The 72,089-nt window shown below is 36.4% G+C and overlaps 2 protein-coding genes across 4 annotated transcripts; one reads left to right on the top strand and one right to left on the bottom strand.

Moving 5' to 3' along the window:
• Window positions 1–7,241: 7,241 nt before the first annotated feature.
• On the top strand, window positions 7,242–8,500 carry LOC131144488 (uncharacterized). Its single transcript, XM_058093170.1, has one exon. It carries the CDS (start codon window positions 7,372–7,374, stop codon window positions 8,248–8,250), a length of 879 nt encoding a protein of 292 aa, XP_057949153.1. The 5' UTR covers window positions 7,242–7,371; the 3' UTR covers window positions 8,251–8,500.
• A 4,244-nt stretch (window positions 8,501–12,744) lies between these two features.
• LOC131145089 (proteinaceous RNase P 2) lies at window positions 12,745–60,554 on the bottom strand. 3 transcript variants are annotated; one of them, XM_058094157.1, is made up of 7 exons: window positions 59,566–60,554; window positions 58,294–58,395; window positions 58,018–58,193; window positions 57,432–57,552; window positions 29,292–29,360; window positions 13,866–14,145; window positions 12,745–13,037 (listed from the first exon to the last, which is right to left on the bottom strand). In XM_058094157.1, the coding sequence occupies exons 1-7, from the start codon at window positions 60,490–60,492 to the stop codon at window positions 12,895–12,897; spliced, it is 1,818 nt and encodes a 605-aa protein (XP_057950140.1). In that variant the 5' UTR covers window positions 60,493–60,554; the 3' UTR covers window positions 12,745–12,894. The 3 variants fall into 3 exon arrangements, with proteins under 3 accessions (XP_057950140.1, XP_057950143.1, XP_057950141.1); XM_058094160.1 differs by lacking the exon at window positions 13,866–14,145 and having other exon boundaries at window positions 59,566–60,552; XM_058094158.1 differs by lacking the exon at window positions 29,292–29,360 and having other exon boundaries at window positions 59,566–60,552.
• Window positions 60,555–72,089: the final 11,535 nt, after the last annotated feature.

The raw sequence follows: 72,089 nt of genomic DNA, 5'->3' as shown, positions 1-72,089 counted from the left end.
AATTAGGCTTATGGTATACTAAGCATACGACATCTGAGATTATCAGTTATACTGATACTGACTTTGCCGGTAATAAGGTTGATAAGAAGAGTACTAGTGGCACCTATCATTATTTAGGACAATCTCTAGTTTCTTGGTTCTCCAAGAAACAAAACTTAGTTGCCTTATCCATAGCCAAAACTAAATATATTGCAGTTGGAAGTTGTTGTGCTCAAACGATCTATATGAAACAACAACTTATGGATTTTGGATTACACTATGATACGGTTCCGATTAAATGTGATAATACAAGTGCAATCAACATCTCTAAAAATCCTATCTCACATTCACGAACCAAACATATTGAGATTAGACACCTTCTCATTCGTGATCATGTGAAGAAAGAGGATGTGGCACTTGAGTTTATGTGCATAAATGAACAGTGGGCTGATATTTTCACCAAACCACTTCAGGAAGATAGGTTTATACAGACTAGGTCTAATGCATAGTAGAGATGCCTCCTATAAATTTGATAGAATGCACAAACTTAGGGGGAGCTTCTTATCATAAGAAAATATATGGCTTTGAAAACTTTACACCTATCATTGTTTCATACTTTGTGAATATGTTTGTGGTTTGCAATGTATAGCTATCATATCTTTTGCATGTTGATAGTTATATTTATGTTTTCCGTCTTGATCATACTGAACTATTGAGTTGGTAGTTGTGGATAAATTGTTAATTTAAAACTCAATCAAGTCATTTCTATACAGGTATTTTTGGAAAAATGCTCTAATTTCAAACGACATGCTGCCGAAATTTTTAAAAAAAAAATTCCAATTATATCTTGCATATAAATTATTCATACTCAATGCCTTGCTTACGTGCCTTATGCTTACAGTAGCCCTTTTTGCTGTTGCCAAAAGGGGGAGAAGAGGCAAAGTTGGGTACTTTTTGAACAATGTTTGAACTTTAAATCATTAGACTTCCCTTTATGCATACTGTTAGGGGGAGCCTTTCTAGGCTGTACCCACTTTTGCATGATGTATTTGTCATCATCAAAAAGGGGGAGAATGTTGACCTTATAGGTCATATTCTGTTTTGATTATGACAAATAATCAAGTATTTAATGTCTATCAAGTTTGTGTGTAGGTTCATATTAGTAAAATCATTTGATGGCATATAGAGACTTAAAGAATAAAGACCCAGAAGATTCATTTTTTGTAATTTATATTATCTTCATTTTAGGTCTGTAATAGTAATATAGGAAAGGTCTGTAATAATGAATGCATATCATGCATCTAGGAACCAATAAGCTCAAAGACCTTAGAATGACCCTAGGTCCTTGCACTTACACCTAAGATTATCCCCAAAATCACATATAATATAAGGAGAATTAATTGAATTAAAACAGGACTTAAAGAGCTAAAAGAATAGGGTTTCAGGCGACCGAACCTTGGTGTTCAAAACATCTCAGCCAACCGAACCGTTGAAAGGTTAAATAGTTGACCTAACTTTAGGCAACCGAACCAAAAAGGACTTCACTGTCCTCGGTCAACCAAACTTGCATACTTAACTTTTCCACCAACTAGGCAGCCCGAACTTTCACGTTTAATACTGACTCGGGCTACCGAATGCTCAAGTTTGGTAAACCGAACTTGATACCGAGCGACCAAATCGTAGACTTTTGGAAAATCGCCTCGATTCAGCAAACTATTCTCTTCCTAGGGCACCCGAACATGAAGAACATACTTTTTTTCATGTGTCTGTTCGGGCAACTGAACCATAGGTCAAGCACCCGAAACTCTCGGGTTGCACAAATTTTTACGGTGGTTAAGAGGGGTTAAACTGGGTTAATTTTTCTAAACATTTTTTAAATAAATTTAATAATACCCTATGTATCCCCAACGGGTATAAAATTGGGCAAATCTATATATAGGAGTTCATTTGCTTATATTAGCACCTAATTAGCATATTGATTAAGCAAAAAATCCTCTAAAATTTCCTAAACCCTATTTCTTCATACAAACCCTATACACACATGTACTACCATTCTTTTAAGAAATCAAGCCTTGTGAGTATTTATTTATTGTTCCAGTGTGCTAAAAACTCTCATTGGTTTATTACATATTTGATTTTCGAATTAAGGGTTTAACTAGGTTTTTCCACCGATTTTATTTAATAAATCCGTGTATGGGAAAAATCTTATAGTTAAGTGAGTCTTTGCATTATTATTGCAAGAATCATTGAGCTTGTATTTTTATGTGTGCAAAAACATTTTTACAAGTCTATTTTTGAATATCTCTTTGTGCTTTGATATTGAGAAAATATTTTTGAGATATTTTGATTATTCTTGGTACAAATCTTTGAAATCCTAAACTGTGATTGCAATTTTTATCTATACATAGTTGCAAAGATTAGCTTGTAGATACACTCTTGTGCTTAAGTTGTGATAGTCATTACTTTGAGTGTTGATTGCAAACATACATCATTGAGCTTATTGTTCTTATATTACTGGTGTGCTTTGATTATTACTGGTGTAAATCTGTTTGATTGAGAAGCACAATATTTGTATGCAAATTGTATTGTGGGCATGACCTAAGGGGTTATTAATCCAGCTCGGAATGATTGGTTGTAAAAGTTGAGGTCAGCCCTGTGCTAATTATACTGGTTGTATTTAGGTGCCGCTCCACCCGTTAAGTTGTGTTTTTAAGTCAAGGCAGGGACGTAGGCAATTTGCCGAACCTCGATAACATATCTAGTGTCATCTCTCCTTACTGCTTTATTGTGCATGCTTAATTAAATTACTTGTGCAGTTTAATTTCGACTGAATATATATTGATTTATTTTATCCACACTAGATAAACCTTAGGTTTGTGTAATACTACTGCTAGTTAATTGACCTAGGAGATTAATTTTTAAAATACCAATTCTCCCCCCTCTCGGGATTACAGTAAAGCTAATAGTTTTTGTACATGTAAAAATGTTTCAGAAAATACAAACAGAGATGTACACGTTTATGCTCTGAAAATGTACTCACATAAGATATGAATGCTCAGGGTATAAGGGTGTTTTCTTCAAAATGATTTTTTCACTTTTTGAAGAAAAATATATATAATAAGTACTTCAAAGATTTGGACCCTAATAAAACTATTCTCCCAAAAATATTTTTGAAAGAATAATTGGAGAACCTAAGGTTTTGCTCTTAAGATGAGTTTTGCAAAAACCAAATGTTTGATCTATTATGCTCAAAAATGTTTTTTCAATAAATATAATATGAGCATTTGAATCTTGCAATGGATGTGCAAAGATTCAAAAGCTATTAAGAGTTTTCCCAAAAGATATTTATCAAAAAAATAATATGGGAGAAACCCTAAGCTTACTCTCAAAAATAGTTTTAAGAAATCAAATTAAGTGTGAGAGTAAGTGCTCTAAAAGTTAAATGCCCAAGTAAGATGCTCTTTTCCAAAATGGTTTTTGAAATGAACAAAAGGAAAGAGAGTTGAAGAGATTATTAAAAATTTGCCCCAAAGAAAATATTTTGCTATAAAAAATTGTTTGGGGGAACTTTTATTATAAAAAACCCAAATAAGTTTGAGAGAAAAGTTTTGACTAATCAAAGTTGCTAATTGGAGTTATGAGATGAGTATTTATAGAGTTTTGGAAAATATAACCGTTAAGGGACACACTCGATATTTTGAAATTGTTTAATTAAAAAATTAAATGTGTTTAAGCACTTAAAATTATCGGAAACCGAGAGGTTCGGTCGGCTGACCCTAGCGTTAGTCGGCTGACCTCACACATAAAATTGAAATTGATTTTCGGGATCGGTTGGTCGTCAAAGGGACCGGTCGGCTGAGCCAAAGGCAATTCTGAACCTTCGTAGATTCAGATGACCAGCCTAGGGTTTGGTTTGCCGAGAAACAAAGGCCGGTCGGCTGAGGCCATTTTGAGCTGAAAGGTCAGTCGGCCAGGGAATGTAGAAAAAGGTAAAGTTCTTGGTTCAGTCGAATGTGGAAATTGAGTTCAACAGGTGGTCGGTCGACTGAGCCAAGTCAAACCTTGACTTCTGACCTACTATGTGTTCGATCAACAAAGGCATTTTAAGCCTAAGAAGGTCGATCAACCGAGCTATTCGTAAAACATAAGTTTGCCCCAATATTTGATGCTAAATGATATTTCAAAAAAAATCCTTATTTGGTTTTAACTTTTATGAAAATGATTTTTTTTTATTAAAGTGTTGGTCTCTAAGGTCTACTCATGATCATTCTGAGCATTCAATTATATCATGCAGATACATGCATTATTACAGACTAAAGATAAAAACTAAATGCAATTATCTTTTACTCTTCTAATTCTCCATGGAATGCGCCGGACAATTTGTTCTTAAAGTCTTTCGCGTTTCCATTTCACGTTTATCTCATGTGTGTGTGTCGAATCATAAACCTGTTCAAAAATACTAAATGCATACATGAGATACTTATACTTTATCAGTATCAAAATAGGGATCGGATTTAAAAGTCAACATAACAACCAATTTCCAGTTTTTAGTTTCTATTCTTGAAATTTGATTTTTTGTTTTTGGTTTTCATTTTTCTGATTTTTAATAGTGATGCAAAAAAAAACCCCTTAGCTTATCTAAAATTGAAATTAGTTTGCAACAACTAATTTAAATAAAACAATATTACCAAAATTTTTAAGAAGATAAAAAAAAGCTAATGCTTGTCTGATTCAAACTGCGTACGATGGGCCACGTGTCATGCTAAAGGGCCACCCATAAATATGATTGAAGGAAATACGACACCATCGCTCCAGCTATCCGAACCTTCTGTGCTGAGAAGCATTAACTAGGCCAAGAAATCTATCCATTCATTTTAATTCTTGACGCCGTTCTTTGGAGTCTTCCTCCAATGTGTCAATCTCCTTTTGTTACATGATGAATATGATATAATTAATTGATTAATCCAATGACATAAAAAATAAGCAACCAATCACCGAACGCCACCACTCCCCCCCCCGCCATGTTCCCCCCCACCAATTCTTGTTCCAAAAGCTCTCAATTAATATATAATAATAGTATTAACAATCAAAGCACCCATTTTTTTATATTATTATTATTAACTAGGCCATGTTTAACTATTTATTTTTTACTTTAATTTTAAAAAAAATTAATTTTGGGCATTCATAAATAAAAAATGCCCCCTAAGATTATTTTATACTAGAGAACTTTGAAACAATATTACAATTTTTTGTTATTATTTAAAAAATATAAAAAAAAATATAAAAGGATGATCGGTGTTTTGGTTGCCAAAAAAATTTTTATTTTCATTTATTGTTTTGTAAATAATTACAAAAAAATAGCATAAAATTTTTGACACCTATACAAAGAATTCCAAAAACAAAAAAGGAAACGTGTTTTCAATGGTTTAAATAATTTTTTTCTATCAAGATGAAAGGGAAATATAAGTGCCTCCTGTCACAATTAAAATCTTTTAATAATATATTTTTATAAATTAAAACCTGCAAAACTTATGCTTGTAAAAATTTGAAAAGTAACAACTTTAAATCTCATTAACCAAACATCCTTCATCACGCCATAGAAGAGTAAGTAAAATAACAAAATAGCCCCTACGGACAAGACGCGGTGGAAAGACATCAGCACGTAAAAAGGACCATCGGAAGTTCAATTTCAGATAGATACACTCACGGAGCCAGCGGTACGTGTGGATGGTGAGAATTTACTCTATGAGCCAACGGGGACCATGGATGATGAGAATTCGCTCTGTGAGCCAACGGGGACAGTGGATGATAATGGAGATATGTCCCGGGGGTCGGGTTGGCCGAACGTATAACTAATGCACGGAAGTCGTGTCTACATTCCGGACTGTACTTGATCGGCGAGACCTAGGGGGAAGACGCTGATCCGTAAGTTTGGTGCCACACCAGGAGGTCCGAATGATTTGTTGGTAGCTGGAGTCTCTATGTAATGGAAGAAAAAAGAAGGAAAATAACAAAATAGGGAGAAGCGATCCAATGATATCCTTCCTCATCATTAACCAATAATAATGGTTACTAATCCAATGTAATACAAACCCGCAATCTCAATCTAGCTAATGCCAGCTGGCTTTTCGGGCCCAGCATGCGGCGGCCACGGCCCACATTGAAGGAGATATGCTTCTTGTAGGCCCAAGCTTAGATACCCTGGTCCAAGTGTAAGGCTATGTGTGGGCTAAGGGTTGGGCCCACACCCGCAATTATTAGCTCCAGACCCGGCGGGGTTTCCCCAAAGTGGACTTGTCAACAATTTCATAAACTTAAAGGGCAAGAAACAGTTTGGGTGTGGTGCGGTGGGGTGGGTAGCAATTAATTAAAACGTGGCAGCCTATGGGCCGCTTGCGAGTACAAGTTGGAAGGGGGAGGTGCGTACCCGTTCCGTATGGGAGGGGGTTTGGCGACACCGTAAGCCCTTCAAACTTGAACTATTTATTATTATTATTATTATAATTTAGATTTGTAAGCAATCGATGAAATTACTTAAGAAAGAAAGTGGACAAATTGGTGGCTGCCATGTGTTCTCAAGACGCCAGCTATCTAGCTTTTTTAATTTTCATTTTTTAATGTGATTAAGATGTAGATAAATGAACAATCATTGAATGGGTCGTAAATTAAGCGAGTATTTATGTTTTGCTTGATTAATTAAAGTAAAAAAATAATTTCTTTTTATGGCTCAGAATTTTTGTCTCCAAAAGCTTAATTTGTCGCCTGCCCAGTAATACTTTCTCCGTAATTCATCAAATTTGCCTTCTAACTTATGATAAAACTATTTGAATGAAGTTCGACCTTATAAGATTAGGTTTGACTATTAATATACTCATTTCATTAACATTAAAAAAATTAAACAAATATGTTTACTTGAGTTTCTGTTTGGATTTGTGTTCATTCAAAAATCCATAGCAATGCAATATCAAATAGTTAGATACTATTCATAAATTTCAAGATAAGAGTGTTTGCTTTTATTCTACTCCGCTTTTGAGTATAATGGCACTAATTTTTGCATATATAAATGGCTCAACGAGTATATATTTAAAAAAAAAAAAGAGGGAGAGAGAGAGAGAAACGATATAATAAGGAAGTGTATATATTTGTAATTGGAGAGGGTGGTTCAATTATTTGCCACTTTGCTCATCAAATCATAATAGTCATTTTCAACCATCTCCTATCTCCTATAAAAGGCTCTTGTAAGGCATTGTTTTAGCACTTCACCCAGTACTTGCCACCGACGTTTGAGATTTAGAATCATCCAACTTCGATTCCCTTCCACAAAACCCAAAACCTCCCCACGCCTAGCTAGCTACTCAGTGCCACCGCCCAATCACCTTCTCTGCTTCAGAGATGGGGAAATCCCCGCTAAATTTAGCCAAGGATTCGATGGTCAGAGCCTACAAGCTCATAAAACATCCTCAAAAGGCAAATGGCATCTCCTTCTGGGCTTTCTTTCTATCCATTTTCATCTATATTTCTGTTTTCTATGCCTTCAACCTGTCCCCCAACACCCTCTTCCACTCCCCAAAATTCTGGTTCTTCATTTCCAACACTCTCACCCTCATAATTGCGGCGGATTCCGGGGCTTTCTCTTCCTCAAAAGAGAAAGAAGATTATTATGGTCATCGCGAATACCTTGTTAAGACTCCAGCAAGGAGTGCTACTGCTTCATCATGTGTTTCCTCCCAATACCCAGAAATTCCCGAGAAAATCGCTCGACATGGGGTCGAGAAATCGCAAGAAATTGCCAAGAAAAGCACCATCCCGCATGGGGTTGGGGAGAAATTCCAAGAAAACAAACAAGTAGCACTTTCCCGGGAAAGCAATATTCCGGAAAATAATTACTTGGAGGAAACTGTCCGTAAAGTTGACCACAAAATTCTGAGAGACAGTTCAGTGCAATCGCCAGGACTCACCCCACAAGCTCATAATGAAGCTTATGATGACAAGAGGAAGCCTGAAAGAGCATTTCTTCGCAGTAAATCCCATAATGCTCCTCGGATGGAAAATAATGAAGAGAATGGTAAAATCATAAGCCTCCAGAGGTCGCATACAGTCAAGTGCCGGGAACAAGCAATAGATCACGAAGCCATGTCGGACGAAGAGCACGAACCACGCGACGAAGAAAATGAGTTTTCGGGTATGTCGAACGAAGAGTTGAACCGAAGAGTTGAGGAGTTTATTCAGAAATTCAATCGACAGATTCGACAGCAGGCAGTCCTGAATTAATTAAAGACGACTTTAGAACAGTGTCTGGAATTTGGAAGAGAATGGAATGTAAAATGAGTAGAAATTTCCAGAGATGCGTGGGTGTTGCTTTCAGCTATATATATTACAATATATATTTTTGTCTGTGTCTCGTCCTCCCCTTTGTGGTGTTTCATTCTCGGGTTTGGTGTAGACTGTAGATGGTTTGGAATTTTGAGAGGAAGAGTTTTCACTTTCTTCAATAAATTTCTTATTATATCGTTCTGCTCAATGACCTCAAGTTATTATAATATGATCATTCCCCATGACTAATTAATTTAATAATCTCGTCAATAATTCATATATAGTAGTCTAAAATTCCATGCAACAATCATTTTAGTTAAAATATAAACCCAAACTCAGCACGCAGCCACACACAGCTACAACACTTGCCGATCAATTTATAGTTCATGAGCTGAAGTAAGGTCAGAAATGGTTATCATGCATGGCTGCATGCATGTGGCGGTATGATGTTAGGTTTGGATGCTCTATTTGATTCTGGAGGTTTTTTCCCCCATATATTCTGTGTCATTTTTATTATAATATTATATTAAAAACTTATCGCCATTTATATAACGAGTCCCACTTAAAGGCATAAATGTCAATCTAATCAGATGAAATTTAGTGGTTTAGTCTTTGGGTCAACTTTTGTTTTTGTTTTTTTTTTATTTTTTTTTTAAAAAAATGCTGAAGTTATCCATCCTTGGTTAAATCTACTTAATTAATATGTATTTAATTCCTTCATTATCAAACCAAGTTGATTTTAATTTAATATGTATGACATTGAGATCTACTTATTTACAACATTGATATAATAAAAGATGGAGGAAACATGGACAATAACAAAATGGCTACTTATTTTCTTCAAAGATGACATCCCGACTGTGAATGACTTTCTTGTTGATGGCATTATATAATCGATATCCCATGGTGTTGTCGCTGTATACAACAAAGATATATTTCTTTCCTTTATTTTTCAATTTTGTCCTTTTTGCCTCTGGGATCTTGGCGTAGGCTATGAAGTCAAACACTCTAAGATGACTCACACTGGGCTTGTGAGTACTTCAGGCTTCATGTGGCATCTGTGTATCAAAACTCTTCGTAGGACACCTGTTAAGTAGATAAACTACACATGATACTGCTTCTGCCCAAAAACTCTTGGGCACATTCTTATCCTTTAACATGCTCCTGACCATGTTAAGGATCGTGTATTTCTTCCTGTCATCTACACCGTTCAACTGGGAATTGTAGGTCGGTGTAAACTGTTTTTGAATCCCTTATTGCCTAAGGAATTCTAGGAAAACTTTGTCCTTGTACTCTCCTCCTTAGTCTGATCGGAGTGACTTGATGCGATAACCACTCTATTTCTCCACAAGAGTTCTGAACTCTTTGAACTTGTCAAATACCTCTGACTTTCTTTTCAGGAAGTATACCCAAGTCTTCCTACTATAATCGTCAATGAAAGTGAGGAAGTATCGATTATGTCCATTTGAATACGGCATCAATGGACATCACACGTATTGTGTGAACTAGCTGGAGCGACATGGTAGATCTCTAGTCGGCTTGCTTTCTAAAGCTATTTTTGTGTTGTTTTCTCAGAACACAACTTTCACATATCATATTTGGGTGGTGGATGTTGGGTAAGCCTAACACCATCTTCTTACTTCCCAACTGTTTCAAACTTTCAAAAATCAAATGTCCGAACCTAAGATGTCATAGCCAGTCTTTGATGATAGCACTCAAACACCTTGGTGTTTCATGTTGAATGGTGAGCAGAAACATTCGATTCTTTGTCATTTGTACTCAAGTAACAAGCTTACCTCGAGCATCTGTTATCACAATTTGCTTATCTTTAAGGCTAATTCGGTAGCCTTTCTCCACAAGTTGTCCGAGACTCAATATATTAGTCTTCATGGCTAGCATATAGTACACGTTGAAGATAAAGCATAGTCTTCATCCTTCCTCTTGATTAGAACATTTCTCCTTCCTTGAACTGGGACTTTAAAGAGATCATCAAATGATATCTCTGCCTGATCTTTCTCATCAAGTTTATTCAATAGATTCTTTCTTCTAGTCATGTGATTGATGGCTCCAAAGTCAAGGTACCAAACATTTTGGTCCTGGTGGGTTGAATTGTGTGCCATCAGCATCAACGAATCTCCTTCGGCTTTCTCCTTTTCTATAAAGTTAGCATTTTCATTTATTTTGTGATTTTGGGGATTACCTCTGCACTCATTACTGTAGTGTTCGTACTTGTGGCTGTTGTAGCGCTGAACGTTTCTTTTGTTTACGTTCGGACGGTTATTGTATCCCCCTCTTCTTCCTTGTCCTCTATCTAGCGGGACATAGTTCTATTGATTGCGTCCTTCTCTAATGGGACCTCTTCCACCTCTGCTGCCTTCTTTGCATTCAAAATTTTCAAAATTTCTTCCACGAGATCCTCGTCCTCTTCCTCGCTGTGACATCCCCCCCTATCGTATTTATTTGTACTGAGGGACAACTTCATTTGGAAGGCTTGCTCGAGTGTTTTATCATCTCTCCTTCTGTTAACTTTATACTTATAAGCTTTGAGTGAGCCCACGAGTTCTTCTACGAACATAGTTTCCAAATCTTTTTGTTTCTTCCACGGTTAACTCACTCAAAAAATAAGCAGCTCGGAAGCTATCCCAAGTATAGGAGTTTTGTCATGTAATATCAGCCCAAAGGTTAAATCGTCTCCTCAGGGAATGCGGTTTAATCTCAAATTTTACGTTTTTCCAATCAAAATTAAAAAGTTACTAAACTCAGTTCAGATTTGGGATTTTCATGATTGTTTGAGATTTCTTTTGACAAATTAAACAAACATGCAATTTAAACCCTAATTCTAGCATGCACTGAATTAAATAACAAGAACGGAAAACCTACGTCTAATCAGGCAAACATCAAAACACGCGTTAAACTTCGGAATAGAAACTAAATTCGGTAACTTTAACACCTAACTAAAACACGTAATAATGGAAACTCAATCAAACACAACCACGAACGATAAAAACGAATCTTTAACAAAATTAAAATTTTAAATCAAGACCAAACTTAAACACAAACACGAACTCAACAAAAATTTAATGCTTTAACAACTCAAACGATAACTGAACACAATAAAAATGAAAACTTTAATAAGGCTAACCCTAAACTAACCGCGCTTCAACAAAGATTAAATTTTAAAAATGACAACTAATTTAATTTATTAAAAACAAAAATAATTTTTTTTATTTTTTTATTTTATTCTCCTTTTTTTTCCTTTAGAACCAAACCGAACCTTACTAAATTAATTAAACAACTCGACTTGCTACTTAAATCTATCGCTAAACGTAATGGAGAGAAAATAGATAAATAAATAAATTCAATAATAATAAAATACCTTAAACAATATTCAACATCCAAAAATTCAAATCAAATTTAATAATATTCAACTAACAACAATAAAAAAAGAGAAAAGATGAGAGAGAGAGAGAGAGAGTCGTGGTTCAGTATGGAACAGCAGCATATGGTCCTCGGCTTGGGTTCATTCAGCAGAAGACAAAGTGCTTCAGGCATGGAAAATTTATAGGAATTTTCCATTCCATATTTTTTTGTGGATAAATTTGCATCTTCAAATTATTGTTTACAATATATTGAAACAAAAGGGCTACTTGTCTATTTTAATTTCAAGATGGGTGGAATAAAGTGATTGACATTGTACATCAACGCAGCGTCTTTTCAAAAGGAATTTAAATTTTCAAAAGCAAGCGGAATGTTATAGATGCTTCCTTTGCAAATTAAACACTTGTCAAATCCAATTTTAAAGAATGAAAAGGATAAGCTTGAGATCTTTTGTAACCACTTATAAAAAAAAGTACTTTTTTAAGATATAGTATTCATCTGAAAATGTATTTATCTAAAAGTAATTTGAGATTACTTATCATAAATATTATTTCAGATAAAGTACTTTTTTTTTCAAAAGAAAAAGACGAAAATTGAGGAGCTAAATAGGGCTTAGACATTCAATTAAAGAAAAAAAAGACACCCAAAAAGAATAGAGGCATCTCCATTTGTAGAAAATGGGGTTTTTTTTTTTTTTTTGAAAATAATGTCATCTAAAGTCCTTTGAACACTCGACTAATCTATCAGAATAATAGGTTCACCCATTTACCCTTCTCCACTTAAATACCAAATTATTATTTCAAATAGAAAGTAATAATCTTAAGGCTCAAATCCGGACCATTTAACTAGGTTAGCCTTGAGTTTACTACTTGAACCCGCCCCTCTTGGAGCCCTTGTAGAAAATAGATTTTGACACAAAAATCTTACATTTAGAAATATGAATGTATGAATTTGAATAAAATTCAATATAATTTTATAATACAATAATTTAAATTCATACAAATTTAAATTCAGTGTGTCTTCCCAAACACATAGGAATACCAGACCGTTTGCTTTGTCAGCCACAACATAATAGAGGGTTGAAAATAACAAAGCTTAAATTAGCGAACCAAGGTCAATAGAACAATAATGTGGTCCCAAGTTTCAGAATACGCAAGAGCGCCGACTAGTACTTCTACAGCAAAGAGTCATACGAGGGCAACTTATTTCAAGTTCAAATCTTGGCTACACAAATAAAAGCAAATCCACGTTCTTTATTTTTATTTTTACACGAGACAAATCACCTTTTTGAGACGATCTTTGAGGGACTTCCTTTGTGCTTTGGTATTGTGATTCATAGAGAGAGATCTCATCAACTATTAGGGCTCCTGTAGAAGGCATACATTGATCATGGACTTGGTACACTTAACATGCAAAACTATGCTCCTAATAATGTTCCTACAGTTAAATATTATAAACTCGACAAGAATCAATCACCAAATATTGAACTTTATGGACTCGATGAGAATCATTTCTGTTTCTTATTGGAAATCTCATGCATGCTTGGGTCGTTTTCCTATTGGAAGTCTCGCGCATGCTTGGGTCGTTCGCGAGATATGTTCAAGGCAAGTTTCAACGCATTGATTCCTTGGACTCAATTGGAAATTTATGTTAAATGGAACAAGTTGTCCAAATTATATTAAGTCCACAACCCAATGTGTTGCTGTCCTAATTTCATTGACACTGATTTTATGAATAATAATCAGAAAGTGTGTAACTAACAAAATCTACTGCAGCAAATTCCTAATTGTTTTAGTTTTCCTTAAGGTTGCCAAATGCAGAACTACGAAGCTTGTTAGCCAAATAATATATCATGAGACTTCAATAGTGCAGTTAAAACGTAGTCTACAACTATGGCCGTACATAGAGCTCTACCATTGCTAGACAAAATTTTAAAAATTCATACAACAATATTGACTATTAAAAAATAACAAACATTGAAAGTTTTAAAAACAAAAAATTATGCAGGAAGCAACTGGTTGAAGACAATTGCAGGTGTAAAAGTCCCAGTAACTTGCAACAATGCAAGTTTTTTTTAATACTGCCCGCAATTAGAGCACCATGGCAAGCAAGCAAAGGCTTTTCCAGATAGGGCTAGGGAGGCGCAGGGTGCAGCCGGGAAGGAGATGGAGATGGGGACCTATCTTTTCTCTTACCGGTCATGACTGCAGCAACTTTATTTTCACCATTAGAAACCTGGAAGGATTCTGCAGCATCATGTAAACCACTGCCTGTAGCAGCAGTACTCCAAGCGGTGCATGGCTCCAATAGTTTATGATTGCAGCAAAGAGGCTGACCGCTAACTTTAGATGTTTCTGTATTTGCAGGACCATTGCCACCTTTACAAGAACTTCGCCTGGTGATGCACAGCCAAGTTCTTGAGGACTCACAGCTTTCAGTTGCTAAGGGTACATGCCATGATCCTTTCTCTGATTCCTAAAAGCAAGTAGAATGTCATGACTATATTCAACAAGATATTCTCTCTACAAAGTACCCTATAAACAAAAAATACCACAAACATCACAAAATGGATAAATGTTTACCAGCATCCACCAACTAAAAGGACTCGGGGGAAAAAGCTTCACTGATTTCGAAAACCCTAATTTTTGGGAAATAATTTTGGTTCGAAAATGTTTGAAAGTCTCTTCCAAATGGGAAGACATGATTTCTTTCAGATAAAAGGACTTTTGTATCTGGGAAATAATTTTCTTGACCTATGAGAGGTTCAAAGATGTCTTGAAAGCCACTTTTTCAAATATTTTCAGACTCAAATCCTTGATTGTGGAACTATATCAAAACGTTGAACTCCTCAAATTTACATGATTATCATTAGATGATGGTTATTCAGCACTGTTTTATTGCCATCGTGGTAAATAATTTGACCCATAGAGAGAATTAATAATAGCATAAAATCATCTGATCATGGAACTTCTGGCATCGATTCTTGTTCAATGAATCCATTTTTTCCTCCAATATCAAACTTTCTTTCTTGATAAAAGAAGAAATTTTACATAGAAAAGCAGAAAACCCCAAAAAAAAAATAGACAAAAAGTATGGCCACTGAAAATCACATTTATCTCCCAATTGTCCTGCTAAAGGCATAGGCCATGCCACTATTTACCTTCCTAATTGGCAGACTGATATAACCTTGTGCATGTGCACGCTAACACAACTGTAGGATACTGTAACACAACAGTGAATGGCTTGTCAGCCAAGCATGTCTCTTCACATTCTGATCATCCTAGACCTCCCCAACTGCAGCGGAATCAAAAACCAAAAAAGGGCAGGCCAAGGCTGCGTTCTAATGGGCATGTGCATGGATTTACTTCTCAATAATGAAGCTGATGTGTACACACATGCTCCTCAAAATAATGCCATTCAACCAGAGACACCCCACCCAACCCCCAAATATCATCAAAAAACAAGCCTCGAGTCTCTCTAGGTGAGCCACAACAATCCTCTTCTGCCATTCTACACGATTCAACTTAGTATAAATGGAGGGATGCCCTATCCTTACCAACTATCTCACTCCAAGTTATTCTAGGTCTACCCCTCCCCATCCTATTATCACTAAAGTCAGCTAGCTTACTCATCACCAATGCATTATTTTCCTATGTTGCACGTGGCCAACCAATCCTAACCGCCATTCCACTATCTTATATTCTACAATCTTATCTTCTACAAATATTATGCTGAACTTACATTTTGGATCAGAATGAGTTCATACAACTATACCACTCATCCACCTCAGCATTCTCATTTTGTAAGCTTTACTATCGGATACGTTGTTTCATAATTATCCAACATTCTGATCCACATAACATAGTTGGGCAAGCCATCTTGTAAACTTCCTTTTAATTTTAAGGACATTCTATGATCAGAAAAAACACCTAACGCATTACCCCATTTCACCCAACTTGCTTTAACTTTATGTATTACTTCTTTAATTTCTCCTTTAACTTACATAATAGATCCAAGCAAATGTCTTAATTTTGATTTCAACTCAAATTTCGAGTATAGAAATTTTGATGGAAATTTCAATTTCAATTTCAATTTCGAAAAAATAATAGAAACCAATAGTAGTAAAGCATAGAATTCTTATATGAAACTTTTAAAATGGTCAAGACATAAAAATGTAAGTTTTAGGACTAATATATTACGAATTAAATACATCTATGTTGTGTATGAGGAAAAGTTGTAATATAATATTTTTATCAAACATATATATTTGAAAGAATGTGCATTAAGCTATTCTGTTAACACAAATGAAATTCACAAATCATTTAAATATTACTTATTATACCAATAATGATAATTTAAACATAAATTGTTAAATAAAATGTTATTGAAAGTTTATTTCATATAATTTGAAAAGTTCTCATAATAATCTTTTGTTTCAATAAAAATATAAAATAACTTAAAAGAGAAATTTCACTTCACTCCTACATCTCTCATTCGAATTCTAAGGAAATTTCATTCTATAGTAAAAATTTCGAAAATTTTCGCAAAAATTTCAAGCTTTCAATAAATTTTGCATTATTCGTTGAGATTTCGATGGAAATTATATAAGACGGAAATTGACTGCCATTTCCATTTTGAGGGTGAGGAAACTGAAAATTTCGAAAGAAATTTCGACAATTTTGTGGAAATTTAAGACCATGGATCCAAGGTATTAAAATCTTTTAGGGCTAGTAATTTATTGACCATCAATTTAACCTTTTTTCCAATATTCTCACCTGTTGTGAAAAACGAATTGCACAACGAAATATATTTGTATGTAGGATCAAACTAACAATACAGTAATCAATGATGAATATAAAGAACAATCCACAACCACAGCAAACAATAATAATACAAGGAATTACGTGGTTCGGCAATGCCTACATCCACAGGAGCAAATGGCAAAATTAACTATCTTCGTGTCCAAATGACATGAACAATGTACAATTTACAACCATTCTCTCAACCATCACTCTAAATACATCACAAATGACATAAATAGAGGTCCCAAAGGTTTTCCCTCCAAACCCCAACCATAGTAACACCCCCCTTTCAAAATTTGAAATCTGCGCTAGGTATCTCAAGCCAAACCGTCGATGGTTTTAGACAGAATGCATATTGTCTGAAATACTGCTCCAAACCGTTGACGGTTAAAGCCTTACCACCGACGGTTTTCCCTACTACTACTAGATTTCTTTCATGCTTTCCCTTTGTGTATGTTTTCCACTCAGTATGTGAACCACATTTCACAACACTCTCCACCTTGGCAAACATACACCCCTTAGGAGAACCTAAAAACATGACCCGTTGCCCCACCTTGAACTTCAGACATTAGGTTAAGACCGTCTCCCGTCTAACAACTAGAGACGAACACCAAGTCCAAGCAAGGCTTGAACTTGCCTATGGTAGCTTCGGCTTCTACCATGAACCCCGATTTAGTTGTAGATGTAACAACCTGGGATTGCGCCTTAGGCTTCCAACAAGGTCTTCCCACAACAGTAAAACCTGTTGTTAGTTTTCTATCATCAAAGCCCCTTGCATAGTCTTCAACAAATCTTACAACTAACAGACCACTCTGTTGCCTACCGAAACACTCCTTTGCACCATCATGGGGGGCCTTTGACATATCCCGGACATCACCGTCCATCCTTGGGTGTCGTGTGGTAGACATTTCACATCGATTCTCCACTAAACCCCCTTGAGATGGCAAATAAAGTCTCCCTGTAGTTCAGTCCACAAAATTATCCTAAGATAACACCAATCTCCCTGCAACTATGTCCACAAAACCACCCTGAGATAGCACTCATCACCCTGCAGCTCCGTACATGCGAATTTTCAAACCAAGACCCTTCTTGACTGTACCCAAAACATTCATGTCAAAACCTTTCAATAGAGTTCCCAACTGATTAGTCTCAATCAATGTCTTCCTAGCCAATAACATGTCATTCACAAACAACAGATACATCACTCTCTAGCAATTGCATCCTATAACCCTCTTCCCCACTGGAAGCCTTACCAACTCCCACACCTTGTTCTTATGCAATAACTTCATCTCCTCCACCATAGCACTTATCCATCTATTTTTCCCTTTGTTATGCACTACAACTTGAAAAATAGTAGGAGCCTTGCTGCTGGTAGTAATGAATGCATAAAACACCACAATGCCAAATTTATACTTGAGTGATGGTCTAATAGTGCACCTGGGCCTGTCAAAGTATTGTGAATGGCCAAATCATTTGGCCTTTAGTTTTGTATTATATATAGACTTTACAAGAATGCTATGCATGGAAAGCAAATAAGTTCCAGCATAATTCTAGCCCTATACATATAAGCTATAATCTACCAAAAATATATGCTAATTGTACAGAATAATGAATGGAGAAATAAGGAAATAATTGTGGGCTAAAATAAGGAAAGATGTGTGGACAACAAGGCTTTTGCTATTTGCTGTTCCGTTGACAGGGCCCACCGACTGAGCTGAAACTCCCTGCAATATGAACAATGTCATCTCTGCCCTAAGTGTGCAGCTCCGCCTGCATCACATGTCCATTTATACTGTGATATTGTTGACCCGAGATAGAACTCCCTACATTTCTGCCCTGAGTATCTAACTCCACCTGAACAACATATTTATTGTTGCTGCTGCAGTTTTCTAGCATTTGTTTCTTTTCCTTTACTTGAGTACGCTGCCCCATGGCTTTCTCACCAAAATCAATGTCTTTACTGATCATCCCTTTACTTGCCACGGGATCACCCAACTTGAACCCACCTTTCTTATACCCTAAAAATATGTACTGTCTGGACATAAGACCAAGTCTAGATCCAACATCACTAGAAATGTGCACTTGTGGACATCCACTCACATCCGAGTATTCTACCGCAAAACCTGCCCATAATTCACCCGCAACTCTCCTCAAAACCTTTGGCAATTGGTTAAACGAAAAACGCGTCATACTTACTGACTTCACCAAGAAGTTCCTTGCAAGCCCTGCATATAACCTGCCCTGCTCATAAAACTCCTTGAACAAAATCAGCGTACTCAGTCCCAATGTCTGACCAGAGGATCTCTCTCCCAGCATGGTTCTCCACCTCAACCACAAGTTAAACCTAGAAAACACCTCAGACTTGTGCCACATGAGATACACCAAGACCTTTCGTGATAAACTCACGAAAAACATATGTCTACCCCGTGATGCTACCATCACCGGTCTTCAAACATCTGAATACATATAGTCATCCATATGCCTCAACCGCATATATCACAAAACATCTGACTCAAATTCTATAGCTGCAGCTCCACCTACAACTGTATTACCCTACAGTGCATAGATATTTCCTCCTACCTTTTCTCCTTTCATCACTATCGATTTGCCTTCACACACTTTCATATTTCCACTTTTAGACTTGTAACTATATCCGTTACAATCTAAAGTGCCTAATGAAATTACATACATGTCTTACATCACATAAGGTTCTCACAACACCATCATACATTTTGATTTTGACATTTCTAATACCAATTATTTTGCATGAAATATCATTTCCCATCAAAACACAACCAGTATTAACTGACCCGTAGGTGTTGAACCATTTTCTATTTGCTGTCATGTGATAATAACATCCGGTATCTAAGATCCAAGAATAATCCGAGAGACACTCCGAACCCGATGAAATGCATAGCATATCACCATCACTGCTTTGCGAGTCTCCTTCCACTACATTTGCATATTTTGACGGAGCCTGCTGATTTTCAGCATTCCCTTTCTTTCACACCGAACATTTTGGTCTTATATGCCCAATTTTACCGCACTTAAAACATTTTGTCCTTCCTCTTCCCAGATTGCAACTAAGATCTGCTCCGAGACTTACGTCTTCCATGTTCTTGGTTACTTTTCACCACAAGCCCTTTACCATTTGAAACTTCATTGCTGGCCATTTTTCTTTGATGAAAACTGAGCAATGCGCTTGTCACCTCTTCCAAATTCAAGCTTTCCTTGCCCCATGTAAGCGTTCTAACCAAGTTCTCATATGTGTGAGACGCGGGTAGGGATCAATAGCATCAGCGCCTTGTCTTCCTCCTCTAACTTTACATCAACACGCATCAAATCACTCACAATCTGATTGAATGCGTTGATATGTTGGTTCAAATCCGAATCCTCCACCATCTTAAGTCAATACAGCCTTTGCTTAAGAAATAGTTTGTTCGATAAGGACTTAGACATATACCAGCTTTCCAGTTTACGCCAAATTGCTGCCGGAGAATCCTCTTCCATGACGTGATACAACACGTCATCAGCCAAACATAGTCGGATGGTTGATACTAACTTTCCCTCTAATTCATTCCAACTTGCTTCATCCATACTTTCTGGTTGAATTCTGTATAAGGCCTTCACCATGCCTTACTGTACTAAGAGATCTTTTACCCTTCTTTGCCACAAACCAAAATTCCCGATTCCATCAAACTTGATAACGTCAAATTTTGTAGATGAAGATCCAGAGGTCATTACAATGATGCTCTAATACCAATTTGTTGTGAAAAATGAATTGCACAGTGGAATATATTTGTATGTAGGATCAAACAAACAATGCAGTAATCAATGATGAATATATAGAACAATCCACAACCACATCGAGTATATAAAAGCAATAATAACACAAGGAATTACGTGGTTCAACAATGCCTACATCCACGGGAACAAACGGCAAAATTCACTGTCTTCTTGTCCAAAGGACATGAACAATGTACAATTTACAACCATTCTCTCAACCATCACTCTAAATACATCACAAATGACATATAAATAGAGTTCCTAGAGGTTTTCCCTCCAAACCCCAACCATATTAATGTCCCCTTTTCAAAATTTGAAATCTACACTGGGTATCCCAAGCCAAACCATCGACGGTTTGGGCCAAACTGACGACGATTTCAAACAGGATGCATACTGTCTGAAAACTTGCTCCAATCTATCGATGGTTAGAGCCTTACCGTCAACTGTTTCCCCTGTTGCTGCATGATTTCCTTCATGCTTTCCCTTTGTGTATGTTTACCACTCAGTATGTGAGCCACATTTCACAACACCACCAAAATATATTACAACAACAACAACAACAAAACCAAGTCTTATTAGGGCTATTAAATCCTTACTCACCATCTCATTTCAAGTTATTTTAGGTCTACCCTTACTCCTACTGACCCCCACAGTAACTAACTCGTTCTTCTTCACTAGTGCACTATGTGGCCTATATTGCAAATGTCCATGGCATCTGAGTCTTCCACCAAAATATATTAGTGCTATTAATTTCTTGACCATCAATTTAATCTTTTCTCCAACATTCCTCCTAACATGACAAATTATATTTAATATAATCCGTCTTTTTTGTACTGATCAATTTGATCTTAAAATCTCTAAATTCTAAAGCTTCTCTCAGTAATCCACAACTTAGATTCAACTCCACCTTTAGTTGTCAAAATCATACTATTTCTCCATTAGAATCACATGATTCAATTTGTTTCACTAGCTTGCTAAGTCAAATCTAGTGGGCAATTCAAAGCATTTGAGAATCAACCATGAAACAGACGATTCTCAAGATTCATGATTTAATTCTTAAATCAATGTTTTGAACACCAAACATAACTGACCATTTTCGGTCTGGTACAAGGATATTACTTGATCAATTACAACTTAGAAAAAAATAGGCACGAACCAGCGAATTGGGCAACCTGGCCCAAACAAAGGGTCAAGCGGGTCAGCCTGGTTCTATAAAAACCAGAGCTGGACAGCCTTTTTCCCCCATCCCATTTAGGATTTCTAAATTTTGTTGCACTAAGGATTTTAGGGTTCACTGTTCAAGCCTTTGTGGAGGCACTGTTAGAAACTTTGAGCACCAAAGCTGCATCTTGGCCGCCTGCCACTCGCCAGTGCTGCAACTCCAGACTCATGCATAAAAGCATTGTGAAGGCGTGCATAACTGTAGCTTCTTCTTTTGCTTGATTTCTGCATGCCTAAACACTGGAGAAAGACTCCATCATGCACCTGAATGCCTGATTGATTATTACTAGTAGCCATGAATAACAAGAGAGCTCCTTTATGCTGCTGAATGTGATTCAACATTCCTCTATGCTCTTGAATGCCTGAAGGCCAGAGCTCCTGCACACTGCAGTGCTCCTGCTGCAAGACAGTGACTCAGTGAGCTTGAGCTTCTTCTTGTTGTAAAACTGCAAGTTGTGGCAGTTCTGTGCAGGGGATTCTCCCCTAAAATATGATGAATTGCATTGATTTGCTCTTGATTTCAGCAGTTCTTCACCCATATTGCTTGTATCCAGAGAGTAGGTGAGAACAGCATCTCATATTTGACAGAGAATTGAAATTTTTTGGATGAATTTAAAATAATGTGTTCAGGGTGAAATTAAAGTTGAATTGTTTATTTATTTATTGCTCCCATGGAAACTAAATGCCTAAACTTGTCTAAAAGGCTAAATTACAACCATGTAATGCTGATTTTTTTCTTGCAAAATTTTGCTCAGGTTGAATTTTTTATTTTTTTTATTTTTTTTGTTGCAATGAAGATTGAATTTGTTATTCACATGCTTGAATGCTAAAACTATGCTTAAAACTTGTACTTTACAATTAAGAGATTTTGTAATTTGTAATATTCTATATCATCCAAGAAGCCTAGAACAGGTTATCTAGGATTTTATAATTTTCCTTTAATTTGTGGTGGTTTATTTGCATGTTATATTTTACTGAAATTAGTACTGCAACTACTTGTTGAATTGTTTAATTTGCTTCATTTGGTTTTTTTTAAGATAATAAACAAGTCTATTAAAATGAAGACATAATTACAATGATATGAGGATAAGAAATCCCCCAAGAAAAAGGGCAAAATAAAAAGATAAGGAAAAACTCAAAAATTACATCAAAGCTGTCTTCCAATCCGTTTGAATATCAGAGAGCAAAAGACCCCCAAAACTCCAAAAGAATAAGCACAAAAAAAAGCAAGAAAAATAACTTTCTCCCAAAGCAATCTTGGAGAAGTCTTTTGATCTTTAAAAACTCTAGCATTATTTCCAACCAAAGCAACCAAGGATTTTTAAAACATCATTCCTGAAATATCCTCTCTCTGTCTCTCTCTCCTTCTTGAAACCACAAAACTTCACCTTCAAAAAAAAAAAACCGAATTGTAGCTGGGGCTACCCAAACCTCACCAGTGTTGCATGAAAACAAATTGTTTCAAATCCATCTTGCTACCTCACAATGAATGAACAGATAACTAGTAGTCTCATCACTCATTGCACAGCATACAAATGTCTGGAATAAGGGCCTTGCAAGGCTTCCTTATTTGTAGCATTTTTGTTGATGTTGTTAAGAATTAAAATCCAAATGAAGGCCTAGATTTTAATAGGAATCTTTGCTTTCTGAACAGCTATGTGTAAGAGGAAAGGGCTCAGATTGGTGAATTTTATGAGATTGGAAAAAGAAAGATTTTGAATTTGCCACAAAAGAATCCAGCACGCTCAGTAAAAGAGTTAACTCTCCAATCTCTCTTTCATTGAAACTTCTAAAGAAATGAAGATCCCAGGGAAAAGAGAGCTCTCTTCAAAAAATTTAAAAGCTGAACTTGGTACATTTTGAACAGTGGAAAGTCTAAACAAATGTGACACCAACAACTCTAACAAAGACCCACCAACCCATTTGTCCTTGCAGAATTGAATTTCATCCCCATTACCTGCTTTAAAACGAGTGAGAAGAAAGAAAAGACCAGCAACCTGCGAAACAAACTTACAAGGACTTGCATGAGTGGCTTTACCACTCCCTTTGAAATCCCATCTATTCTTATGCATTCCATATTTACTCCTCATTACCTTGTGCAATAGGGGATCAGATTCTAAGGGGAACTGCCATAACCATTACCCCATTAAGTATATGTTCTTAGAAACCACATTACCAAGCCCTAACTCTCCTCTGACTTGGGCCTCTTAACAACATCCCAACTAACTAACTAACTAAATAGTCCCTCTCATTCTCACCAATATGCGACCAAAGGAAATCTCTCATAATCTTTTCCAACTTCCCAACCACCCAAGAGGGGATTTTGAAAAGAGATACAAAATAAATAAATTGAAATATTAGCTAAAGAGGAACTAATGAGGGTGATTCTACTCCCTAGAAAAAGACAATTCTGCTTCCACCCCTGTAATCTTTTTCCTTGTCTCAATCACTGGGTCCCAAAAAATAACCAATAAAGGGTTATCCCCTGAAGGAAGACCAAGATAAGACAACAGCCAAGCCAAAGAGTCATAACCTGCTAAAGAACTAAAAATCTCAAGCTCCCTACCGCTCATATTAACCCACTATACCACTCTTAGACAGGTATTCAGCCACATGATTATCTCAAAGATTCTAAGCAAAAATAGAACCTTCCAGAATTTCACAGCATCATTTTCAAGGAACACGATAGTATTGTCTGCAAACTGAAGATGAGACACCTCTACCCCCTCCCCTCCTATAGACAAGCCCCTAATGACACCCAGGTCCTAGGCACAAGAAATCATTCTACTAAGAAGTAAGAACATCTACAACCAGAGTAAAATAGAAAAGAGATAAAGGGTCTCCTTGCCTTAACCCTCGTGAAACACCAAATCAATCCTTGGGCGGTCCATTAACAATCACTGACATATCAGTAAAGCTAAGACACCCTCTTATCCGCTTGCACCAAAGATTCCCAAGACCTTTTCTCTGCATAACTTTCTGCAAAAAAAATCCCAATTGACCATGTCATGCTTTTTCAAACCCCAATTTAAAAACCACTTCCTTTTTGCCTGTCCTTGTTGCATCGTCTACCACCTCATTTTTTTCTGAAACTGCATCTAAGATTTGTCTATCTTTCACAAAATCAGATTGGCTCTTCGACACTGTATCCCTCCAACACCTCTCCCAACCTCCTTGAATGAACCTTTGAAAGCACCTTATAAACACTAGTAACCAAACTAACAAGCTTAGAATCCTTCACCCTCCTATGCTCATCCTTTTTCGAGATGAGAGTAATGAAAGTAGAACTGACACTCTTACACACCACTCCTTCCCCATGAAACTTCCCAAAAGTACTTCATAATGTCATGTTTCCCCACTTCCCAACTATCCTGAAAAAAATCATCATATAGCTGTCAAGACCGGGTGCTTTGTCTCTATCCACATCAAACTTCCTCCAAATCAAAAGGTCTCATTAACCACTTAGGTCCCTCATCCCCAATAGGACTCCTATCTAACTCATCCACCTTTAACCTATCCTACACTCATCAGTATACAATTTTTTTTAAAAATCAGTAATCCCATCCCCAATTTGTTTATTATCTCTCACCACCCTCATCGCATGTACCTCTAACTCCTTAATAAGACTTTTCCTCCTCTCGTTGACCACTCTATGAAAAATCCTAGAATTATAGTCCCCCCATCTGACCCAACTAACCCTTGATTTTTTAAGCCAACTCTTCTCTTCCCTTAACAAAAGCACCTCAAGATTATAATTAAGGCCAACTCTTTCCTTTCTATCTTCCTTCCCTAAAAGGCCACACTCCCCCAATCTATCCAAACAACTTATCTCCAAAAAAAAAAAATCCCCCTCTTAATATCCCCAAACACTTCTTTATTCCATCTCTTAAGCTTACATTTGAAAAAATTCAATTTCCTCATAAGCTTAAACCTCTTCTATCACTTAACAAAATTCTCTTTCCACCAAGCTCCAATAGTTTAACGAGAAGAAAGGCACATGTCCTAAAACCTAAAAGATATTAGTTCCCATTGAATAGGATTAGAGTCCAAAAGTATTGAGCAATGATTAGAGGTAGGCCTAAATAACATATTTAGCACAATATTAAGAAATAAATCTTCACAAGCATTAGCAAAATGAAATATATAAATTTGAGTCGATGCTTGTCTATCCCTGCTAGCCATCTAGGTGAAACTACCATTATTCAAAGGGACATCCCCCAAACCACTATCCTAATTAAAGAGTCAATAGATCTCATGCTACCCATCACCCTTCATCCCCCAAACTTCTCCCTAGAAGTTCTAATAACATTGAAATCGCCCCCTATCACCCAATAGGATTGCAAAGGCCATACAAGCTACTCAACTCTTCAAAAAAGCCACTCCTCTAGGAGTATATTTTAGGGCCATTAACAGAAGGGTTCTCATTTGCTCCTTTTGTCAAAAACAAATTAGATCCAAGGGTGCTAATAAAGCAAACAAGCACCTCATTGGAAGAAAAGGGTAATGTTGGTTCATGCAAGAATGTTCAAGCACATGTTTGCTTTTTGTAGAAGCCTCATGCATGGAAATTTTGAAAAAGCTAAAGGCAAGTGTTGAATATTGATGCAAATCCACACAATGATAGTGTGCATGAGCTTGATGGAGATGAAGTTTAAGAAATTTCTCATTTATCAACCAAAGTGATTTCAATGAAGAGTGGAAGCACAGCTCATGCTAACATTAGCTAGCTCCCTCCTCCTCACTAGGGCATTATTTGGCCTAAATTGCACATGCCCAAACCATCATTATCTAGCCTATGTTGTATGTGCCTAAACCATCTTAGCCGCCCTTCCCATATCTTCTATAGGTGTTATGCCTAAATTACCACAAATGTATTCATTCCTTAATTTATCTTTTGGTGTTATACCACTTATTCACCTTGGCATTTTCATTTCAATAAATTTTACTTTTTGAAAATGTTGTTTCTTCGTACCTAAATCATATGGCATAGCTAGTCTAATAGTTGTCATACAAAACTTTCCTTTTAATTTAAAGTGCAGTCTATCTCCATTTAATCCAACCAACTTTAACTCTATAAATTAAATCTTCTATTTTCCTTGATCTCGCATAATAGATCCAAGGTAACAAGTATATTCGTGCTATTAGTATAAAGGGTGTCCCCGAGCCATCACAGCGTACGTAGTCTTACCCTTTTATGCAGAGAGGTTGTTTCCTACTTTGATTCGTGCTGTTAATATCTTGATAGTTAATTCTAGCCTTTTATACAATATTCCTTATAATATGACCATAATTACACTTCATATGTTTTGGGCATATTTCTATTTATCTTAAAACCTAGAGCTTCTCACCATAATTTTAACTAAAATTTCACTCCACCTCTAGCTTCATCAATCAAAACAATATCATATGCAACTAGCATACATCATGGGATCTCATTTTTGAATAATCCTAGTAAATTCATCCATCACTAAGACAAAAAGATAAAGACTTAAAAGTGTACCCTTGATCTACACCTATTGTGATTAGGAACTCTTTAGACTCTCCACTCGTAGTCCTAACACTAGTCATTACACCATTATACATGTTGTCGCAAGGTCTTAAGTTTCCCCACCTATCCTTGACAGTGTGATGGCACCAAGTCTTACTTGGTTAAGCTAATGACAAACACAATCAAATTTGTTGGTTAATCCTATTAGTATGCAAAGAGAGCATAACATACACAAAGCAACAAAGTTTGCACGAGCAACACTCCCAACCTTTATTCTAATTCAAGACAAGGATCGCACACTCTAAGACATTTACAAGAACACCATGCACAAAATCCTCGGATGTCTAATGCCATCCCACATCATATTTATACAGTTGACACCCAAGTGTCTGGGGTTAGCAATTGACAACCCTAGCTGCCAGGTTGTGTTGGACGCAGCCAGCATTTGCCAACAAAGCATAACCAAGTCTACATATTTGTGGTTAGGAATGTTGTGATATGTGAAACCACGAGTTATACTTCAGAGAAGCATGCATGTCAGCAAAGGAAAATTGTCACATAACCGCCATTCCTGATCAACGTGTTAACACTACAGCCTTTGTCATTGACACTGCACACAGCCTATGGGTCAACTCCTTATGCGCAACTCCCCTTTAACCAAGACATATCCCAAGAATGAAGAAGCAGTATATGATATTGAGGCACTTGACATGTACCCATGTCAACCATCCGGCAACACCAACCAAAACCAGCCATTGTAGCAACTTTGTCAATGACCATGGCCCCAACCATGTCCATCTCTGACCACGTTGAATATGTTCTTAAACAACTTGGTATCTATGTGCTCCCTCCTTTGCAATATAGAGTGTCAATTCACCGAATGAAACAAGATAACCCTTGACAGATTGACAGGTCATCTTCAGTTGTTGCCTATGTCACAGTCCCACATCGAATGTGTACTAGGGAGATCTTAGGCTTATAATGATGTTTGGGCTTAAACTATGTGAGACACATTTTATATGACAAACCTATGAGACAAGTGAACCAAAGCAAACAATACCTCATCGGAGTTGGGCCCAAAACCGTTACATTTGATATCAAGCCACCCTCCAAGTACTATCATGTGGGAAGGATCCTATACAGAGGTGTAAGTCACTCCAATGAGAACATTAGAGATCAAACGAAACATGTCACCGTCCCACATCGAATTTGTACTAGGGAGATCATAGGCTTATAAGGATGGTTTGGGCTTCAATTATACAAGGTGCCTTTTATAAGACAAACACGTGAGGCCAGTGGGCTATAGCGGACAATACATTACCGGAGTTGGGCCCAAGACCATTACACATTGGAATATGAGTCAACAACATCACATGCCTTGGCAATGTCAAAATAATCAAGGGTTAGACACATATCCATAATGACATCAATACATGTACTACATACTCTTTCTTTTTTAAGACAAACGATAGAACTTCTCCAAGTATCCTATCATAGGCTTTTTGTAGGTCAAATAAAACCATATGCAAGTCCCTCTTCTTTTTCATAAACCTTTCCACTAATCTTCTTAATAAATATGTAGCCTCTTCAGTTGATCACTCAAGCATAAAATCAAATGGATTCCATGAGACCCATCTCAAGCCTTATTTTTTGTTCAACTATCCTTTCTCAAAATCTCATTATATGATTCATAAGTTTAATTTCACGATAGTTATTACAATTTTAAATATCTTCTTTATTTTTGTATACAGGTATTAAAGTGTTTTCCTCCATTCATTTTGCATTTTCTTAGTTCTTTCCTTTATCATCCAAGCGTTTCCAAACTTCAATTGTGATGTCAACTAGTATGATACGTTTTCCATTTTTCATCTTCTTGAATGCAAACTTAACTTCATTGACTCTTATTTTGCAAAAAAAAAAATTCAAAATTTTTAGCCTTTCCGCACTTGTCAACTTAAAGTTTAAGCCTTCTACTTGATTTTCATTTAGTTTATTAAAATAAGTTTGCAATATTTCTTTTATATCTTCTTTAACTAAAACATTATCATCCACATTTTTTATACATTTTATATTACCCAGATTTGGATTGAAATTAAGAAGGATATCTATTCTAGGTTCTAAATTATAATAATTGCATTCTAAGGAAACTAAGGCAATAAATATGAAAATGCATGGACGAACTATTATGGTGCTTAACTTGAGAAATTGTTAGACAAAAGTTGGACTGCCTTGGCCAAAAATATACTGGTAAATGATGATGTCATAATTATACAATAGCATGTGCTGTTAGATAAAACTAGAATGACAAAAATTTAGAATAATACCTGGATGACTAAAGAATATGAGGGTGGCATTTGAAGCTCTAGGTTACCTTTCACAAAAGTGTATCGAACCTGAAAAGTAGGAGGCCAGAGAAATAAATTCACTAAATAAAAAAATGAACCTCAGAATTATAAATGCATGCAACAATTCAAAATGAGAATATAACAGTCCAAGACCCATGATACTTCCATGGCCTTCCCAATTTTAGACAGTTAAATTATCAATTGAGATGCAATTACTAAGGAAAAGCCAAGGCAGAAAGAATTTCTCCACTCCACGAGGCACCATGGTGGCACGTTATGCCTAAGATTTACTAAGTTTGAGCAAGACACCTTCAATATCTAAGGGACATGTGCAGCACTAACATGGCTGAAAGGCTGATCGAGTCATCGTTGCAGGATAGTCTACCTTGCCTGCCAAGACATACTTTATGAGCTCAGAAAAATCTACAGCCTAGCTGGAAAATAGACTTCCATTTGCCAGGGACCACTACATTTTATTTTATTTTTTATATAATAAAAGCAAGTATATTAGATAGGAAGAAAATAAAAGGTACAACATGCAGGTACAACGAGTCCGCCAAAAAAACAGAAACACAAAAAGAACCGAATATCACACCATGAAACTAGATAAAATTAGCCACGAAAATCCCTTTTCAGAACCTTTCCATCATAATTTAACAAGCTCTTCAAATTCGCTAATTCTCTTTGAACCTTCAATGTACAACTTTTGCCACCATCCAAGTAAACCTCATATCCTCCACTATCAGTCAATTTTAAATCCAACTTATCCAAAAGATCTCGAGCTTCTAAGTCCTTGGGAATTTCCTCCACAACAGTAGGCAATATTCCATCCCTAAGCTGTAAACTGTTGACCAACCATCATTTTCAAATAGACACTCCCTCCAAAATTTCCAACAGGGCATGTAATGACCCGGAATTAAAATAATTAAAAAATATAATGAATAAAATGGATTAAAGGAAAATAAGGGGAAGAAAGGAAGAATTTTTAAGAAAATAACAGGCCTCATCGACGAATGTCCTGTATTCGTCGACAAGTGTCCTTCTAAGCTCATCAACGAACTCAGTTTCTCGTCGACGAAGAAATCCCGAGAGAGAATTTCGAAAACCCTGAATTTCGTCGACGAAGGTATCTTCTCGTTGACGAAGTTTCTATAGCGCCTCGTCGACGAATCGACGTGTCTAGTCAACGAAGTCCTGCCTATAAATTGAAATTCTTTCATTTTTCAACATGAAAACTCGGCAAATTCTCCTTCTCTCTCTAGAAAACGACCTCCCAGCCTTCTCTCTTCGATTTCGGGCCGATTTTGACCCGGTTTGACGATCTGGAACCACCACAAGGTTCGTGGGATCATTCTCTTCAAGATTGTAAGAGCTGATCGTTGGGTTGTGAGGTTTGGGAAACATCCCAAAATCAGGGTAAGTTAGTTATTTTGGGATTTTCTTAAAGAATGTTGTTATTTGGAGCCTAAGAAGTACTAAATAAGTATTTTCTTTAAGATTTAAGTTGATTGGAATTTATTTTAATTAAGTTAGGATTTTTGGATTCAGGGTCCAGGTGAACGTCGTGTGGATATCAGTTCAAGGATCCTACGGGAGTAATTGAAAGTCAGGTAAGGGAGAAATTTATATATTAAATCAGGTTTTTCATGAACTAAAATGGATTATATGTTATTTAAATATATATATGTTTATATGTGGGTTTAAAATGTCAACCATGAAATTTATGTTTTCTGAGCCTAGGAATGTTTATATAGTTATGTATAAGTGAAAGTAAACGAATGAAAGTGAAAGAGATTTTCTGAGAAATTAAGTAATGAAATGTATTTTCAGTATATCAATGTTAATTATGGGTTGGCTTATTTTGTAAGAAATGTATATGAATTTTACTGTTAAATTGTGTGGCATGAGATTCTGTGTGAATATATGTTAACTATACGAGATGCAGGTTAAGTAAAGTTTTATGAATAAAATATGATATGGACAATGTTGCTTGTGTATGTTAAATGCAATCATGTAAATGTAAGACAGCTAAAAGACAGTCATGTTAGCATATTCTAACGCATTTCTATGTGGAAACTAACTGTAGCAGATTTTAGCGCATTTCTATGTGGAAACTAACAAATGATGGCTAAACACCAGCTGTAATACGAAGTAATGAAATGAAATGTTATGCAATGAAATGACAATGGAATGACAATGCAATGAAATGAAATGTGAAACATGAATGATACAAATGGGAAAGAATCACTTAAAGTGAAACAAAATGCAAAGTTAAGTTATGAATATGAATGAATGTATAATGACAGAAATGAATGATGTATTATGATATTAGAAGAATGTATGTACGTAGAACATGTTACGATTGGGGCAAGGCGAATTCTTCGCCTAAGGGCTTGCTAAGAAAGGCGAGTGCACTAATAGCTTCAGATGTGGCAGTAGCTGCATAACGTACTAGGGCAGAGGGAACCTATTTGTATGGGCAGGTAGATTTCCCTATCCTTAGGGCCTTTGCCGGTAAACTATTGTTGAATGCGTGAATACGAGATTAATCTAACACTTGAGGGCTTACTGAGTAAGGTAAGTGTCCTGGTATGCTTTAGTTGTGACCTTAGGGTTACCTATGTATCAGAGCAGAGGAGTGCTACTTATATGGGCAGGTAATCACCCCTATCCTTAAGTAATCTCGTGGGTTAAATTTCTGCATGTGTTTGATTAGGTTCAGAAAATGATTTCCGAGTTATGTTAATGATTTGCACATGTAATTAAAATGATATTTATATACCTCATGTTGGCCACACGCTATTTTAATATGTATACTTCTTCCCTTATCGAGATGTGTCTCACCCAAATGTGAATGTTTCTTTTTCAGGACATCCTCGAGGTCGGGCCTAGAGAGCTTGAGGGTTTTAGCATTTTTGAGGACTGTAAAAGAGAAAGGGTATATTATGATAAACTCTAGGGATGTTATTATTCTATGTTTTACGTTTTTAAGTTTAAAAGTTATTGAGTAAAGAATGGAATGATTGTGAATATACTAGAATGTTTTGGAGATGTATGTATCTATGGAAAATGCAGGTGATGGATAAATTTTATGGATTTTTAGTTAGGATATAGCAAACTCTAGTATTATGGAATGTTGGTATTGTAGAGCTATGTTTATGGAGATTATGGTTATGTTTTCCGCTGCGAACGTATGTAAGGATTTATGATTTATCAAGTTATTATTAGGCATAATTCACCGGACCCGAGTTTAGGGGTTCGAGGTGTTATAGGGCAGGATGAACATAAGATAAAATGATAGCCCAGAACCTAGAAAGGCAAAGGAATTTGATATATTCAGCTAACTCCATTTATTGCCTGCTGCTCAGGTTGACTCAGTTCCCTCGCAAGCTAAGGTGTTTAGCCTCCACCCAACTTGTCACACACACAAATGCACACAGGCCAGAATCCATAGAAGCAGTGTAATTTAATCTATTCAGCTATTCCCATTTACTGTCTAGTGGTCTCAAGTTGTCCATTCCCATCTGTTGACTTTTTGGTCAGATTCTTGTTTTGATTATGACAAATCACAGTATCTCATCTGTGTGCTTTGAGTATTTGAGCAGGTTTATGTTTTAGTTAGCAAAGATGATGATGCAAAGTAGAAGACTTAAGAGCACCTGAATGAGCATATCTCGGCATATTCCATGGAATTGCAAAGGAGCCGCACATGAAGATCGATTTATATTTCAAGTTGTATTATATTTTTATATTTATCATTTTGGGTCTATAATCTTATATGGTCTATAATAATTAATGCATTGCATGCATGATAGGACTAATAAGCTCAAATGACCATAGGGATCCACATGACCTTAGGGCACCCTTCGGTCAACCGATCCAAATGACCTTAGGGCACCCTTCGGTCAACCGACGCCAAATTTTTGGGGTTATCTCTCAAAGACCATAGATTGACTTTAAGAGCCCAAAATATCACATGAAAAGTCCTTTATAACTTAGAAATGAGAACTATGTGAGAAGGGATGACTTTATATAAAAATCAGAACTTAAATGCACAGTTTTTGTATGTTTGGTCGACCGTACCAAAACATACAGAACACCTTCGGTCGACCGAACCTTGCTAAGGTTGACTATTGACCATTTAGTCGACCGAACCAGAACACGCATAGATCTTTGGTCAACCAAACCTCCCTAGGGTCAACAAGTTGACTCTTCGGTCAACCGACCAGAAATGAGCTGCAACACTCTGGTTGACCGAACCACCTCGGGGAAGCCCCAACGCCCTGGTCGACCGAACCTCCAAGTTCAAAATGACTTGGTCGACCAAAGTAGATGAAGTTCGGTCAACCGAACTAAGTCCAGTTGACCGAACCTCAGAGGGTTCAGAATCGCCTTTGATTGGTCAACCATCTTCTCAGTTCAAAATTGTCTTAATCGACCGAATTGAGCACCACGGTCGATCGAACCATGAACTTGGTCGACTGACCTCTCGGGTTGTCGAAATTTACCAAGGTTAAAAACATTATTAATATTATTAACCTCACTTAAACTTTTGCAAAAATGACATATATGTCCCGAACGGTTATAATTTTGGGGAATTCTATATATACCCCCTCATTTGCAAAAATTCGGATGAGATTAGCAAACAAAATTAGCAAATACTCTCTGAATCTCAAAAAGCCTATTTCTCATATTCAAGCTTCCTACACTCATTCTTACTCATTCCCATTGCTAAAATCATCTAGTAAAAGTGTTCTTGTAACTTTCTCATTAAGCTTATGCTCTCACTTGTTCTTGTTGATTGAGATAATTTTTATTTGAGAGCAAGCTTCAAGTTTTTCTAGGAGACTTTGTTGATAAGTTTTCCACAAGAAAACTTCTTAGAGCTCGTGAGTTTTGCATTTTCATTGCAATAATCAAATGTTCATATTGCATTTTGTTTGTGAAATAATTTTTTACAAACCAATTTTAAATATCTCGTGCTTATTTTTTGAGAAATATATTTTGAGATATTTGCTTGTGTGATGAAGATCTTTGTTGTTGTATCTTTTGATTGGATATTATCATCTTTACACAAAGACCAAATAATTTTTACAAACCGATTTTGAATTATCTCGTGGTTTATTTTGAGAAAAATATTTGAGATATTTGCTTGTGTGATGAAGATCTTTGTTGTTGTATCTTTTGATTGATATTATCATCTTGACACAAAGATCAAATAATTTTTACAAACTGATTTTGAATATCTCTTGTGATTTATTTTGAGAAAAATATTTGTTGAGATATCTGGAGCGTGCTTGAGATCTTTGTTACTGCACTTTGCGATTAGCATTTATTTTTTTAAACACAAAGATCCTAACTCATACACTCTCACGTACTGATTGCTATACTTGGATACATTTTTGAGAGTAGATATTAAGATTACATTGAGCTTATCATTTCCTATCATACTGTAGTGTGTTGATTATAGTGGTACATATCTGCTTGTGTAAGAAGCATTTGTTTGTACACAAAATTTCATATTTGTTGTATTCCAGGCGTGGGCCTAAAGAGGGAGACTAGCCCTGTTGAATAGTCCCGGATTGGTTTAGACCCGGTTAGGAAAGCTAGGTGCACCATCCTGGTAAGGTGTAGGTTGAGGTCAACCCCGCTAATTGACCTGATTGTAAACGGTGCCGCTCCACCCGTTAAGTGAACCATAGTGGAATCCTTGTGTTGGAAAGCCAAGGCGGGGACGTAGGCACTTTGGCCGGACCCCGATAACATTTTTTGTGCATACTTTTAATTTCCGCATTTTAAATTCCAGCACATGAATGTTTATATTTTACTATTGTGAATGATTGGGTTTATAATTGCATAGACAGACCCTAGGTTATGTTAGATTAGTTAAACCTAGGACAAAATTTTAAATACCCAATTCATCCCCCCCCCCCCCCCTCTCTTGGGAATACACCAATTCCAACACCATCCCAAACCAAGGTGCTTAGCCTCCCTACCATTTTGTGTGGTACACCTCATTCTTTAAGAACGCAATTTCAGACGACCCAATTACTTCATATAGAAAAATATTTAGAAGATTTCGATAGTCTAACTTATAAAGACAAATGGGAAAGATACATCCTTTACACTTTGTTCAATAATGCGAATAAGTAACTATACTTACTAACAAAAAATTGGGCATACAAATTTAATTTGACTCCAATGGAAATCAAGTTCAACTTCTAGAAAATAAATTAAACATTGAAAATAATTTTAGCCCAAATTTTGCCTGCAACTACATGAACAATTCGCTGAACAACTCTTACAGATAGACTCCAAATTTTATTAAATTTCAAAATGCATCATTATAGATAGACTCCAACAGTAGAAGGGGAATATTTTCAAGATCTTACATAGGATGAGATCCTATAATGAAAACAAAGCTTATTAATAGCGATGATTATAGACAAAGATTCTGTATAATTAGCAAGGTACTAATCACCATGCTGGATATTTTTTAGTATTAATAGTATTTTTTAGTATTATTTAATCACCATGAAAACATACAAACATAGGTTCATATAACAAGAGGCCACCAAACATAATAAGCCAACATGATGCAGGATGATAGCAGCAATAGAAACACGGAGAATTAAAGTGGAAAGAGAGAGCAAATGACAAGAAGAAAAAAGGATAACGAAGGGGAAGAAGAAGGGAGAAGGAGAGGGAAACTGAAGCAGGACAGAAAAGAAATAGAAATTTGAGAGAGAAAGAGAAGGGAGGAAGGAGGAGAAAGAAGAAGGCAGGAGCAAGAAGAAGAAGATCAGGAAGAGCTGCACAGGAGAGAGGGAAAACAAATTTGAAATTATGGATTCAAATGAGATAAATGTCTAATAAACAAGATAACCTTAAGGGCCTATTTGATATCGTAGTTGTTTTCTATTTTCGGTCTCTATTTTTCCATAGTGAAGAAACTTATTATAAAAATGTGTTTGTTTATGTTATCAGTTTTCTATTTCTATTGTCGGTTTTCTGCTGTTTGTCAAAAAACTAAAAACCAGATTTTATGATTTTTAGTTGTTTTGGCAACTTGTTGCCAGAAATTTGGATATCCAAAAATAGTTTTTTTGGATTAAATTATTCATTTTATACACTTTTTGTCGGATTTCTAGGGAACAAATTAGGAAATTCTATTTTCTAAAATCTGAAATTACTATTTCAATTTCTAGTAGTTTTAGTTTCCTATTTTCTAGCCTAGAGATCTGCTGATTTGATTTGTTGATTTTGTGGTGATTTGATTTGCTAATTTTTTGGTGATTTGATTTGCTGATTTTGCGGCCTTCCTAATTTGGTGGTCTTCCTCTACTATTTATCTTGTAATCGTGTCTCTTGAAATTCAATAAGAATACTTATTCTTCTTCAAAAAATCCTTCATGGTATCAGAGCCTCGTGCTCTTTTCTTCTGTTAATATCGTATAAGTCGACGATGACCGATGCTCAAAGAAATCCTACCATTCCACCCAATCCTCCCAAGTTTGTATCTGCTAATTACTATTCCTAGAATTCAGCCCTTTATCTCACGGTTACAAAACTTAATGGGAGTAAGAAACCATGGTGCGAGCATTGCAAAAAACCGTGGCATACAAAGGATACGTGTTGGAAGCTTCATGGTAAACCAGCAAAAAGGAAGCCAAAATCCATATGTGACATTAACGCCTACCAAGCCACTGCTGAAGAGACTCAAGAGCCTTTACCTCATGTTCAGTCCATTTCATCTTCGAGTTCTGAGTCCTCTAGTTTTGAACCCGATTCTGGTTCCAATCCTGGGTTCGATGATTTTGAACTTCCCATTGCTGTCCGGAAGGGTGCGAGGTCTTGCAACCAACATCCATTGTCCAATTATGTGTCATATGAAAATCTCTCACCTGTTTTTCGTGCTTTTACCTCACAATTGTCTTGTATAGAGATTCCTAATACTGTGCAAGATGCTCTGAAAGTTCCTGAGTGGAAGGAGGCTGCCTTCAAGGAGATGAAAGCTCTTAAAAAAAATGGCACGTGGGAGTTAGTTGATCTACCAAGAAGAAATACAACTATAGGATGCAAATGGGTGTTTACAGTCAAGTATAAATCTGACAGTTCTCTAGAACGGTATAAAGCTTGATTGGTCGCTAAGGGATTCACTCAGACCTATGGCATTGATTACTTGGCGACATTCGCCCCACTCGCAAAGCTAAACTCTGTAAGAGTTCTATTGTCACTTGCAGCTAATCGTGACTGGCCTTTGCAACAGTTGGATGTAAAAAATGCATTTCTTAATGGATACCTGGAGGAAGAAGTGTACATGGATGCACCTCCAGGATTTGGTGAAAAGTTTGGCACAAAGGTGTGTAAACTGAAGAAGTCCTTATATGGGTTAAAATAGTCACCAAGAGCACAGTTTGAGAAATTCACGCAGTTTGTTAAAAGTCAAGGGTATACTCAAGGGCAAGGTGATCATACGATGTTTATAAGACATTCACAAGATGGGAAGATAGAGATACTGATTGTGTATGTAGACGATATAATTCTCACTGGAGATGACGTGCTTGAGATGAACTGATTGAAGACTTCCCTCTCATCAACATTTGAGATCAAGGACTTAGGATCTCTAAGGTATTTCCTTGGAATGGAGGTTGCTCGATCGAAGAAAGGGATTGTTGTCTCCCAACGAAAGTATGTCCTTGACCTCCTTAAGGAAACTGGGCCAGTAGAGACTCCAATAGATCCCAATCAAAAATTTAGAGATGACAAGGAAGGTGATCCAATGAATACAACTCGGTATCAAAAGTTGGTGGGAAAGTTAATTTACTTATCACATACATGGCCCAATATTGCTTTTGCTGCGAGTTTGGTAAGTCAGTTTATGCGTTCACCCTACGAGAAACATCTTGAAGCAGTTTATCAGATTCTCAGATACTTGAAAAGCACACCAAGCAAGGGTTTACTCTTTCAGAAGACCACATAGCAGAACATAGAAGCATACACTGATGCAGATTGGGCAGGCTCAGTTATTGATAGGAGATCCACATGAGGATATTGTACTTATGTCTGAGGAAATATGGTCACATAGCAAAGCAAGAAACAGAATGTGGTTCCTAGGAGTAGTGCCAAGGCAGAATATAGGGCTATGGCTAACTGAGTTTGTGAGATGCTCTGGCAGAAGAGAATTCTTGAAGAGCTGCAGATGCCGATGAACATGCCAATGAAGTTGTATTGTGACAACAAAGCTGCCATTAGTATTGCTCAAAATCCAGTACAACATGACCACACAAAGCATGTAGAGATTGACAGACACTTCATAAAAGAGAAGATTGACAGTGGAGCTGTTTGCATACCTTTTGTTCCTACTACTCAACAAATAGTCGATATCTTCACCAAAGGACTTTTCAGACCTAGTTTTGAGCTCTTTGTAAGCAAGTTGGGCGTGATAGATATCTAAGCTCCAAGTTGAGGAGGGCTGTCGGAAATTCTATTTTTTAAAATCTGAAATTACTATTTCAGTTACTACTAGTTTCAGTTTCCTGTTTTCTAGCCTAGAGATCTGCTGATTCGATTTGCTGATTTTGTGGTGATTTGATTTGCTGATTTTATGGCCTTCCTAATTTGGTGGCCTTCCTCTACTATTTATCTTGTAATTTTGTCTCTTGAAATTCAATAAGAATGATTATTCTTCTTCTAAAAAATCCTCCACTTTTAAATTAAAATCAAAATTAAATGATCATATAAATTTAAATATAATTAAAAGAAAATTATACATGAATTTCAAAAAATAATAATAATGCCAATTACAAAACACTTTTACTATTTTTCAATTGTAATGTCCAAAAAATTTTTAATCGTAAAGTCAAATTTGAAAGTAGAACAATTAAGTAAAATAATTATAATAAATTTTATTTTTATTATAGTAATTTTTTCATGTGTATTATTTGTAATGTTATTATTTTAATCATATTTTTATAATATTATTTGATTTAGAGATGAAAATGAGCATTTTTTAATTATGTTTTTAATTTTTATTAGTTTTATAAATGTTAATCAAAGAAGTTGTTGGCTTCTAGTTTTTAGTTTTTGTTTCTAGTTTTCATTTCTCTAATTTTTTACAGTGATACCGAACAGGCCTTGAGTTAACAAAACTTCCAAGATATCTAGATTTACTAATTCATTTATCTAATTTTAGATAATAAAAAAGTTATATAGAAAGAAAGAAAGGAAGGTACATCGTGCAGGGACAAGGAGTCCACCAAATAACAAAAGACTATCAAAGAAAAAAGAAAAAACCCAAAAAAATCAAGATCACAATTTAAAACTCGGCAAAATTAATCAATTAAACCCCTTTTCAACCCCTATCCATCATAATTTACTGAGCTCTTCAAATTCGCTAACTCTCTTTGACCCGTCATCCTATGACTTTTGCCACCATCCAACCTCCCTTCATTTCCTCTAAAATCAGCCTACTATAAGTCCATTTCATCCAAAATTTGAGCTTCTAGCTCTTTCTCAAGAATCTCCACCAGGGTAGGCAAAATTCCATCCCTACACTATAAGTCATTAACCAGCGCAGCCCATTTTTTTCAAAAATAGATAATCCTTCCAAGCCTTCCAGCAGGGCAGGTGGAAGTGTTGAACATAAGCTAAATCCCCTAGTTCGTCACAAGAATCAAAAACATAACCAAATTGCTCTCAAATCTCATCCAACAACAACTCACCACCACAGTTGAACTCTCTAATATCATGACTCTCTACAAAAAACAACAAAACCAAGTCTTAAGTCCCACTAGTTGGGGTCGGCTATATAAATCCTTTTCCGCCAATTTATGCGATCATGGACCATTTCTTTTGACAGATTCAGGAATATTAAATTCTTACTCACTATGTCCTGCCAAAGTATTTTAGGTCTACCACTACTCCTTTTACTGCCCCCCATAGTAACTAACTTACTCTTCCTCACTGGTGCACTATGCGGCCTACGTTGCAAGTGTCCATACCATCTGAGTTGTCCCTCCCTTATCTTATCTTCTACAGGAGCTACACCTAACTTACTGCGAATATGTTCATTCCTTAATTTATCTTTCAATGTTATACCACTGATCTATCTAAGCATTCTCATCTTGGCAACTTTTACTTTTTGGATATTATGTTTCCTCGTCGCCCAACATTCCAATCCATAGAGCATAGCTGGTCCTATAGTTGTCCTATAAAACGTCCCTTTCAATTTTAAGAGTATTCTACGATCACAGAGCACACTTGAAGCACTTCTCCATTTTACCCAACCTGCTTTAACTTTATGCATTACATCATCTTCAATTTCTCCTTCAGCTTGCATAATAAATCCAAGGTATCGAAATCTACAAGTGTTATTTATTTCTTCATCATCAAGTTTAACTTTGTCTCCAACATTTCTCCCATCATTACTAAAATTACATTTTATACATTCTATCTTACTTCTACTTATCCTAAAACCTCTAGATTTCAAAGCTTCTCTCCATAATTCTAACTCAACCTCTACTCTGTCCCTAGTTTCATCAATTAATACAATATCATATGCAAACAACATACACCATAGAACCTCCTTTTGAATACTCTTAGTCAATTGGTCCATCACTAAAGCAAAAAGATAAAAAGTTCTCTCATGCTAGTTCATTTTATCCTTTTTTTTTCCATTTTTTCATACATATATCTAACACTAAGACTCTGTGTGGTTAGGCTTTCACATGAAATAACTTTACAATCCTTGCATGATAAATGATCTACCCTCCTAGTTAAAAAAAAAAAAATCTATTTGACTTCTATTTTGTCCACTTTTAAAGGTTATTAAGTGTTCTCTCTTCTTAAAGCAAGTATTCATTATACTAAAATCATATGACATAGTAAAGTCTAAAATCATCTCCTCAGGCTCATTTTTGTCTCCATATCCATATCCTCTATGTATCCTCTCATAATTTTTATTATCCCTTCCAACGTGTCCATTCAGATCTCCTCCTATAAATATTTTTTCAGTCCCCAGTATGCCTTGTATAATACTTACTATCCATATCTTCCCAAAATTGTCTCTTAAGATTTTCTGCGAAGCCGACTTGAGGAGCATAAATACTAATGATATTTATTATCTCTTGTCCTAATACCACCTTGATTTTTATAATTCTATCCCCTACTCTATTTACATCAACAACGCTATCTTTTAAGTTTTTTGTCTATAATAATTCCTACTCCATTCTTATGCTTTTCTTTTCCAGTGTAACAAACTTTAAATCCTGATTTATCAATTTCTCTAGTTTTCTCCCCCACCAACTTAGTTTCTTGAAGGTAAATTATATTAATTCTTCTTCTGATCATTGTATCACAATTTCCATACTTTTACCCGTAAGTGTCTCTATATTCCAAGTTGCTAATCTAATCCTAATTTTCTGAACTAACGTCTTTACCTACCCATGTCCAAAATGATGAAGGAACCCTCGCATATTTGACACCATACCCAGGCGCCAACACGGCACGTCGCTTCGAGGCGACGACCTAACCCACCCTCGCACTTTTCACTGCACTCGGGTGGTACAAGTGCAACGCGTCACTCATAGGGGATGCCGCAACAAATATTCGGTAAGGTTTCATATTATAGTGATCTAACAAATTTTATGCTGGCTGTCAGCAACCTAATGCAACCCTCCTCCTTTACCCAGACTTGGGACCGCAGTGTGTGAAAAAATTAAGAATATCATCGCTCTATGATATTGAAAAATCCCCCCATTTCTTTATCTCTTTCCTTTACTTGCCCCACTACTACCCCCAATCTCCTTCTTTTCATGAGTCTTCCACTATGCTAAATTCTCCTTTATAATCTCTCCTTAATATCATTGGCAGTGACTCGATAGATTTTTCTCTCTTATCATCAAACAACTTCTTCATCTCCACATCCATACAAGCTGCCTTCCAACGAGCATAAACCTTGTTGTCCTAAAATCTGTTTGAATTTGGACAAAAAATAATAGAATCTCCCCAAAGGCAGCTTCAAATTTTTTTCTCCTTTCCACCCCACCTTTTAATCCCTCTTTGACACTAATCTCATCTCCAACATCACTAAGTTTCAAAACTAATCTGCTAATCTCTAGTTTTGTTCTGAAGCTTAATCATTTTGATTTGTATCTAGGAGAGCTGGAACCTATGAAAGAACTCCATTATCGAAAGGTATAGAGTCCTCTTTCATACTAATTGACTCCTAAATACTAGGAATGGCATTTGGGCCTACCCACTATTGGAGTCTAGCAAGGAAGTATCTGAATCACCTTTTTCTATTAGCGTGGAACCCAAAAGATGTGGTCCTCCCTTAAAACTCCATGTTACTGCTCAAATCAAACTTACCTAAATATTGAGCCTGCTCAAATGATTGACCCAATTTAGACAAAAGAAATGTACCTCCTTTTTCAATTATTTGGGCCAGATCCAATGCAAGAAAAAACCACCCGGCTTACTCTTCAAAATCTCCTCCCAAAAAGCAAACCTAGCTGCCTCAAAGAGATGCATAGCTCCCGCCAGAATCCTAGCTTCCTTCGCATTCTGGTTGGTCAATTCCAGTTGGTTAGCATTGGAAACTGTCTTCAAGAACCCATAATCCGTCTCATGTATTGTACCTCGACACCAACAGGACTGCTCTTCTCTTCTGACCTCCCTACCCTGATTTCAGATAGATCTTGACTTCTGCGACCTTCACCTTCCCCTTTTTTACCTTCCCACAGCATCCGACTCCATAGGCTAGGGCGAGAAGTACCATCTGTAGATACACCTCCAAAACCCTTCAGAAATTCCTTATCCAACTCACAGAAATTGCTCGCAAAACGTTGCCACACCTCACTTTTGTGCTGCCAGGAATAAATACTAAAAATTTCTTACCTTTCCACCCCAACCATAACTCCAAAACTTTCCCACCTTTGTCCACCTAATAGAGAACCAATATTGTGTGATGCCCTTGCACATACTATTGAGATTTTGATTAAAAGGAATGACCTAACTCGAAGATAGGTCTCTCCCTCTATTTATAATAAAAATCAATAGATTATCATGGCCATAATACCCTTACTAACTCTCAATAATTAACATACTAACACACTTAATAATAATACTAAAAGACTAAAATACCATTAGTACTCCCCCTCAAGTTGGAGCATAGATATCATATGCTCCTAGCTTGTCACAAATAAATTTAACATAAGCAACCCCCCCCCCCTTCTCGAGCTTTGGTAAACAAATCAGCAAGATGCATATTATATTTCACATAAGTGGCAATAGTGAGCTTCTACACAAGTTTCTCCCAAAACAAATGGCAATCAACTTCAATGTGTTTCATTCACTCATGGAAAATCGGGTTGGAGGCAATATGAAGAGTAGCTTGATTATCACACATCAACTTTATAGACCCAGAATGTGGAAAACCCAGTTCTTCCAACATCTTCTTCAACCAAACAAATTTACAAGTAGTGTGAGTCATAGCTCTATACTCTGTTCAGCACTTGGCCTGGCTACTATAGTTTGTTTCTTACTCTTCCAAGAAACCAAATTACCACCAACCAAGATACAATACCTAGTTGTGGATATTCATAAATAAAAGTGTGACCAGTCTCACTACAAAAAAGACCTCTCCCAAGTGCACCTTTGAGATATCTCAAATTGCAAATTACCATGTCCTAGTGACTTATCCTCCGAGAATCCAAAAATTGACTCACGACACTTGTTGCAAAAGATACATTCGGCCGAGTGACTACAAGACAATTCAACTTTCCAACAAGTCTCCAATATCGTCCAGGATTAGGCAACAAATCACTCACATCCAAGACTAACTTCTTGTTCGGATCCATCGATGTATCAACCGGTTTGGATCAAGAACATACTTCCTTTGTGACAAAACAATTCCTATACGAGATCAAGATACTTTTATACCCAAGAAGTATTTCAAGGGTCCCAAATCTTTGGCTTGAAACTTAGTCTATAGAAAATGTTTAAGGCTCTAAATACCTTGATCTTTATCACCTATAATAAAAAATCCTACTAGATGAAGTGTGACAATAAAACACAAAGTAATCCACTGCACGCCATCAAAGGCCAAACTCAAGTACTACAGCATTGAATCGACCAAACCATGCTCTGGGATACTATTTTAAACCATATAGTGCCAAGCCGACACACTAAGCTTGACTCCCCATAAGCAACAAACCCAAGTGGTTGCTCCATATAGACCTTGTTAGTTGTGGCTCTTATACTTCTATTTTGGTAAGCAAAGAAGGAAGGAGGAAAAACATGAAAGGGGCAGCACAGCAGAACTCGTCGACGAGGGAATAGCAGAGGTTCGTCGACGAAGGCTCTGAAGCTCGTCAACGAAAAATTACCAAGAGCAGGAAATTTCAGACTTCTGGCATCGTCGACGAAGGTTCTTCTTGAGCTCGTCGACGAAGCCCTATGTTCGTCGATGAGAAGCGCCTGGGCTGCGGCAGTTTTTTTTAATTTTGAATATTTGAACGTTGAGTGGTTGGGCAAACGGGGGGAAACCTCCGAGGAACCTCTATATATATCATATGGGCATATTTTGAGAGTGAGAGTGATCATTATTGAAGTGTATTGCGTACATTTTGCTTTCCTTAGTGAAATTCGTGTGACATTGCTTTCGTGGATGTAGGCTTTGCCGAACCACATAAATCTTTGTCTTGATCTTGTTCTGGTTGTGTGTGTTATTTACATTCACTTGTTGTTGTTTATTCCGCCGTGCATCTTCATTATACGATCCATTTCACAACAAATTGGTATCAGAGAGTTTGTTGTTATGGCATCGGGATCTTCTTCTGCAAGATTTGACGTTGTCAAATTCGATGGAACTGGAAACTTTGGTTTATGGCAGAGGAGAGTGAAAGATATTCTTGTGCAATAAGGAATGGCTAGGGCTCTGCTTGATACTCAACCAGAAGGAACGGATGAGGCAACATGGTTAGATTTGAAAGCAAAGGCAGCGTCGAAAATACGCTTGTGTTTGGTCGACGAAGTTCTCTATCGGGTGATGGAGGAGGATTCTCCAGCGGCTATATGACGAAAGTTAGAAAATCAGTAAATGTCTAAATCCCTCAAAAACAAGCTTTTTCTTAAGCAGCGTTTATATTGGCTTAAGATGGTAGGAGGATCCAGTCTAGATCAACACATCAATGCATTTAATCAAATCATAAGTGATCTTATGAGAGTTAATGTGAAGTTTAATGAGGATGATAAGGCTTTGATGCTGTTAAATTCTTTGCCCTCAACTCATACCCACGAAAATCTTATGACCACTCTTACGTGGGGAAAAGAAACACTAGATTTGGAAGAGGTAACAAGTGCTTTGTTAAATTTTCATCAAAGGTTGAAAATATGTGATGAAGGGGAAGGGCTTGTGAGGGTTGTAATGAGCGAGGCAAAGGAAAGTTTAAAATTGGGTCTAATCAGAAATCCCAAAATTAATCCAAGAAGAAGGAAATTCGGTGTTATAAATGCAGTAAAAAGCGGCATGTAAAATCGGAGTGTCCGATATAGAAGAAGGGAAATGCTAATAAGCATGAGGGGATTTCTAAATCTGTGAATGTTGTTCAAGAAGAGGATTCAGCAGATGGTGATGTTCTATCAGTTTCAGCGGAGTCAGATAATCTAACGGACTCTTTGATACTTGACTCAACATGTTCTTATCACATGACTCCAAATAAGGAGTGGTTCAGCACTTACAGGTTAGTAAATTCTGGATCAGTTCTTATGGGTAATGATGCTTCTTGCAAGATCGTTGGCATAGGAAATGTAAAGATACAAATGTTTGATGGTGCTGTAAGAACTTTGTATAATGTAAGTCATATACCTGAGTTGAAAAAGAGTTTGATATCTCTTGGCACTTTGGATTGTAATGGCTTTAATTACAAGTCCAAAGGTGGAGTTTTGACGATATGGAAAGGTAATCTAACTGTAATGAAAGGGCAGAAGTTGGATGGGAATATTTACACATTGCAGGGAACTACCATTATAGGTGGAGTTGCAACCGTGGATGTTGAATCAGATGAGACCGTCTTGTGGCATATGCGTCTTAAGCATATGGGAGAACATGGCATGAAAGAACTACACAAGAGAAAATTGTTGAAAGGTTTAAAATCATGTCAGTTGGAATTCTGTAGATTTTGTGTTCTTGGAAAACTGAACAGGGCAAAATTCAGTTTAGCTACTCACAAGACGAAAGGAATTTTTGACTATGTACATTCAGATGTTTGGGGCCCACTTCATGCGTCACAAATCTAGTACGTTTGCCAAGTTTAAGATTTGGAAGGCTGAAGTGGAAAACCTGATAGGGAGGAGAATCAAATATTTAAGGTCAAATAATGCGACCGAGTACGCTGATTCTCAGTTTATGGAGTTTTGTGCGGAGCGGGGCATCAAGAGACATTTTACAGTTCACCAGACACCTCAGCAAAATGGTGTGACAGAACAGATGAACCGGACTCTTGCTGATAGGGCTCGGTGTCTCAGGTTGAATGCAGGGCTACCGAAGAACTTCTGAGCCGAGGCAGTTAGTATTGCTTGTTTTCTGGTTAACCAATCACCAAGGGTATCACTAGAGGGTAAAGTGGCAGAAGAGGTTTGGACGGGAAATGCAGTAGACTACTCTGAATTGAAGGTATTCGGGTGTCCAGCCTATGTCCACGCGTCTAGTGAGGAGAGGCCTAAGCATGACTCGAAGTCTCGTCATTGCATCTTCTTGGGATATCCAAAGGGTGTAAAGGGATATAAACTGTGGGACCCAGTGGCAAACAAGGTGGTGATCAGTAGAGATGGAGTCTTTGATGAGAAGGCTATGGTGAAGCGTACTCAAGAGTTTGATGAATAGAAATAGGAGCCAAAAAGCTGGGGCAGTGATGAACAAGTTGTGCAGTTGGAGTTGGAAGCTCAGGGCAACGAAAATGATCATGGTCCCATGGTTGCAGGGAGCTCTACCTCGGGAAACCAGCAAGTCGACAATATTCCTATACGGAGATCCGAACGCACTATCAGGCCTCCATCAAGGTATGGTTTTGAAGAGTTAGTGTCTTATGCTTTTCCTGCTAATTGCAACGATCCAACTACATTTCAAGAGGCAGTGCATAGCCAGGAGAAAGATAGATGGATGGGAGCAATGATTGAGGAAATGAAGTCACTACATAAAAATCAAACTTGGGAGTTGGTGAAGCTTCCAGATGGGAAGAGACCGATTGGGTGCAAATGGATGTACAGGAAGAATGAGACAATATCAGAAAAGGAAGGTGAGAAGTTCAAGGCACGACTAGTGACAAAAGGATACTCACAGAAAAAGGGGATAGATTATGATGAGATCTTTTCTCCACTGGTCCGACATACTTCTATCAGAGTTGTATTGGGGATGGTAGCTCATTTCGATCTTCATTTGGAACAAATGGACGTGAAAACGGCGTTTCTTCACGGTGACTTGGAGGAACAAATCTACATGGTATAGTCGGAGGGATTCATTGAACCAGGAAAAGAAAATTTTGTTTGCAGGTTGAAGAAATCTCTTTATGGGCTAAAACAGCCTCCAAGGCAATGGTATAAACGGTTTGATTCCTATATGATGAAGATTGGCTACAAACAGTGTGAATATGACTGCTACGTATATGTGAATAAACTTGATGGTGGCTCACTTATTTTCTTGTTATTGTATGTCGATGATATGTTGATAGCTACAAGAGATTTAACTAAGGTGAATCAATTAAAAGACCTGTTGCAAAAGGAATTTGACATGAAGAATCTTGGTTCAACCAAGAAAATACTTGGGATGGAGATTCGCCGTGACAAGATTGCAAGGAGATTATGGTTATCTCAGGGCGGTTATGTTCAGAAGATGTTGGAGAGGTTTAGCATGACTGATGCAAGACCGGTGTATACACCTCTAGCGAATCATTTCAAGTTGTCTACTACAGATTGCCCAAGTTCGGATAAGGAAATCCGGGACATGTCAAAGGTCCCCTAGTACTATGGGGAGTTTAATGTATGTCATGGTATGTACGAGGCCAAATTTGGCTCATGCGGTAACGTGGTGAGCAAGTTCCTCTCTAATCCAGGAAGGCAACATTGGGAAGCCGTCAAATGGATACTTAGATACTTGCAGGGTACATCGGGATATGGCATCATGTTCAACAAGCAACAGGGTTGTCCTTCAGTTATGGGGTTTGTTGATGCAGCTTATGCTAGAGATATGGATGACAGAAGGTCTACAACGGGATATGTGTTTACCATTGTAGGAGGACCGGTATGTTGGAGATCCATGGTACAGTCTCTAGTTGCATTGTCCACGACTGAGGCCGAATATATGACAGTTGCCGAAGCTGCAAAGGAAGTCTTATGGCTTACTGGTTTAGTCAGAGAGTTGGGGTTACAGCAAGATGGTGTGGTGTTGCATTGTGATAGTCAGAGTGTCATTTACTTGGTGAAGAATCGGGTATACCATGCTAGGACCAAGCACGTTGATATGAGGTTCCACAGGCTTCGGGAATTGATTACTTCGGGTGAACTTATGTTGGAAAAAGTTCACACATCTGATAATGCAGCAGATATTCTGACCAAATCAGTTACTTCAGAGAAGTTCAAGCATTGCTTAGACTTACTCCATGTCTCCAAGTGATAGAAGGGAGACATACCCAATTAACCGTTTTTAAGTTCAAAGAGAAACAGTTTATGTTTTTGAGATTCTCCTAAGGGGCATATAATCGCCAAGGTGGAGATTGTTAGTTGTGGCTCTTATACTTCTATTTTGGTAAGCAAAGGAAGGAGGAAAAACATGAAAGGGGCAGCACAGCAGGACTCGTCGACGAGAGCCCTATGTTCGTCGACGAGGGAACAGTAGAGGTTCGTCGATGAAGGCTCTGAAGCTCGTCGACGAATAATTACCGAGAGCAGGAAATTTCAAACTTCTGGCATCGTCGACGAGAGCCTTGTATTCGTCGACAAAGGTTCTTCTTGGGCTCGTCGACGAAGCCCTGTGTTCATCGACGAAAGGCGCCTGGGCTACGGTAGTTTTTCTGAATTTTGAATTTTTGAACATTGAGTGGTTGGGCAAACGAGGGGAAACCTCTGAGGAACCTCTATATATGTCATCTGAGCATATTTTGAGAATGAGAATGATCATTATTGAAGTGTATTGTGTGCATTTTGATTTCCTTAGTGAAATTTTTGTGCCATTGCTTTCGTGGATGTAGGCTTTGCCGAACCACGTAAATCATTGTGTTGATCCTGTTTTGGTTGTGTTTGTTATTTACATTCACTTGTTGTTGTTTATTCCGCTGTGCATCTTCATTATACGATCCATTTCACAACAAACCTCCTCCTCAAGATCAACATACAAGAAGGCATTCTTCACATCTAACTGATACAGAGGCCAGTGACAAGTGGTAGCCAAGGAGATGAACATACATACTAATGTAAGTTGGACAACTAGAGAAAAAGTGTCGGAATAATCCAATCCATACACCTAAGTATACCCCTTAGCACCAAGTCATGCCTTCAAATGAGGCATAGAACTATCAACATTGACTTTCACAGTTTATACTCATCAACAACCAACCACAGACTTATCAGGAGGAAGAGATACCAAGTCCCAAGTATCACTGTCCTGTAAAGCATTCATCTATTCAACCATAGCATTCCTCCGCCCAGAGTGGGCTAAGGCTTTTGAAACAGATTTAGGAAGGGCAATAGATGATAGAGTAGTAACAAAACAATAATAGGAGGGCAATAAGAAGTCATAGAAAACATAGTTGGAAATGAGGTGTTGTGTACATGCGCATTTACCTTCCCAAATAGCAATGGGAGGATCAACATTATGGGAAATATGATCATAAGATGAGGAAATCAAAGGTGTGGTAGTAAAAGCTAGAGGGGACTCTCTTCCTTGGAGCCGCCATCATGAATACACCTACAAATTAGGATGATCAAGATGAGTAGGACTCAAACTACATGGAGACATAAGTGGTTGATTGGGTAAGGATAGCAAACTAGAATTGGGAAGAATAGGCAGAGGAAGAGATTCATTGAGATCAAAAGCACTCCGAGACTAAGTGTAGTAAGGTGTAGACTCAAAGAAGTAACATCTACATAAACAAAAAGTGATGCAGTGTAGGACTACAACAATTATATCCCTATTGAGTATACGAGTAGCCTGGAAAGACACATTTTATAGCACAAGGTTCCAATTTATCCAAATTAGGAGTTAGTTGATGAACAAAGGATACACACCTGAATATATGAGGAGGTAAAGAGAATAGAGGTGAATTAGAAAAGAGAATGGAGTAGGGAATTTTACCACTAAGAACAGAATACAGCATCCTATTGACAAGATAGCAAGCAACAAATACAGTATCACTCCAAGACACTTTAGGCACATGCATTTGATAAAATTAAGCTACGAGTGATTTCAAGAATATGTCTATTTTTCCTCTCTGCAACCACATTTTGTCAAGGAGTGTGGGCACAAGATGATTGATGAACAATACCACAAACTAAGTCATATAAGTAGTGAATTGAATATTGAAATGCTCTTGTTACATTATCACTCTAAAATATTCAAACTAGCAAACCAAAATTAAGTTTTTATTTCATAACAAAAGGCTTATATGAAATAACTCAGAACGATCTTTTATTAAATATAGCCAAGTCATCCTTGAATAATCATCCACAAAGGTTTAAAGTACTGAAAACCCAACTTGAACACAACTCTACTAGGACCCCAAATATTAGAATGGACTAACATGAAAGGGCTTGTAGCTCATTTATTGACTTGAGAAGCAAAAGGGATACTGATGCATTCCAACTAACAAGACTCACAATCAAGACTAGACACATATTTCAAATCAAGAACTAAACGTTTCAACTTTTCCAATGAAGGATGACCAAGGCAACAATGAATTTGGAGAGGTGTGGCAGCAGCAGTGCAGGCAATAGAAGGAGATAGCAACTCAAAATGATAAAGTCCACGAGCTTCACGCCCTCCACCAATCGTCTTCCTCGTCTTCAAATCCTGAATAACCACAAAATCAATGAAGAATGTTACTAAACAATTCATGGATTTGGTAATCTTATTAACGAACATAAGTTTGAAAGGAAGCTTGGGAATATACAAAACCGAAGGAAGAGAAATAGAAGTGAGATTTACAATCCCAATTCCCTTAACTGCAATGGATGATCCATCAACAAAAGTAACACAAGGTAACTTTTCAGGATACCGAACAATAGAGAAGAAATTAGGTATACCTGTGATATGATCAGTGGTAGCAGAGTCTATAACCCAAGAACTAGGATGAGAAGTATTGAATGACAAGCATGTTGTTGTTGGTATATATGTGTGCAATGCCCACCTCCCACGAGTTGATTGGCACACTTACCTGACGTATGGCTCAAATAAGGTTGAAAGGGTAGACCTCAATGGTACAATGAAGACAGAAGACATTCCTCTCCGAGACACAAGGGTCCGAAGGCAATACCACCGGTGGGGCGTTGCCCCCCAGACGATGGGGTGCGGAGACTGCCGGTAGGCCCCGGCAAAACAGTATGGCCTATCCAGTGTGAACGGTGGGCACGATAGGTGAGCGACGGCTACCAGTGTGAACGACAGCCGCCGTTGGTGAATGACGGCAACCAGTGTGAACGGCAGCCATGGTAGGTGAGCCACCGCCACCTACCATGGTAGGTGTGCCGCCACCACCTACCATGGTAGGTGAGCCACCCATGTGTTTCTTCCACGGACCAAAGGCTATAAATAAAACCCCCTCCCCCACAGAGCAAAGCACACGTCTCAACTGCAAGTTGTGTCCTCTTCTGTTTTTCTATTTGTTGTCCTTTCCCAATTGAAGCTCATTTAGTCAATGCATGGTTGGACAGTTGCAATATGATTGTTGTAATAAAACTTTTGTTATCTCTTCAATCGTTTCTTCAAAGATCTTGGTGTTGTTATTTTATAGTTGTGGGATTACTTGTTTGGCAAGAGATGCAATGAGAAAAGAAGCTTGTTGTGACACTTGAAACTACTGGAATTTCGAATACTCTTCCTCTAACATAGATATAGTACGTTGGCCCCCAGTTCGCCCCAACGGTGTGGAGTCAGTGGTGGCTACATTGGCAACATGTAAAGGTCTTCCATGGAAATCCCAACATTGCTCAATAATATGATTACCTCATCCACAATGAGTGCACTTGCGAGTGGTGCCTCTACCTCGTCCACCTCTACAACCACAACAGCTCAAACCACCTCCATAACTTCTGCAATTTTTGGGCAGAAAACTAGAATCACCATGTGTGGCAAAGGTTGTCCTCTCAAAGCCAAATGCAAGAGTAAGAGAATGTGTGCTAAAGAGAGCACGGAAGACACAAGAATAAACATCGGAAAATTATAGCAACTCTGCACTACTAAGTATCTAGGACCGGACTGCCTCAAATTCAGGTTTCAAGCCCACCAAAACCTAAAAAGTTGGCATCTTCTCCCTCTGCTTTTGCATCTCACAAACATCGGCAACTATAGATTGCACGATGTTAAGCTCCTTATGAATACATTTCATCTCTCGAAAATAAACTTTAATGTTCCTAGCTCCCTATTGTAACTGAAAGTACTCTTAGGATAAATCATACATACATGTAACATTACTAGAGTACAGACGCTTGGCATAGTCCCAAATCTCCTTGCATGTATCTAGATGCATCCGTGCAATCTGGGGCTCCATCAAATTCCACAAGAGAAAAACAATCAAGGCATCTTACTAAATCCACACTTCTTTTCTCTTCTCATCAAAAGGACCAGATTGGAGCAAGTTGTCAGATTTTCCTAATCCTGCTAAATAAACCCAAACAGCCTTAGACCACTAACAATAATTCTTTCCATCCAACTATTTAGTTGTTATCTATGGCAGCAATGATGGAAACATGTTTTTGGGATTCATCGACTCCATCCTAACACTCACAAACCAGCAGCCACACCACTGTCAAACAAGAAGAACAATCAAAATTAATTCGGACAACCACAAATAAGGTGATCCACTAAAACAACTACTGATGAGGTGAACCACCTACAAAGTGATGTAACACTGCCACAGCCTCACAAACCAGCTTATGAACACTGTCACTGCTCCAAGAAACTCAGAAAAAGGCCTTTATGAACACCAAACAAAAACTAACTGATTACCATGAGTGCATGGTCGAAAAAGGTTGGAACTTTAAGCAAAAAACAAGCCTAACAACTTGATAATATGCTCCAAGGAAGGAATCAGAACATGCTGGAGGAAAAAATCAGAAAAAGGTGGCTGGAATCATTCTCATGCACCAGCGCAGGGGGTCAAGACTGCCAGCAGTCGGCCAACACATGGGGAGGATTATGGTGATGTGATTTTGTAGGCTTATGTTTCAGAGGGTTCTGTTTTTGTCTATATGGTTGGTTTTGTGAAAATAATGAAGGGTCGTGGAGATTCTAAGAAGAGCAGCAATGGAAGGGTGTTTTCCAACGATGGCTTAGTGTGATAGGGTTTAGGTTGGATCACACCCTAATACTATGTCAAGATTTTGATTGAAATGAATGATCTTAAGTCCAAGATAGGTCTCTCCCTCCATTTATAATACAAATCAAATACATTCTAATGACCATAATACCCTTACTAACTAATTAACATACTAACACACTTAATAATAATATTAAAGATTAAAATAACCATTAACACATACATCGAAATCCCCTTTCCATCTGACCGAAACCAGCAATCCATCAGCAAACCAGGATGCAGCCTCTCACTAAAACCTAACCCACCTATTTCAAACAGCATTATTCTCAACCACAAGCAAAGAAAAAAACCCCCAGCCCTTGTGTAACATTCGATTACTCTACAGCAGTAAGCTTCATAGCAGCGTACACATATCGTTTTGCAGAGAACAAGAGAAAGAAATCAAGATATCTCCCGACCTTGCTGCCCTGAGCCCTAAAGATGACCTTCAAAGAACAGGCTTTGACCTTTCTAGGGCTTTCACAATTTTTTTTTAACCATAATAGATACAGAAAAAAGAAAGTACAACATGCGGGGGGCAAGGAATCTGCCAAAAAAACAGAAAAGAAAGAAAGAAAATTAAAAAACAAAAAAAAAACGAAGATCACACCATGAAACTGGATAAAATTAATCAAGAAAACCCTTTTCAGACCCTTTCCATCATAATTTACCGAACTCTTCAAATTTGCTAATTCTCTTTGACCTTTCAATTTACAACTTTTGCCACCAAACAAGCGAACCTAATTTCCTCCAATATTGCTCAACTTTAAATCCAGCTTATCCAAAAGATCTTGAGCTTCTAAATCCTCCTTGGGAATTTCCTCCACACAGCAGCTTTCCACTGTCTTCTAATTAGTGTATCGCTGCACCAGCTAGGAAGTACCAGAGCCAAAGAACCAAAGAAGAAGAAAAATCTTCCTTCAATGACTCATGCTTCCGGTCTGTCGCTGCTGCAGCAACTCCTCTAGTCTTTGAAGCAGCGCCAGCTACCTTCAAAGCCCGAGGGAGATTTGTGAGAGAGGAAGGGATGTCGTTGCGCGAGAGAGAGAGAGAACCCATGAGAACTCTCCAGATTTACTATATTAAAACAAAATTCCTAACTTGTATATCTTCAAACGAAATATGATCGCCCTGAATTATCTGCAGCAAACCATCCTCCATCAATTTTTTTGTTAGAGAAAACTCAACCTCAAGTTTTATAATGATGCAACAAGGGCAGAGAATATGTACTCATGATCCATTCAACTTGTAACTTCATATTGTCTTTTTCAGTTAACATGCAAATATCAACAATACATGTTGAATGGTTGTTTGTCGACTGATTTGTGTTAAAATTGTGTTCTTGTTTTTTATAAGTAATTATTTCATTTTCATTATAAAATGGTTCAGTTAATTTAGGAATGCAACAATCTGAACACTTCATCTTTTTCTTCTTTTTGTAATATGAGGGCCTTATCATAGATATTTGTTATGTTTAAGTCTTCCACACTTGAATTTGGTAGGTTTATATCATGGAAATTTATTAAAAAAACAACAAACAAATGCATTTTTCATAATTTTTATGTATTTAGTAGAATCATTTGATTCACAATCAACTCTACAACCCAACCCCCTGCAAACCATCCTAGTGATCCTATGTTGGATCCCATTTTAATAACCTTGGATACTTGCACAGTGAACCCCTTCTAATTTCTCATTCTCCTGCTGTCAAAGCCTCCTTCCCTTTCATCTACCTTATCGCTGTCACTTTAGTAGATTTGCACAATAGATTTCCTCAATTCATTATCTCTGTAGGACCAAAAGAATCTCTCCCTCAAAAATGAGGGCTCCAAACCCATAACCCAGAAGGCCAGATGAGCCCAATCTCCACTTGTGAGGTAAATGAAAGTTTTAGTTGGGTCACTTAAACCCATTGCTTTTAGCCCATTTTGTAACATTTGTCTATAAGTAGGCTTCCTGTAATTGGGCTATGAACCTTTGTAACCCCATTTCTTGGCCCATCTTGCCTCAAATTTGGTCGCCAAGCCTTTGCAGGCCCTCCACAACCATATCTTCCAAAATCTCCACCCAGAATCCTTCCTCTATGATTATGTCGGTAGTGCCCTGAAAATCCTCCCCAATCCCCTCCATTCCCAAAAAACAGTCATCCTTCCATTTTCATTTACTTTCCTTACCTTTGATTCTTCGCCAAAGATCCCATTTCACCAATTATCCTGAGCTTCTTTTGCAGAGGCGCACATTAATCTACACACAATCTGCATAGCAATAGCTAATCTTACTACTATAGACACTTGAAAAATTAGAACTTGACCCAATTTTAGGTGTGATCTGCTTTTAGAAAGCCACAAACTTCCAATCGTTTTACACTACTAGATTCTCCTCCTTGTTGCCTTCTGTCATACATTCATCAATCTCCTTAATGAATTTCTTACAGCCTCCTGCTTTTTTCCCTTCTGACATATAAATCAATTGAATGGGATTTCTATGTGGAAAATTCTCCAAGATGGGAAACTTCCAATGTGATTTGCTCTTATCCAGATCATTAAGAGATGATCAAATGCTCTGAAATTCCTAACCCAAGGATTTCTAGCTTTTGTGAAGATAAAAGCTTTGAGTTCAGCATCAATCTACCTCTTTTCTTCCAAGGAAATACTCTACCTTTATTGCTATCCCAGTAGAAGAATTCCTATTGCCAACTATGCTAATAAACATAACTTGCCTTGGCTGAGTTAAGTGTTCAATAAACTCATACCTGCCCAGATATGTATCAAAAACCAATTACAATCATGGCATTAGATGTCCTAAAAATCGAAAAAGCCTTCGTGCATTCTTGTCCATAATTTTGAGAAGCATCGTTATCGACAAAAGAAAGAAATCTTTTGCCTAAGAAAAGATTAGCTACCCCCATAAGGCTTGATTCTAGGTTTGGGTCAACACCAGGTTATTACAAGCAAAAATGCTCCTAAAACTATTTGCCACCACAAACAAATAACTTTTTGTTACTACTGGATCTAATGGTCTCTACTGCCATAGACCAAGTGGGGACCATCTAGAAGCTATAGCTTCACCATCAAAATGCAAACAATGTGGGGAAAAAGCTCAAGCTTTTTTAACTTTCCAGTGGTAAAAATATTTAATATTTAACCTCTTAAAAAAACATAATATTTAAATACAAAAAACACGAACAATTAATAAACTATAGATGTGCCAGTGTTTTTCTATGTTCATGCAAATTAGTTAGTATGCGTCTATGTGGTTATGTACATGAAATTGTGAGCATATCTTCTAATATCAACTGTGTGTCTTATCAAATTAAAACTGCCTTCCTTACATAAGATAAGAATGTGGATTTAGCTGTTTTAAGGTGGGGCCGGGGGGGAGGGGGGATAGAAAGTTTAATTTATATAGTCTACAATAAATGAGCCATTAGATGTTGGCACGTATGCTATTTTGTTTTAGTAGCAGCCAAAAAAAATATAATTTACCAACAACAAAGAAAATATGATATAAAGATGAGGATACTTATTGCATAAATATTCCACATAGCACGTACTTGATGTCTTTCTTTCCACTTAAGAAAAAAGCTCTTTCCAAGGAGTTCAAAAATGTGATCTCGCATTTCATCATTCGTCACAAGCAAACACTTAAGTTTCACAGCAGCATAGAGCCAATACCTGGAATGAAATGATAAAAAAGAGGCTATCACAAAATTGGAGCATCAATCAATCAAAATATATGCTATGCATTCATTTCATCACTCATCAGAAGCAAACACTTCGCTTCCAGAGCATCATAGAGACAATACTTGAAAAATCACAATTTAAACAAAGCTACAAAGATTTTAAAATAGGATAATAAATCAAAATATGCCATGCCTTGTAATCACAAAGGCGACAAATGCACCACAGGAAAAGGGCATTCTCTACTGAAATTGGTTTTTCCACCACCTGATATAACAAGTGTTTTAATTTAAAAATCCATCAAAGAGCCATACACACATGCTGTAAATGTCCTTTCAGTTCTGAAAATGGATATGAAAAATGCTAAATCATCACAAAGACTTGGAAGGAAGTTCGTGCAACAAGAAAAAGTTGTTAAATAAAGTATTAAGATCTACGAGCAGGTCCAATGGTTTATACCAATCATCATTGGAACCATTTGGTGTTGCATAAAGCACGCCCTGAGCCACCCACTCTTCAAGCAGCTTTCGTTTAGAAGGATGATCCATAAGTGCCCGTAGACGTTTATTGTGCAAGATAACAAGCGGCCATTCCCTTTGGTTCCTATCATACAGTTCTTTCACAACAGCATCAAGCTGCTCTATTGCAATTTTCAGAAAACAACATGATGAGTAATACAATGCTGATGTTGAAAACAGAAAGAAATATGCAAGCCAACAACTCAATTTCTACAACCTGAGAAATGCTAAATCCACCTTCCGCAAAATTCTGTTGGTAGAGTCCAATATTTGCTCCATCCACTATAGCTTTATAATTAGCATGTTCATCCAGCCAAACCTTTAGGGGAGAAAAAACAATAAAGAAAAGAAAAAACAGCATCAAAAATAGAGTTAGAACCAAAAAATTAATGGTATGCCTCTGAAAATAACTACATCATCGCTTATTAATAATATGATTTGCAGGATTTTTTTGGACCTATTGCTACATAGTTTGTCTGTTTCACAACAACTACACGAACAGTTTCAGCAATTAACATTCTAAATAATTCACATGAAAGCTAAGAAACATGGCATTTTTACTTCTTTCAATAACTTGTTTAAACTAAAATCATCCAGACTTGAACCATTAAAACATCAAACCATTTCCATGAGGTGGAAGGAAAATCTACTAGGATGTCAATTATTTCAAAATTAATGTACATTTACCCCCACTAGCAGGAATAAAAATATAAATATAATCTGCTCGTGTATACCAACACAATAGAAAGAAAATAAATGAGAGGAGGTGGATTACAAGCCAAAAGTAAAAACTCAAATTTTGACATGCACTATCTCCAATTGAAGTACTATGTGGTTTTTACGTACAGATGTATTGTTGAAATATGTAATTCCCACACCAGCCAAATTGGATGGACCAATCCAATGTTTGAGCTTGCTGTCAATAGAGTCCAAACTATCAGAACTAATAACATCAGAACCAAATAACCAAGTATTATTCACCCTAGTACTAATGGATAGGAGAAAAAAAAAACTAAACAAGAGACAAGTCAACTAATGCATGATTCCAAATTCTAGAACTATAGCTAATTTCAACTTTCAGTATTGCCAACAATGTGTCAAAAAGTTCATGATCAAGCATTCTCCAATATTTTAAGGCCCCAATAAAGGATTTTATTTGAGGAAAGAGAAGGAAAAATGAGAAAGAAATTAATTTTTCATAGTATTTTCTCTGAATCAGAAAGTATTAAAAAGAAAATCGTATTCTAATATGACTGAAATTTAAGAAAAATGAAATATTAACAATATATAAAATCAAAATCTTATTCATTTACTATATATTTTATTCTTTCTTAGTTTTCTCAATTCTAACATGAAAAAAGTGAATTGGTTTATAATTTCCTTTCCTTTTCTTCATATTTTCCAACTTCCAAACAAGGCCTAAGTGACCCAATAAAGATAACTCTTCAAACCCGTAATTAAATCTACAAAGACATCAATTCCCACTCACCTGAAACTCCCTAAAATTTGTATTTACTTCCCTTTCCATAGCCAATGAAGCCACTGACTGCGCAAACTTTTCTGTCTCCTCCCTATCAATGTCAACAGAAACCAGCTGCTCGGTGCACGCGCAGCACCGCCCACCGGAATCAGCATTTGATCTTCGGACGACCCATGAACCCTTTCCCATCCACCCTAACCCGTGCCACCCACCCCCATTGCTGGAAACAGCTTCTTTAATCTGGTCGGCACCCAAATTGACCCCTTCCGCCTCACAAGCCACTCGACCAAAAAACCAACTCTCGACAATCTCTGCCGTCGACTCACCCACACACCTCACCGAGTTCCTCAACTTATGCAAATACTCATAAACCTTCTCTGCCCTTCCCGTCTCTGCGCTCACCTTCAACAACGCCGCAAGCTCCGGCTCTTCCGCATTCACCCGCATCACAACCATATGTTCCTCGACCTTATACGCCTTATCGGCCTCCAGTTTTTCACAAAAACAGAACAGAACTGGACCATACGTGCGCAGTCTCGGCAAAATATTATACTTGCCCATTGTCTTAATCAATTCAAAAGCAAAATCACCATCCCCCTTTGCGGCGGCAAGCCTAGCCACAGCGGTGATTGTGGCTTCATTGGGATCGATTTTGCTCGATAGCATGTGATCAAATATGCGAAACCCATACTCGAATGCCAAATCTTTCGATGAAGCATCTGTAACGGAGGTGGAGCAGAGGTAGAGAAGGGCATTGAGGTGGTAGGAATTGAGGCGAATTTTCTGCGAAGACGCGGAGTTATAGAGAGAGATTGCACCAGCTAGGTCTTTCTTCTTCGAGCAGAAGTCAAGATTGAAGCGGAATAAGCCTTCTGGGGTCTGGTGTTTGATTTTCTTCTTTATTTTGGGTAGTCCTGCGTTATTTGGGTTCTCCATGGGCGATCGACTGAATAAGCTCTGGGACTTGAAAGCTGAACTGAACGTTGTGTGACTGAACGTTGTGTGCTAAAACCCTTACCCTTTTATTTAATTTTATTTTTGTTACTTGTTTTAGTAATGCTACGGTCCTTAAACCTTAGGGCCTATTGTTTCTTTCTGTTTTTTTTTTTTTTTTTTTCCCCTATTTCTCCGTAATCAGCTATTTGTCAAAAAAATTAAAAATCAAGTTTTATAATTTTTACTTACTTTAACATATTATTATAAATTTTAATATCAAAAAATATTTTTATTAAATTATTTATTTCATATATTTTTAAAATTTAAATTAAATCATCATACGAATTTAAATATAATTAAAATATATATAAATAAATTTCAAAAAATAGTAATAAAATCAATTACAAAATATTTTTACTATTTTTTAATTGTCATGTCCAATAAATTTTTATTTTAAAGTAAAATTTTAGAGTAGAACAATTAAATAAAATAATTATAATAAGTTTTATTTTTATTATAATAATTTTTTAATGTGTATTATTTCTTGTAATCATATTTTTATGATATTATTTGATTTAAAGATGGAAATGAATATTTTTTAATTAAGTTTTAATTTGCATTTGTTTTATAAATATTAACCATTACTAGTTTCTAGTTTTCATTTTTCTAATTTTTTATAATGATACCAGACGGCTACTTAAAAATTAAGGGTCTATTTCTATCATTCCTGTCTTTAGTTTTCTATTTCTATTTATACATAATAAAAATATATATATTATAAAAACACATTTATTTATATTGCCAATTTTTTATTTATGTCGTTGATTTTTTATTATTTGCAAAAAAAAAAAAAGTTTCATTTAATTTTGTATTTTTTTAATTGTTTTGACAACTTCTTGTCAAAAATTTTAATATCCTGAAATAGTTTTTTTGAATTAAATCATTAATTTAATTTTAAATTAAAATTAAATGATTATATTAATTAAAATATAATTAAAATAAAAATATACATAAATTTCTAAAAATAAAAATAAAGTCAATTACAAAATATTTTTATTATTTTAAATTTTTCATGTCTAATAAATTGTTTATTGAAAAGTAAATTTTGAAAGTATAACAGTTAAATAAAATAGTTATAATAATTTTTATTTTTTATTATTGTATATTTTTAATGTGCATTATTTTGTAGTTTTATTATTTTAATTATATGTTTATAATATTATTTGATTTAAAGATGCAAGATGAGCATTTTTTTTAATTACCTTTTTTTATTTATTTTATTTTTATAAATATTAACCAAATAAGTTGTTGATTTATGGTTTTTAGTTTCTAGTTCTAGTTTTCGATTTTTGTTTTTTATTTTAATTTTTGTAATTTTTGACAGTAATATCAATTAGCCCAGAATAACTTCCCTCTTTCATCACTTGCACAGGTATCCACATGGCACAAGGAGAAATGGACAAAATGTTTGGTGATACTCTCTAAATTTCTATAACAATTACTAGTAGAGTAGTAGGACATATTGTAAGTGGCAGCCTCGATATTTTATTTAATAGTTATATTTATTTTTAAATATTTTTAAATAATTTAGTTTTAATTTGTGTTTTTAATAATTCAATTTATTTTTATTTAACATAAATATTATATAATACAAAAAGTAATCAAATTGTTAAATAAAGTAAACTATACTAAACTATTGGAGAGATAAGGAGATCTTCCCCTAAGATTATGAGGACTTTGTCGGACTTAAAGTGTTTGGTCATATGACGGTCATTGTTAGACCGTATTTTAATTTTTGTTATTAATAGCGTGCCATCTTCCCCCACTTTTGTCTAAAAAAATTATAATTATTCTTTGATTATCGATGAGGTAATTTCCCACTAGGCGTGGAATTGCCTTTCAAATCCTATAACTAAGGTTTTGGCTATCTCAATAACAAATTTTATTATTATTATTATTGTTATTTGTTCTACTTGTATCATCTAGGTACTAAAATTGGTGTCAGGGTCATGTTGCCATTGGAGAGATAAGGAGATATTCCCTTAAGACTATAACTTTGTCGGGCTTCAGTGTTTAGCCATGGGAAGGTTATTGGAAGACTGTATGACCTCGACTAACCCAAGCCTCTTGGGGTTATATCTTCTATTACTTTAATAGCAAATGTTTTTGGTAATAGTTTTTATCCAAATGATCAAACAGCACAAATAATATTAAGTCGTGAATGATATTAAGAGGACAAAGAACTTTCAAATTAGGAATTACTAGTTTTTGACAAATGCACCATATACAATAAGGGGAAAAATTAGATTTTAAATCCAAATTAGGACAAAAGATGAAAGAAATAAATGTTACATTTGTAGATAAAACGTATAGCACAAACCTACTTTCTAAAAAGTTTCTAAAAAATTATGTTGAACTTAGGTATCATTATGTTCACATAAGGCGTGTCTAGATAGAGATCAAACCCTTTGCGAAAATAGAATTAAACAACACTTCGTTGATTTGTCTTGGATACACTAAAATTATGGACTACATGGAATCAATTCTAGGATTGGTAGAAACTTCCTAATCATTGATCTAAATTAATACTTTAAGTGTTTTCCAAATTTTGCTATAGGATTGAATGTTGACGACCATTAAGAAAAATGTTTAGTCTTGGACATACAAATACATAACTATAAATTTCTTCATGAATCAAGCTTATACAAATTAGTTCATAAAATTCATTGCAGATTTTTGAGTTTGAGAATAATTCCCTACTTTAATCCGATAAATATATCTCCTAAACAAATATTACGTTATGAAGTTTCTCCCCACATTAATGCAATAATTCCAAAAACCCTTAGATGAGATTAAATAAGTTTATGAGACCAATGGGTCAAACAAAAAGTCCTTCCACAAGTTCAACCTCCAAATAGATCATTTGGAAGATATATCAAAACAAAAGAAATAGGGATTAGATTTCAAAGAGAAAGATCAAATGCAAAGTTTGTCTCATCTATTAAAAATATGCTAGACCAACTATTTTTAGGCAAAGATCCTTTTTTATTCAAGACACATAATCATAGACTTTAAAAAAATCCCAACCACCAACATCAAGGAAAGACCCTCTTATGAAAATGAAAGGAATTCAAATTGAAGAACCCAACCAAAATATTTCACCAACACAGTCTCAAAGACTCTGATGGGAATGGTGTGATCCCAAAAGGGTGGTGAATTGGGTATTAAAATTTTTTCTTAGGTTAGATTTAAAATCGCGGTCAGTATTTCACAACTTAGGGTCTGTCTAAGCATTCTCAATTCTCCTAATTGATCAGGTATGCAAATATTTAAAACAAATAAGACATTCTCAACAAATTAAATATTTGCATACAATTACCGCAAAATATCCCATTTTAATTTAAAGCACGTATGTAAAATGATTTACCAATTAATGCAAACATACACAAGTGCCACATATTTCATTTAAATTGAATGTGTGCATGCAAATAATTATAACTCACTACAAAAAAATTGGCTTTTAGTAACGAAACTATTAGTGACGGATTCAATTTATCACTAAAAGTCTGTATTAGTGATGGTTTTAGCAACTATCACTAATACGGAACTATTAGTAACGGATTTGAATCTCTCACTAATATTTTCATCACTAAAAATCGAAAAATATTGCGGGAAAATTTTTTTCGCGTAGAAATTATTTCGAAAAAATATTAGCGATGATTTATGCTGTATTAGTGATGAATTAAATCTGTCACTAAAATACAATTATTAGTGACAATAAAATAACCGTCACTATTATTATTTTACAAAAATGGAAAAAATTTATTTCATAGTATTAGTAATGAATTTGGAGATTCATCACTATTATCCCCTTATTAGTGACAGATTTGGAAATCATCACTAGTATTTCTCTTATTTAAAAAAATAAAAAAAATTATTTCATAATATTAGCGATAAATTTGGAGATTCGTCACTATTAGCTTGTTATTAGTGACGAATTTGGGAACCATCACTAATACTTCTTTTATTTAAAAAAAAAAATTATTTCACAGTATTAGTTACGAATTTGAAGATTCATCACTATTAGCCCCATATTAGTGACAGATTTGAAAACCGTTACTAATACTTCTTTTATTTAAAAAAAAAATTATTTCATAGTATTAGTGATGAATTTAGAGATTCGTCACTATTAGCCCATTATTATTGATGGATTTTGGAACCATCTCTAATACTTCTTTTATTTTAAAAATAAAAAATAAAAAAATTATTTCACAATATTAGTAACGAATTTGAAGATTCGTCACTATTATTCCCTTATTAGTGATGGATTTAGGAACCATCACTAATACTTCTTTTATTTAAAAAAAATTATTTCATAATATTAGTGACGAATTTGTAGATTCGTCACTATTATCCCTTTATTAGTGACAGATTTGGGAATCGTCACTAATACTTCTTAAATTTCATTGTATTAGTGACGAATTTGGAGATTCATCACTAATAGTCTGATAAAAAGCCTCACGCGGGTTCCCCTAATCTCACTTTTTTCCCTTCAATCCCCCATATTTCCCTCCATCTTTCAATCTCTCCATCTCTCAATCTCTCTGGTCTCTCTCTCTCAGTCTCTCCAACTCTCTCTCTCTCCATCTCTCTTCGTTGCTGCCGCTGACGGTCTAGATCCATCCCCGTCGCCTTTGCCTAAGAGATCAACCGCCAGAGGCCGGCGGTGTAATTTTGGTACGTGAGGAGGGCAGTGTGGGCTAATAGGTTGGGGCTTCGGTCAGAGTTAGTGGGGGTGCAGGCCATTAGGCTAGTGGGTGGAGCGCCTTCAATAAGGGGCGTTGATTGGGTGCTGGTGTTTATCTTCGTTTTTTTCTCGCGAAAATCAAAATGAAATTTTCATCTTAAAAATCTATCATCCATTTTTTGCTTGGTGGTAGAAGAGACTCGATTTTGGGGGTTCATTGTTTTTTTTTTTTTTATCAATAACTTATCTATCATAACAACCAAACTATATAACATCATAATAAATGTGACGACCTGCTTAATTCCCACATTTTATATTTATATATATATATATATATATATATATATATATAATAACAAAATCAATATTACATATTCCAACTCTGCAGTTTATAGTCCACCTGGACCCGTGGGTACCAGGGATACATCAAAGCACAAAATGGAAGCTTAAGCAGCAGGAAACATATAATCACAATATTATAAATACAAAAACATCCATCTTATTACCACAAATACCAGAATCACTATATCCACTGTATCTCAATATATACATCCCAAAAATAAGATCTAGGGACATTTCCCATAAAATCTAACTGTCCATATAAAAACTTACCCTTCTAAAAGAGCAGATAAACAGCACTAGATCAGCGGGGCTTTACTGCTCTTTTATCTGGGGCTCCTAAAAAGTTTATAAAATTTAGGGGTGAGATACCTCTCAGTAAGGGAAATAAACCACTACCAGTGTGTGGCAACATGAGTATTCCGTGTTATACATATATCATACAGAATATTTTTAATAACTGTTTTGTCAAATTTAGGAAAACATATATATCAAAACATGGCAAAACATATTGCATTTTTATAAGCATATCTCATCTCTTATAATAATAATAACACAAAAACATTCCTAATAGGTTAACTGACTGTTGTCATGTATTACTCCCACATGACTAGGTTTTGTGGCCTGAAGGCGGGACTTGACAATAGTTGGCTGACCATTGTCAGGTCAAAAGTACAGTCTGTAAATCTGATTGGTCTGCCTGACCTGGTCCGTACACCAGGGGCGATCACACACTTCTTAAAAACCACATTAACCATCCAATCTCACACCACTCTATACAGCGGCATTAACACAGATATCATAATCACGAAGACCATGGACACATAGCAACGGTACCGCGCAAGTGCTAGCCTAAACCAAGCCAACCAAGTTCTGATATCATATAACATATACTGAAACTGTGATACATGGATATCTCATATCATTAATTATCAAATCAATCATATCATTTTACATATATACGTATGTCATGAAAATCATCGGCCCGTACGCCGATATTACACATTTTATCATAACTCGACCCGTACGCCGGCAAATCATAGCACACCCCGTATGCTGGCAAATCACATCCATAACTCGGCCCGTACGCCGGCAAATCATATCATAACACAGCCCGTATGCTGGAAAATCACGTCCATAGCTCGGCCCATATGCCGGCAAAATATATCCATAGTTCAGCCCGTACGCTAGTAAATCATACACATAGCACGGCTCATACACCGACAAAATATATAAAAATATAGACCCATACACTGATTTTCCATTATAAAAATCTGTATCATAATCACATTTCCAGAAAACAGTATTTCAAAACAATTTCTACTCATGTCACACTAATAGTTTTTACATATTCAACATACCATAATTTTCAACAGTATTTTTCTCAAATATAAATCATATATATGAACATATTTACTTTTTTGAAATCAAATGCTATATATACATACATTTTTCAAAAAGAACTAGCTTAGTTTATCCTTTTACCTGATTCCTGAAAAAACCCTAAGAAAATCTGCCCCGCACCCACAGGGCTTCCAACTCAACACTCTGAAAACAACATTCCCCAAAACTAAAGTTCAATATTTCTAAGTGTATAAAACTTTCTACAACTATCAAAAATCCAAATATTGAGTAGAAAGCCTTACCCTGGATTTGGGATGGTTTCCAATTCAACCCCACTGACGATCCGCTCCAGCAGACTTGCAGAGAACTATCCCAGGAGCGTCGTGGTGGCTTCGGATTGTCGATTCGGTGTAAATCTGGCCCGAAATCGACGAAAGAGAGAGAAAGAACCAAAGGGGAGAGAGAGAGAGAGAGGAGAGAGATTTCTTAATTAGAAAGAATTCGTTGACGAATCTAGTTCTATAAATATAGAAAAATCCGGATTTTTCTATATTTATAGAACTAGATTCGTCGACGAGCCACGTCATTCGTCGACGAATCCTTTAATAATTTCATCAACAAAATTTAGTCGGCTCAAAACCTCTCTCGGTATTCCTTCGTCAACAAAATTCAGTCTTCGTCAATGAATTCTCTTAAACCCTCGTCGACGAATCCCCTGTATTCGTCGATGAATTCTGATGATTTCCCTCGATTATTCCTTCCAAAGTGCAATGTCATTGACGAAGTCAACTTCCTACTTCTGTTACTGTCTCCATTTCCCTTCCTTTTTATTATTTAAATCTCATTATTATTCGGGTCGTTACAATAAATGCAAATGTAGAATAACAAAAGAACATTTACAATATTGTTTGACCTGGCATTCCATATTGCTGCTTCAAAAATCCATTTTGAGTCATCTCCAAGATTCATTGTTGTCTTTAAGTTACAGCTGCGATGATACTTCAAACTAATGTAGCTGTGTCTAACAAAAGTGCAGCATCCGTACTTCATAATTGCAGCAAAACAGGTCTGAAGTCAGCACAATCATCAAACCATCAAACTTGAAATTATCTGTAGTCACTCCATCAAAGAACTAAATCTTTAACATTAAATAACCCAGCAAGAGCACCAGAATTTAGACCATATCAAAGGCTTCAAGCTATTCCAACTGTGCCTAGCAGATCTGCAGCATCTGTACTTCATATTGCAGCAAACTAGATCAGTCAGCACAAACTTCCAACTAGTCAAATTTGAATTTTGCTGAAGTCACTCCATCAAATAGCTAAAATTTTAACAACAAAGACCCAGTAAAACCTTCAGAATTAACCACATTTGGGTGTAGGAGTAAAACCAGCAAAATCCATATTTCATTTTGACTCCATAACCAACACTATAGCCCAAAATTGACTGTAGAACTGAAGACTAGCACACTTTCCTTCCAGATTTTGTGCTATCATTATGATTGTAGTCGTGTCTATACTTCAAATCTGATCCTACTATGTCAAACAGGACAGCAACCTTCATAACTGAAGCATCAAGTACATAAGTGGGAACAAAATTTTTTAGCTCACTGATCTCTTCAAAATTGCATATAGAAGATCTGGTAGCATCCAAAATTCAAAACTGTGTCAAAGGCCTTGCAGATATCAGGACTGAATAACTTCATAACAACCAAATTTAGAACTTCAGCATCCAAATTTTTAGAACTGTGTCAAAGGCCTTGCAGGTTTCACAATCTTTCAATCAATCAACTTTGAATTTTGCTGAAGGCACTCCATCACATAACTGAATGCCCCAAGGCCTTGCAGTTAGTACAAAACCTTGGCTGACCCTTATACATAATCTCATGAGTTATTTCTATCTCATCTCGCAACATTATATCTACATTGTACTTAATATCTTTAGCTACATCCACTTCAACCATAGCCCTAGCATAAGAGATTATAGCTCGATTAGTAGTGAGCTTGTCCATGTACAATGGTCTCCCAATCTGTGAGCATATCCTCCCTATTGCACAAGGGTACTACAGTTCAAAAGGAAGATCCCTTAATTGGATCCAAACTGGTAGAACATTTCTTTGCTCCACCCCAAACTAAAAAAAATCTAGGCATCCTTTTTAAAATCAGAGTTCTTCCATACATACTATAAGGGCCTTTCATGATGACCTCATTGACATCTTATTCTCTAAGGAATTTGAAGACAATCCATCCTTTATCATGTTGTGCAGAGACAACTTTCATACTCCAGGTTGCCATCAAGCTTTTAAGACCTTCTTTTCCTGGAAATTTGCCCGTAAAGTAACGTACTAGATGTTTATTCACTATACCTTCAGAGCTATGCATCTCATTTTTTGAAATCTGGACTCTCTCCACATGGCTTGAATACTGGCAGAGGACCACAATTGGCAAGGTCTCTAATTTTAGTAAACAATTCTGACCATGGAACCTTTTTGTTTTTCCTAATAATCATATCACCCTCCTGGCATTCATCAAGCTGATTATCACCCAACTCAGTGATAGTGGGGGCATGCTCAGGAATTTTATCTGCTTCAGAACACCTATCACAAGCACAAGCCATACACACAGCATTGCAGGAGTCAATCGAGTCCGCTTCATCTGAATCGGAGGATTCCATATCACCCCATTGAACCCTCTTTCCATTCCACTTCTCAAGACCCTCTTCTTTGTATTTTCTAAAGGAATTTGAATCTAATGGATCCCTTGTCTCCATCGCATCACTGTTAGTCATCTGAAAAGTCCTTACCTTACTCTTCTCAACAATCTCTACCTCTATACTCTGACTATGCTTAACTTGCGAACTATTTGCATTAAGAGGAGGTTCCTGCTGCATCTTGACTGATCTGAAGATCGATCATCCTCTTTGCATTAGAACAAATAAAAATTTCATCACTGTCAAAGAATTGAACTGGTTTCAAAACGACGTCATTAATTTTGGCCTAGACATGTGGGTCCACACACCAAGATTTTTAAAATCTTTTCTTTTGAATTATTTTTTTCTTCTCCTTTTTTATTTTTTGAAAAAAAAAATTCTTTTTTTCAAACAAAGTAGGGTGCCGACTACCTCCTCAATGTATATTCTTATTCATGCATTGCTAGTTTCCCAAACAAAAGCCTACTAGTTTTGTGAACATTGCTTTGACTTAGAATTTCTAATAAATTTGTAGTTAACTAGGTTAAGTAAAAATATAATACTTAGTCCATCGAACATAAATTGATAAGAAACCCATATTTTTACACTTATGACTCATTATTCAATTCATCAAGTATTAGAACTTTGGAGTGCACTTTATGACAAACAATAATGAGAAATCAAGTTTCAATGGAATTTTCAAAAAGGCATATCCTCAAAAAAATTTGAATGGTTTGAGCGAAATTCTCCTTAATTCATTGTGTTGGATTAATTTTCTAGCCAAAAATTTTCTATTTCTCATTTCTCATGAGTTAAGGAACAAGATCCCAAATTATTCATAAATATATGCTCTATAATAATTATACAATAATAGAAAAATGGAAAGTGTAGATATTTCTCTAATACTCCCCCTCAAGTTAGAGCATGGAGATCCGTAATGCCCAACTTGCGTGATAAGTCCTAGAAATGTTATTAGGTTAGGCCTTGGTGCATGCGTGTTAAATTCATTGTAAGTGTAAAGTGTGAGCTAGACACTTTGGTGCCTTTCCCCTTCTAATCTTCTACTACTAAAATTTGTGCATTCATTTGAGATAGTGACATAGCTGTCTTTTATGACTTTATGTCATACAGGTTGCATTAATATGTGACCGAGTTACTTATTATTGTGCAGGGGGTTGTTGGGCTTATTTTTGGAAGTGAAAACTCTAGTTCAGGCGAAGATAGGTAAGCTGCTCTTATATATTCATGATTATTTGTAAGGGATAATTTTTTTCCATTGAACTACCATATGAAGTAAACTGGAAAATTAATTACTGATTGTTCTTTTTTTCGTAGGTTGTTATATTTAATGACAATAATTTATTTTAAAATTGATTGCAATAAATCTTCAGAACTACAATGTATAAAAGACTAGTGAAAAAACAAGAATTAAATGCCATGCGAAGTAAATCTTCTGAATTTTTTAATTTGCTTAGTCTGAATTATATTACATCTCTTGTGAAAATACTGGATTGAGTTGCCATACTAGTTGTGAATATGTCTTCTGCATGACTGATGCAGATTTGTGTATTGCATGCTGGGAGTGAATCTAGGTTCTCGCATGCTCTTATATATAATCTCTTTTTCAAATAAAATATTTTTTTTGAAAATGTTTACTTTACAATCAGCATGCTATCGAAATTTTGTAAAAACTTTTCCTAAATATGAGATAATAGATGTTGAAGTATATAACTGTACAAGCACCAAATGAGATGAGTAATGTTCTTGGAACCACAAATAGCATGTTTATGTTTGAGCTAGACATAGTTGATCACTTGACCACATCCAAACGTGTTTTAATAAGTATGGGTGAATATTTTCTCGTAATGTTATTGTTAAGTATGCCCCTCTGAAAAAAATTTTGTTTTCAACATTAATATTAGGGTTTGTTTTTCTTGGCCAATGCCTCCACGATTGAAGCCTTAGGCTGCCTCAAAGCACGGCCACTCGCCACAATGCGTTGCCAAGCGGCAGAGGTTCCAGGACCCGCCAAGGGGAGAGTCTTCTTCCAGGGGTCGAGCAGCCCTAAGTGAGCACGAACGAATTTCAAATGAGATGAGAGCTCTAAATGTGACTCTTGAGGATGTGCAGTTGCCCCGCAAATGAAGCCTTAGGCTGCCTCAAAGCACGGCCACTCGGCACGATGGGTTGCCAAGCGGCAGAGGTTCCAGGACCCGCCAAGGGGAGAGTCTTCTTCCAAGGGTTGAGCAGCCCTAAGTGAGCACGAATGAATTTCAAATGAGATGAGAGCACCAAGGGTGACTCTTGAGGATGTGTAGTTGCCCCTGGCACGTTCTGCTGCGCCACCCATTGAAATGATTTATTTTATGAAAACAACCAGGTTTCAAGTACAAATTTTATGGGAAAATGTCCAATTTACGGATGGTGGCTCCTCCTCACAACAATAAGATGCTTCTTCTTGTACATTGTGATGTTAGGA

The sequence above is a fragment of the Malania oleifera genome, chromosome 12, assembly GCF_029873635.1.
Source record: "Malania oleifera isolate guangnan ecotype guangnan chromosome 12, ASM2987363v1, whole genome shotgun sequence".
Classification (NCBI taxonomy): domain Eukaryota; kingdom Viridiplantae; phylum Streptophyta; class Magnoliopsida; order Santalales; family Ximeniaceae; genus Malania; species Malania oleifera.
This window is presented reverse-complemented; position numbering and strand designations above follow the sequence as displayed.

Bases quoted from the DNA above. Each gene is read 5' to 3' on its own strand.
- LOC131145089 (XM_058094157.1), bottom strand. From the start codon at position 60,492: ATGGAGAACCCAAATAACGCAGGACTACCCAAAATAAAGAAGAAAATC. The intron at 14,146-29,291 runs GTATTATTCTAA...ACTTGCTTTTAG, and splicing joins CATATTCTTTAGTCATCCAG to GAATCAGAGAAAGGATCATG. The intron at 13,038-13,865 runs GTAAGAGAAAAG...TGCCTTCTACAG, and splicing joins AGTTGCTGCAGTCATGACCG to GAGCCCTAATAGTTGATGAG.
- LOC131144488 (XM_058093170.1), top strand. From the start codon at position 7,372: ATGGGGAAATCCCCGCTAAATTTAGCCAAGGATTCGATGGTCAGAGCC.